The sequence below is a fragment of the Bombina bombina genome, chromosome 1 (genome assembly GCF_027579735.1).
Source record: "Bombina bombina isolate aBomBom1 chromosome 1, aBomBom1.pri, whole genome shotgun sequence".
In the NCBI taxonomy this organism is placed as follows: domain Eukaryota; kingdom Metazoa; phylum Chordata; class Amphibia; order Anura; family Bombinatoridae; genus Bombina; species Bombina bombina.
This window is the reverse complement of record NC_069499.1, coordinates 828,261,297-828,333,385: the sequence shown is the minus strand read 5'-3', so window position 1 is coordinate 828,333,385 and position 72,089 is coordinate 828,261,297. Positions and strand designations below refer to the sequence as shown.

General features: G+C 36.9%; 1 protein-coding gene across 1 annotated transcript; it reads right to left on the bottom strand.

The window, feature by feature from the left end:
* Window positions 1-28,502: 28,502 nt before the first annotated feature.
* SPRY3 (sprouty RTK signaling antagonist 3) lies at window positions 28,503-53,218 on the bottom strand. The gene is made up of 2 exons (XM_053699433.1): window positions 52,828-53,218; window positions 28,503-30,870 (listed from the first exon to the last, which is right to left on the bottom strand). The coding sequence occupies exon 2, from the start codon at window positions 30,766-30,768 to the stop codon at window positions 29,899-29,901; it is 870 nt and encodes a 289-aa protein (XP_053555408.1). The 5' UTR covers window positions 30,769-30,870; window positions 52,828-53,218; the 3' UTR covers window positions 28,503-29,898.
* Between the last annotated feature and the right edge of the window lie 18,871 nt (window positions 53,219-72,089).

Here is a 72,089-nt window from a genome sequence, read left to right as displayed (position 1 = left end):
CTTTATCATGTGGCAGCTATCAGCCAATCACAAACTGATATTAGTAATTTACTGTGAACTCTTGCACATTCTTAGTGGGAGCTTAGTAGGAGCTGGTGCCTCAGAAAGTGTGCATTAAAGACTGTGCACATTTTTTTTTATTTGCATGCTTTAATAATAGTGATAGTTTAATTTTTACATTAGTGTCCCTTTAAGATAACCATATGATAGACTATACAGTATATAAGATGTTGGGATAGGACAAGAAAGACACAGAAAGACTCAGAAAAGAAACAAGGAGAAAGACAGGAGAACTATCAGTCCTGAAGTAGACCCAAAGACTTGTGTGTGATAAATATAACACAATTATGGCTAGATTAAGAGTGGAGCACTAATTAATTAATAAACATACTGTAAAATATTCTAAATAATCCATAGAATATATCTATATATTTTACAGTATGTTTATTAATTTAATAATGTATATAAATTGCTTTTATATGTTATTTGCAATACAGTATTTCAATAGCATGCCTTAAGAATAATACATTTTCATGTGCGTTAACCAGACCACATTAAGATATAAATTGAGAAGCACGATGCGCAAAACGCAATATTTTACATTCGTATGTTCTTCACATATTTCTATATATCTGATACTGTTCATGTAAAATACATATCTATAGGTATATATTTATAGGAATAGATATGCAGGTATAGGTATACAGGGAGTGCAGAATTATTAGGCAAATGAGTATTTTGACCACATCATCCTCTTTATGCATGTTGTCTTACTCCAAGCTGTATAGGCTCGAAAGCCTACTACCAATTAAGCATATTAGGTGATGTGCATCTCTGTAATGAGATGGGGTGTGGTCTAATGACATCAACACCCTATATCAGGTATGCATAATTATTAGGCAACTTCCTTTCCTTTGGCAAAATGGGTCAAAAGAAGGACTTGACAGGCTCAGAAAAGTCAAAAATAGTGAGATATCTTGCAGAGGGATGCAGCACTCTTAAAATTGCAAAGCTTCTGAAGCGTGATCATCGAACAATCAAGCGTTTCATTCAAAATAGTCAACAGGGTCGCAAGAAGCGTGTGGAAAAACCAAGGCGCAAAATAACTGCCCATGAACTGAGAAAAGTCAAGCGTGCAGCTGCCAAGATGCCACTTGCCACCAGTTTGGCCATATTTCAGAGTTGCAACATCACTGGAGTGCCCAAAAGCACAAGGTGTGCAATACTCAGAGACATGGCCAAGGTAAGAAAGGCTGAAAGACGACCACCACTGAACAAGACACACAAGCTGAAACGTCAAGACTGGGCCAAGAAATATCTCAAGACTGATTTTTCTAAGGTTTTATGGACTGATGAAATGAGAGTGAGTCTTGATGGGCCAGATGGATGGGCCCGTGGCTGGATTGGTAAAGGGCAGAGAGCTCCAGTCCGACTCAGACGCCAGCAAGGTGGAGGTGGAGTACTGGTTTGGGCTGGTATCATCAAAGATGAGCTTGTGGGGCCTTTTCGGGTTGAGGATGGAGTCAAGCTCAACTCCCAGTCCTACTGCCAGTTTCTGGAAGACACCTTCTTCAAGCAGTGGTACAGGAAGAAGTCTGCATCCTTCAAGAAAAACATGATTTTCATGCAGGACAATGCTCCATCACACGCGTCCAAGTACTCCACAGCGTGGCTGGCAAGAAAGGGTATAAAAGAAGAAAATCTAATGACATGGCCTCCTTGTTCACCTGATCTGAACCCCATTGAGAACCTGTGGTCCATCATCAAATGTGAGATTTACAAGGAGGGAAAACAGTACACCTCTCTGAACAGTGTCTGGGAGGCTGTGGTTGCTGCTGCACGCAATGTTGATGGTGAACAGATCAAAACACTGACAGAATCCATGGATGGCAGGCTTTTGAGTGTCCTTGCAAAGAAAGGTGGCTATATTGGTCACTGATTTGTTTTTGTTTTGTTTTTGAATGTCAGAAATGTATATTTGTGAATGTTGAGATGTTATATTGGTTTCACTGGTAAACATAAATAATTGAAATGGGTATATATTTGTTTTTTGTTAAGTTGCCTAATAATTATGCACAGTAATAGTCACCTGCACACACAGATATCCCCCAAAAATAGCTATAACTAAAAACTACTTCCAAAATTATTCAGCTTTGATATTAATGAGTTTTTTGGGTTCATTGAGAACATGGTTGTTGTTCAATAATAAAATTAATCCTCAAAAATACAACTTGCCTAATAATTCTGCACTCCCTGTACACACATATATAGAAATATGTATCTAAGAATAAAAAGGACATTATACTGTAAGTGAAGAACATTGGAATGTTAAATATGTACAGTAAATATACAGTAACACATTTAAACACATAAATACATATGCATATATATACTGTATATAAGTGCATTGGAGCCCTTTGCAGATAAGTAGCTGAAAACATATAAAATCCTATTTATGCAATATCCATATTTAATAAAGTGTTTAACTGTGTACTTAAATATTTCCCATTCCAATGTTGTGTACATAGAGGAATATGTTCTTTGTATTTTTAAATTGATATTCATATATATATATATATATATATATATATATATATATATATATGTGTGTGTGTATATATATATATAATTGTATATATATATATATATATATATATATATATATATATATATATATATATGGTGAAGAGAGGGGGGTTGAGACAGCGCTAATACATGGGTCCCAAAAACTGTATAATAATTCCCCACACAGTCGTTTTGTTATTGAAAGGTGGGATCAAAAACTGTATAAAATATATATAAATGCAAGAAATATATGCATATAAAGATAGGAATCCAATAGGAAACGCAGAGTCAAAATTAATTGATACAAACAATGCAATATAATATAATACAAAGTATATTAGATGGTTAGATGGTTAGTTTGTAATGCTCATCTATTAGATGAAAACCATATTGAGAATAAAAAGTCCAATATCTGTAAATATAATTACTCCAAATGATAATCAGTAGGTATTGCATTTCATATGAGGTAAGTTGCCGCTTCTAGCAATGGAACACCTCCTGTGGTATCTTTATGATGTCAACTGCAACAGTATATTCGCCCTTCTCCCCTTGGAGTATGGTGTATGTAGCCAGGGAATGACTTGCTAGGAATCCCTCCGTGTGTCCAGTTGTTCATGCAGAATAAAGGACAGAAAAAGTGCACATAGTGTAATACAGTTTTATTAGGAATAAAAGTAAGTGTTAGTAACAAATGACCACTTACATTTAAAATCCTCAAACATATGAGGTATGAGTAAAACACATAAAAGATAACTGTGCACAACGATAAGAGGAGCGATGTTGTAAACTGAAACTCAGTCCAAACGTTCCCCCAAAGAAAGTCAATTAGGATAAATAATAAACGTTAGAAAGTTTGCAGCTCACAAATCACTCTAGCAAGGAGTTAGAGTGTATATGATGTAGATTAAAATCCCAAGTACTATCCCTATATATATATACAGTAAACTCCCAGTTACCTGGCACCCATGGGGATTGGTAGATTCTGGATAAGTGTAGTTTCTGGTTGCTTGAGAGTAACTATTAAAAAAAAGGCCTAACCAGGTTCTATAACTCATACTATGCTATAAACGCTGTATTTACTTGAGATTAATATTTAAATACAGTAAATAAAAGCAAATTATTAATATTAATGCTGCCCCCGTTCAGTCCCAGGCACCTAGTGGCAGCGTGATGTCTAATTCTCAGACTGCCTTGTGCTCACGACTTTCAAGAACAGTTATATAAGGTCTTGAGAGTTCTGGATGCTTGAGTTCTGGTTAACTGAGAGTCAATATATATATATATACACACACACATACACGCACTGGCCTTTTTATTAGATACACCTGTTCAATTGCTTAGTAACACAAATTGCTAATCATCCAATCACATGGCAGCAACTCAATGCATTTAGGCATCTAGACGTGATGAAGAGACGACTTGCTGAAGTTTAAACCGATTATCAGAATGGGGAAAAAAAAAGGGGATTTAAGTGAATTTGAACGTGGCATGATTGTTGGTGCCAGACGGGCTGGTCTGAGTATTTAAAAAACTGCTGATCTACTGGGATTTTCACGCACAACCATCTATAGGGTTTACAGAGAATGGCCCGAAAAAGAGAAAATATCCAGTGAGTTGACGACAATGCCTTGTTGATGTCAAAACTGATAATAGAAGTAAATTTATTTAAAATCACATGCTCTATCTAAATCATAAAAAAAACAAATTGGGTTTCATATTCCGGTTACGTGGTGCCTGGTAGTGGACTGTCTGCATTATTTTCCTATAGAAGCTCTTGCACCTTCCAATAGAATGCATATATATATATATATATATATATATATATATATATATAAATAATAAATACATATATATGTGTGTGGTATATATATACAAACAAAGGATTTAACAGTGACTAGTGCATAGGGCGTATGAAGTATGTCCGTTTTATGCTTCAAGCTGCTGGGAGTCAATAATAATAAGTACTTTTACCCTTTCCTCACAACAATGAAAGCGGTACATGTATGGAAAGTTCTTACCGCCGCCTCCTGTAGTCCTGGACGGTCCTAAGGTAGAGGCTGAGACTTTTGCTGGGGTTCCGCTCTCAAGATCCTAACTGGGATCTGACATCCGTCTGTGTCACTGGCGTTCTTACCCTCCTGTCAGCTCTCCATACCCTCCTCGGTCATGTGTGTGGGGTGCGCGGTCTGCAATCCACCGGTTGATGCTTCTGATGACGTAGACTCTGCTAAACAGCTGCTTGTATGTACCCAACCTGGCTGGTGCAACCATGAACAATATCCACAGCTCGCCGTCCTCACTGGAGTTCAAATAGCAACAATAGCAAAGCAGTGAAAGGAGCACCGGCAGCGTGATAGTTTTAAAAAAATAAAAAAATTAAAATCCTGACGCTAAACAGCCCCAGTATCCAAGCACATTGGAAAAGAGGCTGACAGGATCCTGGTAGTTTTGTATGAATTTGGCAATAGTCTAGAACAGCATTGGCGAACCTATAGCAGAACCCTCTGTAATGGCACGCAAGCCTAGGTTAAGGAATGCTATGGGAAGTCTCTCAAAAGCTTATTTGTGCACTTTCTATTGGCCTGCTACTGGTCTGCCTTGATATCTTGGCTATCGGCCTATGACAGGGTTAGTGGGGACAAGACTATAAATACAGCATCCCTGTTTGCTCTGCTGCAGTTTGTCTTAGTTTTTTTTATTTTGTGTATGAAACATTCATGTGACCAGTGTTCCCTTTAAGGTGAACTTTATGAACAGCCCAGCAGTGAAAGAGTTAATAAAGGAACCATACCTTGCAGTCTGCATTAGGTAGTGTTTGCTAATTGCTCTAATTAAGTGTTTCACTGCTGGGCCGCTCCAAAACTGGCCTTAGAGGGAACAGTGCACATGATATCTGCTTATTACCTATGCTTCCTGGTCAAGTTAATGTTTTATAATATGGTGTCTGTGGCATTTAGCACCATTTTGGTGTTGATCTGGTTGCCTATGTAACCCTTGTATTTGTGTGTGCGTGTATTTTTATTTTTCTCCCACTGCTGTCTACATTTTGCTTGTAGCTTTATAAAACCTGAAAACAAAAGTTGCATTTTCAGATCAGTGTTTCAATTTACTTATGCGTCTTATGTTTTTTATGCACTTACAAAACAAGCAGATAATTTGTGCCACTTGGTTCAGATAGTTGCTTTAATTTAAGAAGAAAAAAAAAATGTTTTCCATTCTTTATTTGAAGTGCTGGCACTTTTAAGGGACACTCAATCAAAATGAAACTGTCATTATTCAGATAGAGCATGCTATTTTAAACAACTTTCCAATTTACTTCAATTAACAAAATGTGCATAGTCTTTTTATATTTAAACTTTTTGAGCCACCAGCTCCTACTGAGCATGTGCAAGAATAAGTGTGTATGCATTTGTGAATGACTGATGGCTCTCACATGGTACGTGTATGCATTTGTTATTGGCTGATGGCTGTCACATGGTACATTGTCTTGTTATCTTGCATTTGCTGATTATGCAAATCTACAGTGTTGACTGGTCCTTTAAGAAGAAAAAAATTGTTGTTTCCTGTTGCGGTTTGGGCACTCGGAATCAAAAACGATTTCCATCACTGGCCTAGAAGAATCATGTTTGTATGAATTGAGTGTGACAAGATAAGAGAATTTGAAAGAATCCAGGAGGATCTGGCTCCTAGCTGTGTTGTATGATTTGTTGAACAATCTTGTATGATAGCACAAAACTGAGGCACTGAAAGTAAAGGATGACACTATATGAGCAGACACAGAGGCCGATTGGAAACAGCAGTTAAGAAGCAGCGGTCTTAAGACCGCTGCTCCTTAATTGGTCTGCCGCCTTTTAGGCTGCGGACATCAATCCTCCCGATCCTATATGTTCGGGTTGATTGACACCCCCTGCTAGCGGCCGATTAGCTGCAAATCTGCAGTGGGTGGCATTGCACAAGCAGTTCACTAGAGTATCATGTCGACCAGACTTTGATAAATCGGCCCCACAGTGTGCTCTGAATTACTTGTTTGTCTTGTAGTTCGGGCAGCAACGCTGCAGCCATGGAGGAAAAAAAGAAGAAGGCAAAGAAAGTTCAACATTTGTTTTAGATTTGGACACCCAAAGGAAAAGAATGATTCTGATGAAAAAGAGCAACCTATGACCAAAACGATATCAAATTCAGATTCTGAGCCCTATAATAATGATGACAAGTTTACAAGTAAAAAGTAGGAGGAGCGCTTAGAAAAGTCAGCTGTATAAAGACAAGAAAAATATTTATTTTCTATTATACAAGTCAAAATACCACAGGTGGTTTAAAATAAACAGAAAAATATGCATAAAAATATACAATAAAACAGTTAATCTATTAAAAATATCAAAAAACGAGATGTGCTGCTTGAAAAAACATGTATCAAAAAAGGGGGATATAAACTATATCTCCAAATGTGGTAACAGCGTAATGTATTAGAAGTGTGCTGTGAGATATAACATATAGGAATCCGTGGGCTTACTGTATCCTAAAGAGGGTGTACTGAACGTATGGATCGAATCCCCTTTGTAGTTTAGCCCTGTTAGCAAGTTTGATGTTGTTTGTGAGGGCTTTAAACATCAGGTAATTGAATGTCCAGTAACAAGTTATACTGATTAAGGTGATTGAGGAATCCTGAATTTACAATATAGAAAGTATCATGTGTGGTGTATTGAAACAAATGAAAATGTCCAGATGTTGGTTAAGAACTCACCGAAATATGAAAGTACACTTTCTCCACTCGTCTAATACCATCACTCTCTGCCTACTTACACCCCAAAGACTCTGCGTTCTCCTTTCCAGGTACAAAAGCCGTTTCCATGAAATCCAGGTCATGTGGTATAGCTGAGGGCCAATAGAGAGGGCGGATTATCGGCTATGCGTTCCCTACAGTAATCTTTGCAGAATGTCTTTCAGAGCGCTCTGATCTACTCACGCACCAGTTGCAGACTAAGCATATTACTATACTTATACAGCTGACTTTAGGTGCTCCGTTTACTTTTTCCTCTAGAGGTTAGGGTTTCACTTCTATGTGAAGGGTAGCTACGCTGTATACAAATAGGGTTTCTTTTTATGCTACTTTAAATGATGACGAGTTGACAAGTGAGGGGTCTATTAATATGAATAAAAGGAAGCATGGACAAAGTGCAAAGTAGAAAGGAGCCACAAGGAAGCTTACAAACAATGCCTCTCCTGGCATTTTACCAAGAAAAAAAAGGTGAGATCTCAGATGTTTCCTTTGCCATAAACTCTTAAAAAAGAACAAACTCATTCCAGCAAAATCTCATCCTCTCTCTCTTTACATGAAGAAGTTAATAAAATTTCAACTTGGGCTCCCCTCCTTTCCTTTTCTCTTGCCCTCTTTTTGCCTTCCTAATGCTTAAAACTGCTCTTTTACAAAATTATTCCCGACAAAAGTCTATATTGCAGTATACACATGCACCCCATATCCATTAGGTCTTATAGATCATTTATACCAGTACTCATGATGCTTCTAGGAAGGCAGATGTGAGTGAGGTTATACTAATGAACAGTGTTTCTAGGAGCACTAGGACTTTTGTGGTCAGTAGGAGGATTACCTATTTGTGCTCCATGGGAACCTCAGACATGGGCTTTCAATTACAATACTCTATAGGGGGCCAAAACACAATCAAGTTCAGTAAGGAACTGAAAAAAGAATACATTAGTTGCCCTCACAACGTTAGATCATATTATCATTTGACCATGTAGTTATAAAACTTACATGAGTGCAAATAATGTATTTTTTTTCAGTTTCCTTACTGAATTGATTATGGACTTTCAATTAGAAAAGCTTGGTTCTCTATTTCCTGTGAACCCTGTTTTGTTTTGAATTGATTGATGTTTGTGGCTATTTGTACTTGTACTTTATGGTGATGTTGGTTGTCTGATAATCTTTCATATTCTTATCATTTTAATGACCAGCTAACAAAAACTCTAATAAAAAATAATTAACAAAAAATAAATCAATTACAAATTGGAACACATGTGCCATATGCCTTTCTTTGCCAAAGACCAACTCTGGCTGCTTTGTGCAAATAGGCATCAGAAATCATTGTTGTGGTACAGATTGGTAAAATTATTAACCCAGAACCACACAAATATTGCTAAAGTTACAGCATTCTAATGACCACACAGTTTTCTATCTGCAAACAGGATTTTAGTAACACAGTGCTTAAGAAATAGGAGGCAATATTATTTGTGTTATTTGCTTATATACAGCTCCCCACTTTAGATGATATCAACAAGAAAGAGTTATCTTTTAAAGAGGCAAAAAAACTATAAATTAATTGACTATGACATAGAAGATATTGTCAAAAAGGGAGGTTCATAAAACAACCATTTAATTATGCCAAGAACAAAATACAACTCATGATGGATAAGGCCATGAAAAAAGGAAGATAGAGTTCAGGAAAAAAGCCAACCAGAAACAGGACCATCTTAGAGAAAATCACTAGCAAACAAAGAACATTCCTGCCACTAGTTACATAACTGAGGGAAAGACAAAGTGGAACAAAGAAGGCTTCATTACACAAGTGAATTCCTGCATTGGGAGGCAAGGTAAACCTGTATTGTCCTCCATGTGTCAGATTTATCAAAGGATCCGGCTGCAAATTCTGCTTCTTAACCCAATTTGCCATCGGTTATGTGGCATATCTCAATCCCCCCGGACTTTTCTGACTGGGGAGATTGACAGCCCTTGCTAAAGCGTAGTGTTGCACACTAGCCGTTGTGTGCAATGAAAAATGCGGTGGGTTTGATGCCTGGCGGACAGGTGAGAAGATTACACTATTGGCCCCATGTCTTGAGAGATGTAGTCCAAGCTGGCATAATTCTCTGTTGAATGCTAGGTCTGAAAGATGCATTGATATTAGCAAAGATAAAGGTCTGAATCAATACTAAAATAAGAAGATAACTTGTCAACCAGAAGCCTCTACAATGACCTATTACAAATGCACAATTTTGATTTAAGGGTGGACCTGCAAATCAAAATCTCAGGTCATATCCTTAAACGCTTCCTCTGCAAAGTATGGAGTTCCCCAAATATCTTTGAACTTGGCGAAATAGGGGACTGATCTAAACCCAGCTACTCTTCTGCTTCTGACCTTGTCTGCCTCTTTTTTCCTCCATTCTGGGCTACAGCACTGGCTGACCATGATAGACTTGAACTACTAATTCTTTGTAAAATAAATATGCTGACTGTATAAAACTGTTGACACAGCAGAACAGGCAGGCAGAGTGGACAGAAAAGGTGAGAGGGGTGCAGCAATAATTAACACACACAGTGTATATATATATATATATATATATATATATATATATATATATACATATATATACATATATAAAAATATATATATATGACTTTAATGTGCGATACTTTGCCTATCGTATGCATCTGAGCTTCAGAAAGCTACAGCAGTCTTGGTTGTTAAGTTAAAGCCAAGAACTGGAGTTCCTGAGCTCTAGGCATCTGCCTGCATATGAAACTGAAGCATGATCGGTGCTCCGGTTCCATATGAGGGCAGATGCCAGATCGTTACACGCAGTGACACCGTCTATGTCACTATGTGTAGTGATCAGCTGCTGGTGCCAGTAGGAGGGAATCCAGGAGGCGGGGGGTGGCCCAGCAGAGGAGGGCCCTATACTGCAGAAAATAAAAAATAAAGGGAGAGGGAGGGAACGGGTACTACGCTAAGGAAAAAAAGTGGGGTGTCGGTGTGAGGGGTACCTAACTTGCAATCAAGGGAAGGGGGAGATGGAGGGATCACTACACTACAGATTTTTTTTTTAAATTAAATAAAAAGGGGGTTTTATAGATACTGGCAGACAGCTGCCATTACCTAAGATGGCGGCACTAGTTAGATGGTGGAGGGTTAGAGAGCTGTTTCGGAGGGATCAAGGAGGTTGGAGGGTAAAGAGGAATCCTACCCTGCAGAAAAAAAAGCCTTTTTAAATTGCAAGACTGTCTGCCAGTACTTAAGATGGGGGGGTTGAGGGAGGAAAGAGAGCTGTTTAGGGGATCAGGTAGGGATCAGGTAGGGATCAGGGGGTGGGAAGTGTCAGATGGGAGGGTAATCTCTACACTAAACCTAAAATTAACCTTAAAAGCTACCTAATTAACCCCTTCACTGCCAGGAATAATAGAAGTGTGGTGCGCAGCTGCAATTAGCAGCCTTATAATTACTAAAAAGCAATGGCAAAGCCATATATGTCTGCTATTTCTGAACAAAGGGGATCCAATATAAGCTTTTACAACCATTTGTGCCATGATTGCACAAGAGGTATGTAAATAAATTCAGTGAGAAACCCAAAGTTTGTTAAAAAATGAACTATTTTTTTTATTTGATCGTATTTGGCAGTGAAATGCTGGCATGAACTATATCAAAATGGGCCTAGATCAATACCTTGGGTTGTCTACTTAAATAATATATATAGTTTTGACACATAAATAAAAAATAAAAAAACAAGGCTCTATTTCTGTTTAAATGGAGTGATTGTGAAAACGCTAAAAATTCTCTAGTATTTTGGGCAAGTTTTTCTCTGAAAGTCCTGGTAGTGAAGGGTTTAAAGTAATTACATGCTTTAGAGGACGACAGTCTTACGGATTTAAAATATTTACTGAATATAATTATGTTAACGAGATAAAGAGACAGCCCTAGTATATTTTTCCAAAGTATGGGGTTGATCACAATATATCATTTTAGGCCTGTGCATTCGGCAGCTTCATTAGCTGACGAATGCAGAAGAAGTCGACCGTTCGTGACCTTCAACTCTTTTCTGAGCCGGATTCCTTCTTGTGAAAGTGCAACACACTAATATCTGTGTAAATCCAGATCTTAGTCTGTTGCACTTTCAGAAAAAAAATTCTGGTTCCGAAAAGAGCTGGCCGACTTCTTCCGTATATGTCAGCTAACGAAGCAGCCCAATTCACAGGCCTATATAATTTTATAATTACTGACTTGTAAAAAGCTGTCTATAAATGTTTTTCGATGTTAGCGTGTTCACAGTCTGCCACTGTCATTGTTTATTGGAACCACCTTTTTATTATATATACTTAACAAGTGCAAGTCCTGTTTTTTTTAAAAAAAGATTATCACAATCGAAATTCTTGATATTTAATGACAAATTTATGGGGGGAGGGGCATGTTTCACTAAGTTGAAAAAAAAAAACAATTTTATGCAAAAAAAGAAGAAGAAATCAGTAGCCCAAAAAGCACACATCTCCACCATACTGATAAATACCCCTTTTCAAACCCATTTTGTCTGTTAGTTATTCCCTTTGGTTTTTTATTTCATAATCGGGAGATTAACTAAGCAAATATTGTTTTTGTCTTGTTATTTGGAAAACAGGCTGCTTTTGAATTACTGTGGCTGTACATCCTAATGCACTTCTAATGATCACCTACTAGATTACGGTTGGCGCCTTATCATTTGTGCGCGAGCGATATCAGATTTTTGTGGATGTTTGCACGCAAGTTAAAATCTGCCCGTATTAAAAGTTGAGAGTGAATGCAAATGAGTGAGCACATTCGCGATTTACGCTAGAATGATTACCGCTACGTCAGAGCTCTGGTTAACTATGCTGGCCAAAAAAGTGTCATAAAACACAAAAAAAACCCTCTAAAACTACAGTTAGACAAAAAGTGCTTTTACATAGGGATCCATAGGAACACATGTATAAATAAATGTATGTATATAAATATATATGCATGTATTTCTATACATATGTAAATAGATATAAATATATATATATATTATATATATATATATATATATATATATATGTATATATAAAATATATATATTTATAGAAATATATACATATAACTCATTGCAATCCTGCTCTCGTGTTTGCGCGAGCTGGCGGCTGTTATTTTTTTTCTCAAAACAAAGCTTTATTAAAGTCTAAGGGGAATAAGATCCTGTGTTCGCAACTTGTCAAAGTCTTTTTTTTCTGTGCAAGGATATGACCAGGAGAGTGCAAGAGTTTTACTGGGCGCGCAATGGTAAAAAAAGTCAGCACAGATGAAGCACTCACAGGAGTGTAAATTTGCACTCCACTCGTAATCTAGCCCTTATTGATCATCATACAATAATCCCTAATTTTTATGCACCAGAAAACACTAATGGAGGATTTCTAAGGACTATTTCAATCCTCATTGGTTTTGTAAAAAAATATAATTTATGCTTACCAGACAAATTCCTTTCCTTCCATATAGGGAGAGTCCACGGCTTCATTCCTTACTGTTGGGAAATATAAAACCTGGCCACCAGGAGGAGGCAAAGACACCAAAGCCAAAGGCTTAAATATCCCTCCCTCTTCCTCATTACCCCAGTCATTCTGCCGAGGGAACAAGGAAAAGTAGGAGAAATATCAGGGTATAAATAGTGCCAGAAGAATAAAATAAATAATAGGGGGTCGCCCTTAGACAAGAAAAAAGAGACGGGGGCCGGAAGGAATGGAATTTATCTGATAAGCATAAATTATCTTTTCCTTTCTAAGATAGGGAGAGTCCACGGCTTCATTCCCTACTGTTGGGAAAACTATACCCAAGCTCCAGAGGGCACTAAATGAATAACGGGAGGGAACAAAAAGGAAGAGGTAGACCCTATTCTGAGGGCACCACAGCCTGCAAAACATTTCTCCCGAAAGCTGCAAAAACATCAAACTAGAAAAAATTAGAAAAAGTATGTAAGGAGGACCAGGTAGCTGCGTTACAAATCTGATCCAGAGAGGCCTCGTTCTTAAAGGCCCAGGAGGAAGCCACTGCTTTAGTGGAATGAGCCGTTATCCTCTCAGGATGATGATGTCCCTCTGTCTCGTAAGCTAAGCGCATGACACTCCTTAACCAAAAAGATAGAGAAGTCGAAGTAGCCTTCTGCCCCTTACACTTCCCTCGAATAGACAACAAACAAAGAGGAAGATTGTCTAAACTCCTTAGTAGCCTAAGAAGAAGGATTAGGACACAAGGAAAGAACCACAATCTCTTGATTGATGTTGCGATCTGACACAACCTTAGGAAGAAAACCTAATTTAGTACATAAAACTGTCTTATCTGCATGAAAAATCAGATAAGGGAACTCACATCGCAAAGCAGAGATCTCAGAAACTCTGCACACAGAGCTAATAGCCATTTAAAAGAGAATCTTCCAAGATAACAATTTAATGTCAACGGAATGCAGGGGCTCAAATGGAGCCTGTTGCAAAACACGAAGAACAAGATTTAGACTCCAATGAGGAGCCCCAGATCTAAACACAAGTCTGATCCTAATCAGAGCCTTAGCAAAGGACTGCACGTCTGGAAGCTCAGCCAGCCTCTTGTGCAATAAAACCGACAGGGCCGAAATCTGTCCTCTCAGGGAACTAGCAGAAAGGTAATTTTCCAGTCCATCCTGGAGAAAAGATAAGATCCTGGCAACTTTAACTCTGTGCCAGGAAAAACCACGCTCTTCACACCAGAATAAGTAGGTTCTCCACCCTTTGTGGTAGATACGTTGAGTAACTGGTTTATGAGGTCTCTGCAACAAGGTAACTTCCACAGAGGAGATGAAGACATCCCCACTAGATCCGCAAACCACGTCCTTCATGGCCGCAATGGAGCAATCTGGATCACTGATACCCGTTCCTGCTTGATGTGGGCCACCACTCGAGGAAGAAGTGGTAATGGAGGAAAAAGATATATGAGTTTGAACCTCCAGGGCACTGCTAGTGCATCTATTAGATCCGCTTGGGAATTGAGACGGATGCCATAAGATCTATCTCCGGCATCCCCCACTTGCTGCATATCTCTGCAAACACCTTGGGATGGAGAGACCATTCCCCTAGGTGGAAGGGTTGCATGCTGAGAAAATCCACCTCCCAGTTGTCCACAACCGGAATGTGGATTGCTGACAGATACTTCCTTCATCGCCAAGGAACTTCTCGTTCCCCCCTGATGGTTGATATATGCCACTGAGGATATACTGTCTGATTGGAATTTGATAAGCTGGGATGAACCCAGAAGTAGCCAAGCCTTCAAAGCATTGAAGATTGCCCGTAGTTCCAAAATTAATTGGGAGGGAGGACTCCTCCTGAGTCCACAACCCCTGTGCCTTCCTGGCACCCCAAACAGCTCCCCATCCAGATAGGCTTGTGTCGATAGTCACAATCTCCCAGGATGGTCTTAAGAAGCAACAGACGATCTGGACAGAGCCACCAAGAGAGCGATTCTCTCGACCGGCTGTCTAATACAATTTGTAGAGACAAATCAGAATGATCGCCGTTCCACTGTCTCAGCATGCACAGTTGTAAAGGTCTGAGACGGAACCTGGCAAAAGGAATGATGTCCATGCAGAGGACACCTTGAGACCAATCACCTCCATACACTGAGCCACAGAGGGACTCAAGGAGGTCCGGAGGGCAAGACATGCCGAAGTTAGCTTGCAATGTCTCTGGTCTGTTAGAAATATCCTCATGGATATGGAGTCTATTATAGCATCCAGGAATTCACCCTGGTACTTGGGATAAGAGAACTCTTTTCCAAGTTTATCTTCCTTCCATGTGATCGAAGAAGACTTAGAAGGGACTCCAAGTATTCTTCCGTAAGACGACAAGATGGTGCTTGCACCAGAATATCGTCCAAGTATGGGACTACTGTAATACCCTGAGTTCTAGCAACGGCTAGAAGAGCCCCCAGAACCTTCATAAGGATTCTTGGAGCAGTAGCTAGGCCAAACGGAAGGGCAATGAACTGGAAGTGCTGGTCCAGGAATGTAAACCTCAGGAACTGAAAGTGTTGCCTGTGGATTGGAACATGAAAGTAAGCGTCCATCAAATCTATAGTGGTCATAAGCTGGCCTTCCTGAACTAAAGGAAGGATGGACCTTATCATCTCCATCTTGAAGGGACACCGAGAAATTTGTTTAAGCACCTTAGGTCCAGAACTGGGCGGAAAATTCCCTCCTTCTTTGGGACCACGAAAAGATTTGAATAAAACCGCAAACCTCTTTCTTCGTTAGGCACGGGACAAGAACTCCTATGGAGGATAGGTCTCAAATGCACCCTAGAAAGGCATCCCTCTTTTCCGGTTTGTAGACAGGTTCGAGAGTAAGAATCTGCCCCTGGGCAGATGAGATTTGAAACCTATCCTGTATCCCTGAGTATGACCTCCAGGACCCATGGATTCTGTACGTCCCTGAACCAAGTGTCTGAAAAAAGAGACAGTCTGCCCCCTACATGATCCGATCCCGGATCAGGGGCTGCCCCTTCATGCCGATTTGTTTTCGGTGGACTTCTTATTCTGCTTGGACTTATTCCAGGACTAAGCTGGCTGGAGTCCAGGCCTGGATCAAATAAAATCTTTCCCTTAAAGGGAAGAGAAAGGAGTCTGGACTTAGAAATCATATCCTCAGACCAAGACTTCAACCAGAGTGCCCGGCAGGCTAGGCCCACAAAGCCAGAGGCCTTTGCATTTAGGCAAATAATTTGCATGTTCGCATCACAGATAAAAGAATTAGCAATTCTCAGAGCTGTAATTCTGTCTTAAATATCCTCGAGGGGAGGCACCACCTTAATGAGTTCCGACAAAGAGTCACACCAGTAGGTAGCTGCTCCGGCAACGGCAGCCTCCAGTTGAAATAAAAATCCCATATGTTGAAACATCTTTCTCAGAAAGGTTTCCATTTTCTTATCCATCGGCTATCTGAATGAAGAACTATCCTCAAGAGGTATAGTAGTACGCTAGCGTAGAGATAGCACCATCCACCTTAGGAATGGAGCCCCACAAATCCAGTTGAGAGTCCCGGACAATTTTTTTTTAAAGTAGACAAGGGGGAAAAGATCCAATTCTTTCCCATTTGTTGTTAAAAATGTTTGCCATTTTAACCGACACAGGAAAAAGTCAAAGGAACTTTCCTGTCTTGGTAAACTCTGTCTAATTTAGGTATCATAGGTTCTACAGGCAGCACGGCCTCTGGAACCTCTAACATAGACAGAACCTCCTGTAATAAAAAAATGCAAGTGCTCAATTTTAAATCTAAAGGATGGTTCCTCCGCAGCAGGAGGCTTAGACGCTAAGGACTCTGACCCCAAAAGTTCACCCTCTGAAGCTAGAGTTTAACTCATCATCGGATCACTGGGACATAATAGCTAAATCCGATAAATATTTAGATGACTCTGGGTCTGGAGAGCTGTGTTTATTCTTTCTCTTGCATTTGTTAGAGTGAGGTAATGGACTGAGGGTTGCAGACACCGCCGTTTGTAACTGCGCGGCAAAGTCCGCAGGAAGAAGGCCCCCTCCGGATGGAGGATAAGATGTTCTACGGGGAACTGCATGTGGAGTGGATAATGTAGCAAGGGTAGTAATCTCACGGGATGCCGAGTTCTGAGAGGTAGACGACTCAGAGGGACTAATAGCCTTAGTAGGCTTGTCTCCCTTCTTAGACTTTATAACAATATTGAGGCATGTGGAACAAAATTGAGTGGGTGGGAAAACCACAGCCTCCTCACAATATAAACAAGTATGATTTAGTACAGAAGAAGTGCCTTCTAACATGTCAGAGTCCCCCATAGCTCAGGTTATACCCACAGAAGGACAGAAATAAAAAGTTTTTTTTTTATACAAGGAGTGCAGAATTATTAGGCAAGTTGTATTTTTGAGGATTCATTTTATTATTGAACAACAACCATGTTCTCAATGAACCCAAAAAACTCATTAATATCAAAGCTGAATAGTTTTGGAAGTAGTTTTTAGTTTGTTTTTAGTTCTAGCTATTTTAGGGGGATATCTGTGTGTGCAGGTGACTATTACTGTGCATAATTATTAGGCAACTTAACAAAAAACAAATATATACCCATTTCAATTATTTATTTTTACCAGTGAAACCAATATAACATCTCAACAGTCACAAATATACATTTCTGACATTCAAAAACAAAACAAAAACAAATCAGTGACCAATATAGCCACCTTTCTTTGCAAGGACACTCAAAAGCCTGCCATCCATGGATTCTGTCAGTGTTTTGATCTGTTCACCATCAACATTGCGTGCAGCAGCAACCACAGCCTCCCAGACACTGTTCAGAGAGGTGTACTGTTTTCCCTCCTTGTAAATCTCACATTTGATGATGGACCACAGGTTCTCAATGGGGTTCAGATCAGGTGAACAAGGAGGCCATGTCATTAGATTTTCTTCTTTTATACCCTTTCTTGCCAGCCACGCTGTGGAGTACTTGGACGCGTGTGATGGAGCATTGTCCTGCATGAAAATCATGTTTTTCTTGAAGGATGCAGACTTCTTCCTGTACCACTGCTTGAAGAAGGTGTCTTCCAGAAACTGGCAGTAGGACTGGGAGTTGAGCTTGACTCCATCCTCAACCCGAAAAGGCCCCACAAGCTCATCTTTGATGATACCAGCCCAAACCAGTACTCCACCTCCACCTTGCTGGCGTCTGAGTCGGACTGGAGCTCTCTGCCCTTTACCAATCCAGCCACGGGCCCATCCATCTGGCCCATCAAGACTCACTCTCATTTCATCAGTCCATAAAACCTTAGAAAAATCAGTCTTGAGATATTTCTTGGCCCAGTCTTGATGTTTCAGCTTGTGTGTCTTGTTCAGTGGTGGTCGTCTTTCAGCCTTTCTTACCTTGGCCATGTCTCTGAGTATTGCACACCTTGTGCTTTTGGGCACTCCAGTGATGTTGTAGCTCTGAAATATGGCCAAACTGGTGGCAAGTGGCATCTTGGCAGCTGCACGCTTGACTTTTTTCAGTTCATGGGCAGTTATTTTGCGCCTTGGTTTTTCCACACGCTTCTTGCGACCCTGTTGACTATTTTGAATGAAACGCTTGATTGTTTGATGATCACGCTTCAGAAGCTTTGCAATTTTAAGAGTGCTGCATCCCTCTGCAAGATATTTCACTATTTTTGACTTTTCTGAGCCTGTCAAGTCCTTCTTTTGACCCATTTTGCCAAAGGAAAGGAAGTTGCCTAATAATTATGCACACCTGATATAGGGTGTTCATGTCATTAGACCACACCCCTTCTCATTACAGAGATGCACATCACCTAATATGCTTAATTGGTAGTAGGCTTTCGAGCCTATACAGCTTGGAGTAAGACAACATGCATAAAGAGGATGATGTGGTCAAAATACTCATTTGCCTAATAATTCTGCACTCCCTGTATACTCCCAATGGCTGGGGCACTCACCAGCTCCTAGACCCAGACAGTTAACAGAGGAAACACTCTCCTCAGGTTGAAGTCTCAGCTGGAATGGAGGAAATGAACATAGACCACATGCTATGAAAAGTACAGCAAGTTAATAGGAGCTGTGCAACACTTTCAAAAACAAAAGTGAAACCTGTTTGTTCCAGCCAAAAACAGAGTCTATGAGCCCAGAAAATAAAATCACACAAAGTAGCATGTGAATAATTAATACACTGATTAATTAAAGGGATAGTCTAGTCCAAAACAAACTTTCATTATTCAGATAGGGCATTTAATATTAAACAATTTTCCAATTTACTTTTATCACCAATTTTGCTTTGTTCTCTTGGTATTCTTAGTTAAAAGCTTAACCTAGGAGGTTCATATGCTAATTTCTTAGACCTTGAAGGCCTCCTCTTAAGAATGCATTTTAACAGGTTTTTCACCACTAGAGGGTGTTAGTTCATGTTTTTCATATAGATAATACTGTACTCATGCACGTGAAGTTACCTGGGAGCGATCACTGATTGACTAAACTGCAAGCCTGTCAAAAGAACTGAAATAAAGGGGCAGTTTGCAGAGGCTTAGATACAAGATAATCACAGAGGTAAAAAATATATAAATATAACTGTGTTGGTTATGCAAAACTGGGGAATGGGTAAAAAAGGGATTATCTATCTTTTAAAACAATAACAATTCTGGTGTAGACTGTCCCTTTAACCCCAACTGTTCAATAAACCCCCTCAGAGTATATTAACCCTGGATCCTATCAAGGTATAAAGGAGCAACATTGTGACCCTGTTATAGCGTTTTATGTGTAAAAAATTGAAACGATCTTACCTCCAGGATCCATGCTGTGGAACAGAACACAGCCTCTCAAGTGTGACAGTCTTATAGCAGTGCTCCTGACATTTTTTTAGGACTCTCCAAATCTTCTGACACTTTTCTGCCACCGCCTATTGTGACGAAAGGCAAATAATGATTGGGGTAATGAGGAAGTGGGAGGGATATTCAAGCCTTTGGCTGGGGTGTCTTTGCCTCTTCCTGGTGGCCAGGTGTTGTATTTTCCAACAGTAAGGAATGAAGCCGTGGACTATCCCTATCTTAGGAAGGAAAATAATTATGTGTATGCTTAGTAACACATCTGAGCAACAAAATCTTGGTAAACACAAAAAAGAAATAATAAAAACTATAAGAAAATAGATTTTCAGACTTTTATGGAAGCAAACGATATGCAGACAAAAATAAAACATACTGGATAGTTATTCAATATCTGTGATGCTTGATTAAATGTAAATATAGATTTATGTTTAACATAACCATTAAAATAAGTTTATGATGTGTGCAGTAAATAATTTCATATTTCTAATTAACAGTTTTTTGCTATAATAAATTCACGTTTGATTGACCATATTTCATTTGACTTGAAAAATAGTTTTGACTTTTTATTTAAAAAATGTGTGCAACATTGAAAGCAAATATCTGCACAAACAGCCAAGAAATACCAGTCAAAATGTAAAATATGGGTTTTCAATAGATCCAATGTGTTGAATGTAAAAACTCAAAAACTCCTTTGGAATGCTGCTGGTGCTTTGGAATACCTGGGTCAAATGATCTCCATTTAAGGTATAGGAGCTTTATCAGAAAACAAATGCATTTGAAAACTGTGTGGTGTGTTACAGAGGGGGTTTTAATGGAATAAATTTGAAAATTCCACAAAAAGTCAAGTGATGCACTTCACATGATAATTTTTATTGATTTAAATAGGAGTCAATGTTTGATTCTTATACTTTGATACTTTTAAAAAGCTGTTTTAATTAATTAAAATATAATGACCATTAAGATAATGAATGGGCTATGATTGTTGCTTTTTATACATCAAAAGTCCCTCAATATTGCTGAAAATGAGGTAATGTTACTAGAACATCAAATATAGATGATTACCACTTTGCCAGTAGTTTATTGAGGATTGTTTCTACGAACCTTGTCAACAAACATGTTTATTCAAATCCAATAGAAAAGCTTATCAAGGCATTTTTTTCCCTATAATACTCATTTTTAAAGTCTACAAGGATTTTTGTAGATAAATTATTTGATAATTCCAGAAGAAGGACATCTAGTTGCAACTATAAAGTGTGTAGAAGATTGACTGTTATATTGGTAAAAAATCATCATTTTTGCAAAGTAGGAAAAATGATTAACCGATGATCTTAGCTATTGGGTCTAAACTAGGCCCTATAAATGCAGTTAGCAAGTACAGAATTACAATGCTTCCCTGAAGGGACTATGAGATGTTTTGTATAATATAAAGCAAAAAAGTGATACACCAGATAAATTTCATAATTTTAATAAAAAAAGGCAACCTGGGTAGAATTAAGACTCAACTACAAATTATTTATCTAAATGATTTAATATGATTAAGATCTTTAGTGATGAAACTGTCACTTTTAATTATCCCAAAATAACATAATTCACAGTAGAGCATCACCATATAACAGTTCCTTGCATAACGCCCGTAAATAAGGTCATTTACAGAGTAGGACATGCCAACATATGGAATGTGAAGTTCTAAAAACTCATTGGTGGAATCTACACATTTCTAGACATAAATATGCATCTAATGACATAAGAACTATGAATGACTGCATGACAAGCTTGATTACACAACATAAGTTTGGAAATAAAAGAATATATATATTTATATACTGTACATATCTCAGTGGCAATGTACCAAGAACCATTATGACACCAGTCACTGCATTAGCCATTTTATTAATAATAACAATAATAATAATATAATAATAATTATTAATCATTTCTATACCATTTTATATATATTTATATATACAAAAATATATCAAAGAAACTTTAAACAAAGGAAGAGTCTTAAGTTCGGTTTCATCAGCATATAATTGTTTCGATTTTCTTTTTCTTGTTCCATATAATATTCAAGGTTACAATTTCTATATATTATTTTCTGTCGCACACATACACATATGGAAGGTGCAGTTTGTGATATAATAAAATATTTAGACAGAGTGGAGAAAATGCTTATGTTTTCAGTTAATAGCTTACGTGTTTAAGAGGACAAAGTGGTCTATGCATGACAGTAATTCTGAAGCAAGATTGGAACAATAAGTCTTAATTTTATTGAATGCTTTTGTATATCCATTTACCCCACCACCTATGAGTACCCAAGTATCTGTTAGCTTAAAAAAAGATATTCATTAAATAATGAATCGCAATAATCATAATAAATATCTATAGCTCTGGAATTACAATTTAATAATATTGAATAGATAATCTATTTGTGTAGCTTAAAATAACTAAAATGTTATATTTACATTTTTCTGTAGGGTTATTATATCTTATGAGAAGTGAGACCTTGTCTTCCAAGAGATAAACTAGAATAAAGTGCATTCTAACACTGCTTAGGTGTTGCAATAGCCAAGTAGTTCTTTTTATATTGTTTTCTTAAAGCAAACTCTCCTATGAATATTTTGTATATATTGATGAAGAATCAAAATAGTCCAATATTGCTCCAAAAATTACAAGACCACAAAGTTATTTGTAGCTTATGTAAATGAACTCAAAACAGTTACATGTAATAAGTTATTTTGTGCATAGTTTCTTTACATTGGTGCATCATAATACTTGTTGTACCTTTTTTTAATTTATCAAGAGAATACAGAACATGTATCTGTGTGAATTCATAACAATCGCTACAAATGACCTCCTGGTGTCTGTACAAATACGTTTCACAATTAAACCAACTTTTATTTATAGTTGGCCCTTTTTCTACCTGAGAATAATGAATTACCAGAAATACTGAAACATAACGATACACAAGGTCTTTTGATACATTATAGTGCATCTATGAGTTTTGCACCATATTATTGATAGTTTTTACCTATGCAAGACCACATCATTCTCAGCAATGTAGCAAGTATTATGTAAAAATGCACTCTTTCTTCAACCATATATTGCTCAAAATGGGAAGGATCACCCTTTAATGTATGGCAAAAGAACACTGTTAATTTTTTATAATAAAACATTAGAATTTCTTTATAGAAATGAATTATTTTTCTACACAAAGCCTCACAGTGCTAAGAGCTTATGGAAATCATGTTGTGATTATATCATATTATAGCTTATTTATAGGTAGTGAAAGTAAAATGCCATAAGATCAAACAAGGGAAAATGTAACTGATGTGACTGTTTATATTTGCCACTTGTCAGGAAGAGACATAGGGTCCGATTTATTAAAGTGCGAGCAGACATGATACGCTGTAGCAGATCATGTCCGCCGCACATCGACAAATGCAGACAGCATACGCTGTCTGCATTTATCATTGCACAAGCATTTCACTAGAAATGCTTGTGCAATGCCGCCCCCTGCACATTCGCGGCTAATGGGCTGCTAGGAGGGGTGTCAATCAACCCGATCGTATACGATTAAGTGGATTGCTGTCCGCCACCTCAAAGGTAGCAGACAAGTTAAGGATAAGCGGTCTTAGGACCGCTGCTTCTTAACTCCCGTTTCCGGCAAGCCTGAAGGCTTGCGCAGAAACAGAGGCATTGGGGCCGATATGGGGCTTGTTAAATTGGCCCCATATAATAAAGAGTAAAATGTACTGTCATTTGTGTATAGGACATCCAAGAATTCTGAGGTGAGTGAAATGATTTGAGAGGACGTTTGAGAGGACATGTAACAGGATGTGCTTTTCCGATGTGTAAGGGCACTTCCTGTGTAGTTAAATAAAGGCACGCAGGTAACTTGATACTTTTCTGTGTCTCACTAATGGTCTCCTTTTACACACACACACACACACACATATATATATATATATATATATATATATATATATATGGTAACTGTAGACTGTAGAATCGAGTATATAAAAATGTCTGCCTTGCACAATACATTTTCCTTTAGACATTATTTTATGTTTATTTTGCTTTAATTTTATTAAGTTAAAGGGACATTGTAAAAAAATGTTCTCTTACACATGAGCAGCATTTAAATGTTAAACATATTTTAGTTTAAAAAAAAAAATATTTAGTGAATGCTTTTTAAAGTGAAACAAATACAGCAGTATCAGTTGTATACTTCCTGCTAATGATCACTGGCTGTTAAGGACATTTACCGTATTTCCAATGGTGAAATGGACACACCTTTGCAAGCCTGACAAGAAAATGATCTTTCATTCAGAATATAAATATGCATTTTCAAAAGACAAATAATAAAAAAGGGATGCATTTTGAAAATGCCTCTTTAAAGGAACAATAAAGATATTCATGATTAAGACAGAGCATACAACTTTAAACAACTTTAGAATTTACTTCTATTATTTAACTCTATTATTTAATTTGCTTCCTTCTCTTGTAATCCTTTGCTGAAAGGTTTATCTAGGAATGCCCAGGAGCAGCAAATAACCTAGGTTCTAGCTGCTGATTGGTGGCTGCATATATATACCGATTGTCATTCACCCATGTGTTCAGTTAGAAACCAGTAGTGCATTGCTGCTCTTTCAACAAATGATACCAAGAGAATTATGTAAATTAGATAATGTTCTACCTAAATCATGAAAGAAAAAGTTGGGGTTTCATGTCCCTTTAAGATAAGATGAAGAAAACAAATATTACAATGTCCATTTGACATGTCTGTTCTTAGTTTTTGTAAGGCTGAATGGGTAAATATGATTTTTTTTGGGAAAACCAAACATATTTTTCGCTTTATTTTTCATAGCGATAATGAGTGTTTTCCCCAAGGCCTTTATAGCGGTTGCACCACCCGACTGATTTTACTGACCACTCGGCCAATATTAAAGCTATAATTAGTTCATATTTAATGTTTACAATGTTTGTTGCTCAAATTATCATGTAATCAGTTTATGTTAAATTATGCAATTCATTTGTGCATTGGATATAAAGTAACATTTATAAATGAGAAAAAATGTTATAATATTGCAAAGAATTACACTGCCCCCACCCAGCAGGCAATTTTTTTTGTCTTTCCGTCTGTAATGTAAATGCATAGTATTTTTTTTTTAGGAGCAAGTTATTTTTACAAAATATTATAAATTAACATTAATATCCAATCTGGTGTTAATCTCAACAAATTTTGAGAATGCCACTTTAACAAACAGAAAAGGGAAGCTAATGATACTCAAAGACTATAAATAATTCATTTCAACAACTCCCAGTAACCTTGAGTCATGACTTTGCCAGAGGTCCTGTTCTCCTGTAATTAGCAGCGCCTGCTAGCTTTTACAAATCAACCACTGTGCATCATAATTTTAAATTATCAGCATCATTCATATCAACTATTGTATCTGGTTACTGATTTTTTTTTTTTTTCCTTTACAACACAAGGTCATAAAGGAAAAATATTGTAGACTAGTTGTTCCTAACCTTTCAAGTAACAAGGCAAATTTCAATGTCACAGCCAATGCCAGCACACATAATTGTATGTCTTTTTGTGGCACTGCGCAGAGTAGGTGATTTATCAGAAAACTTTAAGAGAGCTTTAGATTTGCCTTAAAATTATATTCATTTCTTGCTGTTAAACTGATCGTAAAGTATAACACAATATTGGGAAGTATATCAATGTAATCTTTAAAACAGGGGCACTTTAATTTATTAAAATTTTGAAAGACTTCGTTTTTAAAATATTTTCCTCTTAGTTATGGTAAACAGACCGCTGTTCCTCCTCCCGCATTTCCTACCTTGTTTAGCATATTGATGACGAAACTGGCTTCCTCCAATCGTTGCGTGCCCCACGAGCTGGAAGCCAAAGGGGGCACACAACGATTGGAGGAAGCCGAATACATTATCGATCTGCTAAAGAAGGTAGGAGATGCGGTCGAAGAACCGGCAGTATGTTTACTATAGCTAAGAGGGAAATATTTAAAAGCGAAGCGCCTTTTAACATTTTTATAAATTAAAGTGCCCCTGTTTTAAAGATTACATTTATATACTGCCCAGTATTGTGTTATACTTTACAATCAGTTTAACATTGAACATAAAAGCCCAAGAACAGATCTGTCAGGGGATTTTACAGAAATCTGTCAAAAAATTACTTTATAGATGAATTCTGTGGGGGGAAAAATGTTGGATTTTTTTTTTAACTGGAATAGTATTCATTAGTATTTTTTTTTCAATATGGTATTTTTTGGCTTCAGATAAATGCATTACATTTAATTATGCATATAAAAAAGTTGGAATATAATATACAGTATATATTTTTCTTTCAACCTTTACTACAATTTATCAGGGCCGGACTGGGAATAAAAACCAGCCCTGGAAAAATATTAAGACCAGCCTTATTTTTCGATGAGTCAGTAGATTGCACATGCTCTATTTTTCTCAAAGGGTATTACTGGAATACTCCTTCCTCAAAATTTTCTTCAGAATTACATTATATTACTTTGCATTAAATAAAAATGCCAAATAGATGTTATATAGGCACCCTACAATCCAATTGCATCCATTAAGCACCCCTTTAAATTGTAGCTTTCCAGCCCCAGCTGCTGCAGCCCACCGGGAAATTTCCTGGTATCCTGGTAGGCCAATCCGACCCTGCAATTTATACAGCATGTGTTGCCTTTAAACGGTTATTTATCAGATTTGTTACAAGTTACATTTTGTAGCTCCTAACATTTGCCAAGATAGAATAAAGAAACTTTTAGATTTGAAAATGAAATGCTATGATTAACAAGGAATTTAAGGTGTGATAATAAATAATTCACAGCAGTTTGAAAATGGTTTGTAGAACATAGTAAATGGAATTATATACCACTTTTAGTTCATTTAATTGCTGTTTGTTCCTAAGTGATTTGTAACTAAAGAGTGGGTAAAACATAAATATATTTGCATTTGGGTAAAAGCATGAAGTACAATAATGACCAAAACAATATCAATGCCACAAGAGCTTAATCTTATTTTTTAAGTTTGTTCACATAGAAGTATGTGTGTTAAAGGGACATTCCAGTCAAAACTTAAATGCACATAAATTAATTACATCTTTGAATAGAAAGATATTTGCAATATACATGTATTAGCAAAAATGCTTCTAGTAAAAGTTATCACTGTTTTAGTGTTAACATTGTTCTCTGCACGTGCATGTGAAGCATAGCTAGATATTCTCAGTGCACCCACATTTTAAATAATGTAGCTGCTCAGGGCTTGTATCATGTCAGCAATGAACAAATTGAGTTATTACCAGATGGCACAAGCACCCTATGCTCTCTGAGCAAGTGCTGTGTGTAAAATGCTGGTGCACGGTGCATACTTAAATACACTTTTGAAACAGCTATAGCTTTTATTAGAAGCATTTTTGCTAATACATGTATATTACAAAATTGCTTCTGTTCCATACATAAATGCCCCCATGTGGTTTTTAATTTTGGCTGGAATATCCCTTTAATTTAAAATAAGAGAACTCAGATAAAAAAAAAACTGCACTAATTTGCATATATATATATATATATATATGTATATATATATATATATATATATATATATATATATATATACAGTATATATATATATATATATATATATATATATATATATATATAGATCAATGAAGGGAGCAAAAAGTAAACCTAATCCTGCAACCCCCTATTAAGCAAGTCAAATACAAAAACCGGACACCTCTCCTTTACGAACAAATCAGTGTATACAGCACACTCATAGTAGAGTAAATAAAAAATAATATTTATTAGGGAAAAAAAAACAAATTCAAAAGGGCTCAGTTCATTTAGTTTTTATTGCCCTAATAAATATTATTTTTGATTTACACTACTATGAGTGCGCTGTATACACTGATTTGTTCTTAAAGGAGAGGTGTCCGGTTTTTGTATTTGACTTGCTTAATAGGGGGTTGCAGGATTAGGTTTACTTTTTGCTCCCTTCATTGATCAATTTAATCATTTAAACTTCAGAGAACATAATAAATTTAACTAGCCAAAGGAATCCATAAGATTGTATCATAAATTAACCTAGCCAGACTGCTAAACACAGTAAAATGTAATAATTAAAAAAAAGACATATATATATGAGATAATAAATGTAGGAGTACTGCCAACAATTACAGATCTGCAGTGCAAAAAAATCTTTATGCTCTTCCTCTCCTTTTTTGTTCTCTTCTGAGTTGGGACCTGTTGCAGTTGAATTGGCCAGGTGCTTCTGTTTTTTTATGTTAAAATTGAGGTCTTGGTCTGGTTCATCCTAAAATTGATGGGAGGGAAATTGGGATTCAGGCGCCAACCTGATTTTATTCTGGAGGAAGGCACTTTATGAGGAGAAAGGGGCAAGCACTTCTGGGTTTGTTATGAACAGTTAACATAAAGTTTATATCAAGTTTATATCAAGTTTTATGTATGGTTAGATTATAAATTAGATGTTGATATTATTTTTTTTTGTTTTTTTTTTAAGATGTTAATAGACATTTGCTGTGGCCTTCCATACCCCATCCCTAGTGTTTTGTATGGTCACTTGAATACAGAAGCAGTGTCTAATATGGGGGTTAGTTTATTAACACAAATTAGGTGCTATTGTTTATATTTTTGATGTTTTGTTATTGGCATCTAATTAATTTTAAATTCAAACTACAATTCAAATATATGTGAGATGAACAACAAGAAAGCATCTTCACAAATAATCAGAGCCTAACTGAAAGAAATCTCTGACTCAATATTGAAGTCAATTGGTATTAGTGCATTTTACCAAGCTTTTTATTCATAGAGGTTTTGTTTTAGATAAAGTTTTAAGGTAAGTTATACAAATGATTACCTGTCCGACATAAAAAATACAGTGTACAGGCATTAAATTATGACTTCATGTCTTTGTTTAGAGGCACGGAAAAAATAATGCAAATAATAAAAAATATTTGATCTTCAGGGCCCTAGCACCACTTAGTTATTAACCAATATAACACATAATAACCCCTTTAATATGGAGTCACAATCTCAAAATTAATGTTTTACCTGCCTAGCAGGAAAACTTCTGTCTGCAGCTCTTGGTAGATACCCTAATTGCTATGCAGAAATATATAAAACATAAGTCATTGTTTATCAAATAAATTTACAGTAAATATTACCCTTCTGTACAAGAAGAGATGGTGAAAAAGTGCATGTATCAGTAAATGGTTTAAGTGTATCCAAACAATTTAAGCTTTGGTTTGTACCAACAAACTATGGCCAAAAAGTAAAATGATAAATCTAAAGGTATAAGAGAAGACAGACAATGTACTCATGCACATTATATCTCTTTGGTTTATATCACACAATTGTATATGTGACGGAATGCATTTTGCCTGGCTGATATATTTATTAAAATTTCCTTCTGAATTTAAAAGAATAAATCAGACACCATGATCCACTACTTTGCTATTTAAATTATATGTACTCAAGGGTTTAATTCATAAAAGCAAACCCAACTAAACTCTCAAGACATATGATTTTTTTTTTCCAGTTACTGTCTCTCATTTTGCCTGGTTCGATCATTCTACTGTCCTCAATACTCAATACTTGTATCAAAACGGTAATCAAGGTGCATGTATTCTCTCCTCTTCAATCTTCTCTTTGCCATCAACATTGGCTGCCCTACTTCTTACATTCAGTTTCTTCCAAATGTAAGTGCAATCAGGGGATTTTCTTTCTTTCTTTTTTTTTATTTTGGCATTTGTTAATGTGAAATGCGTAGATTCTAGATTTACTTGTATCCAGATTTAAGTTGTCTATATTTTCCGAATTGCAGAAAAGATAATCCGCTAGATCCTCTTTTGTAAATTTTTGTTGACTAGCATTTCCCACTGAGTGAACATAACACTAAAAAGAACACAGCTCATCTAACGTAGCACTCAGAAGAGCAGCACCATTTTTAGATTACTTCTTCAAATGTTATGAAGTTTAACAGTGTTCATTTCCTTTTGTGATGTTTTCTTTCCCAAATGAAAATCTCTCTTGATTTGTTAATGGGGTCTTGGTAAGGCTTTCACTATCACTGGCACCAAATTCTTCCAAGAAGAGCACAGCAGGAAATTGTAGGGAAGATAAGAAGAATATTATCATATCCAACACTCGCCTTTAGGTCATACTGGTTTGTCAAAAGGCCTAGGGAATGGTGTGCCACTAGAAGAGGATATTTTCCTGCAAACTGTGTTAGTATGATTCTCACAACGACAGCCGGGTCTCTTAACTCTGTCGTACCCTTTCTGGCAGAGCTTTAGGCAACCCTTGGCAGGTAGATAGCAGCATAGACAGGGCATGAAGAAGGAAAACAAACTCATGGCTGCCCATCGAGCACAGCAAGATCCCTGGTTACATGAGCATGGGTCATCCGCACAGTTGTCCTCATCATCACTGGAACAGTGGTAAAACAGTCCCTTGACACAACAGAGACAAGTTCCATAGTCGATTACACTTTCTGCAGAACACAGGCAACGTTGGTTACAAACCCAACAAGAAGGAAGGCTCCGAACTTGCGTACACTCATCACATATGCAACGCCCACACTCTTCACAGATAAAGAGGTGACCCACATATCGGTCAGGCTTCTCCATTATGCCTTTAATAAACTCGTCTTGTTTCAAGTCACCATCTTTGGGCTGTGTCCTCAAGATTGAGTGCCCTGAGTGAGATGGTGTAATCCCCGATAATAGTCTTTGATCTGAAGCAGTGGTACTTCGAGAAACTGAGCTTATACTGGAATGGCTTTGATCATGTGAAAGATGTTGGGATTGGTGTTGATGACTTTGGCTGCGATGTAGATCTTGGTGATTGTAGGACACAAGATGATCATGGGGCCACTCTTGCTTTGCACCATGCTGTGAAAGTGAAGGATTAGACCAGGTTTGCAGGAATGAAACAGAAGGACGCTCCACATAATCATTGTTCGACCTAATAGAACGGATTTGGTCAATTGAAAGAACTTGCTGGATATCCGCAGCAGAAATATCCATGTTCTTTTTATTTGTTGCCTTTTATTAGCTTTAAAAAAGGTCACTCTTTAGGTGTGAATAAATATTCAACTTTAATTATCCATCAGGGTACATCTGAAGATCCTGTATAACAAGAAAAAGATGTCAATTATTACCTTTTTATTCATAATTTTTAAAACTAATTTTATAAATAGTCAGAATGCAGTTCCAAGAAAAATAACAAAGAGCCAAGCTAAAAAGAGGCACATATAAACATTTCAGAAAAATAAAAAATCAAATGAACTCAGAATCAGGTAGAATAACCTTACACACAATTATACATTTAGGACCTGGCATCGTGAAAAATCACTCAACAACTCTGTTGGTGCAACGCCACCCCCTGCAGACTCGCGGCCAATCGGCCGCCAGCAGGGGGTGTCAATCAACCCGATCGTACTCGATCGGGTTGAATTGTGGCGATCTCTGTCCGCTTGCTCAGAGCCCTCAAGCTCCATTCGGAGCTTGATAAATGGGCCTCCTTGTTTGTACCACTACACAACAGGAAATAGTGCTCTATTGCTCTCCGCATTCAGCGAAGTCTGTCGGACCTGATCCGCGCTGTCGGTTCAGGTTCGACAGACCTTTAATAAATAGGCCTCATAAACTGTATTTGCTACCTATCTAGATATCTCTTCAACAAGGAATAACATGAGAACAAAGCAAATTTCATAACAGAAGTAAACTGGAATTCTCTAAATGAATCATGAAAAAAAAAATGGGGTTTCATGTGCCTTTAATAAAACAACAATGCAAAAGCATTTAGTTTTAATTTCACATAAGAAGTAGATTTTTTCCTGACAATTTTCAGTTAGATTTATTTTCTTTCCCACAGAAACATGGGACAGCGGTAGCAATTAGCACTTAAAAAATTAACCAGAGATCAGATTTCTGATTATTTTATAAATGTGCCCCAATTGGCCCCCAAAAATCAAATGTAATATACTTTATTATAAAATAAAGATAGTAGCATCTTTATTTTTTAACAAAATAACTGCAATATGCAGTTATGAGGGTTCAAAGTTGGCCGGTGTTGGGTGTTAGAAAAAAATGGCACTGAAAAGTGCCTTTACATAGCGGTCTATGGGGACTGTGTGTTCCCAGTAATTATATATGATTATTAGGGCTGTAACTAATGATTATTTTCATAATTGATTAATAATCCGTTTATTTTTTTGATTAATCGACTAATGGGATAAAAAAAAAATCAATACTTTTTTCCTATATTTAAAATAAAACTGAGTGTTACAAATATAAATTTCAGACCAAGGGGCATATTTATCAATGTGCGAGCGGACAAGATACGATGCAGTGTATCATGTCTGCTGCACATCGATAAATGCCTAAAGCATACGCTGTCAGCATTTATCATTGCGCCAGCAGTTCTTGTGAACTGCTGGTGCAATGCCGTCCCCTGCAGATTCGTGCCAAATCGGCCGCTAGCAGGGAGTGTCAATCAACCCAATCGTATTCGAGCAGCCGTCTTTAGAAACAAGGGGCACCAAGCTCCATTCGGAGCTTGATAAATATGCCCCTAAAACTTTACATTAACTCTTTTTAAGCAGAAGAACAATTTTTTTATAAGTAATCAAAACAAAACCACAAACTGTTTGAAAAGAGGTAGAACTAGAAAGAGGTAGACTGTCACTGTCTATAACTTGAATATCTAAATGCAATGGTAAATAACCAGCTATAAGGTTAGTGTTTAAATATCTAGTCCGCTCTTAAAATAACAGATTTACACTTATAGAGGTTGAATCTGGAACATATTACTATTAATTAAAAATAAAAAAATAAAAAACAATAAAAAAAAGTCAAAAGCTCTAAGGAATTTGGGCCGGATTTAACAAGCAGTGGATGCTGCTGAATCGTCCCGAAGTTAAGAATCAGCAGTCGTCAGACTTTTAGGTGGAGAACTGCAATCATCCTGATCCGATCACCAGAAATGCTTGTGCAATGTGAAATCACTGTCGGCATTTAGCGAGGTCAAGCGGACATGATTCGCTAAAGCGAATCATGTCCGCTCACCCTTTATTAAATCTACCCCTATATATCAATAACAGAACAAAGCCTTACACATTTATCTATACAGTACATATAATCAGCAATAGCAAGCGATCCGCTAATAATTGTGCAAACAGATAATAGTATACATCAATTCAAACAACAACTCCCCTCAATCTAGGACTAGGTGTAAATAAACAAGCTCGGCACTATATCACGCAAAGCATAGTTCCAAATCACCTGGCCAGGAGTAGTTGTAAACTTATACTGTCTTAAAAAAGGGAAAATTAAACGTCTGAAGACGACCTTTAGGCTAAGGGCATAACCATAAAACACAACACCATGTGCAGGAGCTCATCGGAGTGAAGCAGGTGGTTCCGTGCACAGACAATTATTTTCATAATCGCTTATTATCGATTATATTGATTAGTTTTTGCAGCACTAATGGATATGATTATTTATATGTGTAATAAAAACTGCACTAGGCAATTTTGGGGCTTTAAAGTTGGTGGGAGTGGGGTGTTAGAAAAAAACGGCACTGAAAAGTTCCTTTACATTGCCATCTATGGGAACTGTGTGTTCCCATAAACCGCAATGTAAATATATATGTATATGATTATGTTAATAGGTGTATATACACATCTGTGTGTATATATATGTATATACATTCAAAACTGCTGGCCAACGCTGTTCGAAGTTCTGATGCTGCCTTTGTCGGCATCAGAACGAGGCTCCAGAAGGAGCCAATGGAAGTGCACTCTCATGTTCACTCATGAGCTCATGTTCGCATTGCGATTTACTTGTAATACCAGCGCTAGTATTACAAAGTGGAGCACTAATATCGCTTGCACCATTCACTTGTAATCTAGACCAAAGAATTTCTTTCTCTCCTGCGTGTTTGAACTGCTCCCCCCTGTATTTTATTTTCTATAGTGTAGTGACTAGGGATGGGAAATTGTTTTGCAACAATCGAAAAATTAAACAAATTTGAACACATTCTTTCGTTTCGAATTTTAAATGTTTCTACAACATTCTAACATTCATTTAATGTAATAGTATTTCTAATACTATCTTTATATATAATATTCAATTCAATTTTTTCTAATAATTCGATTTGAATTATGAAATAGTCCAATTCAAAAAATTGGAATCAATATATTTGTAATATAATTGTTAATGCTCTCTTTAAATTTATTATTAAAATTATGCAATATTTAAAGTAGAAAAATTTAAATCAATATATTTGTATCTATTATGTATCAATTGACTAAATTCCCTACCACATGAATTATTGAACTTCTGAATAGTATTTCTTAAAGTGAAGGTCAAGTCTGGCGTAGTGGTTAACATTTTTAAATAGCTTTGGTAAATTAAGTATGATGTTCATTCATGAAATTATTTATAAATAATATGAAAAGTTTTATTTTTAACCTTTTAAATCTGCTCCGTTTCAGTTGTATTATCCGCCCGCCATACTGCCGTTATTGATTGACATTTGTTTGATCCAGTCTATTATCTACCCCCGTGGCGTCCAGCCCCTTTTCTGTAGCATCATTACTACGTTATGTGCATGCATTAAAACAAACAGAGCGTTATCGTCATGCTCGTTCATGAAACTCGCATGCGTAGTCCGCTCTCATATTTTTCTATTCATTGAATTCAAAGTAACGTTGGTAAATTAAACGCATGCGCTACTGAGTGGAAGATACGCATGCGCATTTAAAATAGACTGTTGTGCATGAGCGTTGTCCGCTTGTAGGAACGAAAGCAATGTCACAACAGAGAAATAAGGAAGTGTAGTAGGGGCGGAGCTAATCACGATAACAGAGGTATTATATATATATATATTATTGGAAAATGAATAGTTTTTTAGAAATATAAAGTCAGCGACTTTAATATTTGGATCTTAATGTTTAAAATGGTGTATTGCTATTAGCTAAAATTGACCTTCACTTTAAATAAAATGTTACATTAGAAATTTTGAATGTGGTTATTCGATCTAATATAAGCATTTGAAAACAAAAGTAACATTCAAAAACCAGAAATAACATTTGATTACTGAATGTTAATTCATTTTCCTTCTTATCAACTTTCAATTGTCCAAAAGTTAAGTCCACAGGACTATTCCTTCTACCAAACAAATTGCACTTACAGCACATTTGCCCATCACTAGTAGTGACATTATAGAGTGGTCCCACACGCTCTATACGTAGTAGTAAAATACAATTGCCCCACTGATTTCACAGGAGAGCCGGTGGCCGATAAGCAGTAAGTAAAATAGATTAGGAAAATAGAGCAAATTAGAAACAACACTAAAAAAACAAAACATACAGTATATAGGCATTACATAGCTAATTCTATCAAACGGGAAATAGGAAAAACACACACTTTACCATCACCTTAAGAAAACTAAGTTGTGAAACTAAAAACTCACTGAAAAAAGGTATCAACATTTACGCTTAAAAATTCTGGAATTTAAAGGGTTTTATAACCCACCCTCATCAGAGCAGAGAGTTGGGAGACACGTGAATATTTAACAACTACACACATTTGCACAATTATAGATGTTAAAGGGAAAGTAAACTGTTCTAATTCAGATAGAGCATGTAATTATACACAACCGTCCAATTTACTTTTATTATCTAATTTACTTTCTACTCATTGTATCCTTTTTTGAAAAGCATATCCAAATAGGTTCAGGAGCACCAATGCACTACTGGGAGCTGGATGATGATTGGTGGCTGCACACATATGCATCTTGCCATTTAATCACCCGATGTGTTCAGCTAGGTCCCACTAGTGCTTTGCTGCTTATTCAGAAGAATATACCAAGAGAATACACTAAATTAGATAATAGAAGTAAATTGGAAAGCTGTTTAAAATTGTAAGCCCTTTCTGAATCATGAAAGAAAAAATTTGGGTTTCATGTACCTTTAATGGCAGGGCTATGTAATGACGACTGCCTAGAAAAGATAAGTTAAAGGGCCGTAATACCCAAATGTTTAAACACTTGAAAGTGATGCAGTATAGCTGTAAAAAGTTGACTAGAAAATATCACCTGAACATCTCTATGTAAAAAAGAAAGATATTTTACCTCAAAAGTTCCTCAGTAGCCACCTCCCATTGTAAAGGATTTCTAAGCAGCATTTTAGTGTGTCTGTCCTGGGACAGCTGAAAGGATGAGCCTCGTGAACTCTCATATTATTTCACCAATCAGGTAAAGAAAGCTTACTATGAAATCTCATGAGAGTTAAGTCAAATCTCATGAGATCACAGTAAGAGTTCATGACCTCAGCACTGCTGATGCTGATTGGCTGCTGTTCATTTCTTCATTTTTTTTTTTTTTTTTTACCTGCAGCTGGGAGCAGCTGAGTATAACTTTTTACACAGAACTTACTCTGCTGAGCTGAGGAGATTGTGAGGTAAAATATCTTCCTTTTTTACATAGAGATGCTCAGGTGATATTTTCCTGTCAGCTTTTTACAGTTATATGCTAAATCACTTGTAACTGATGCAGTATGAGTATTATGTCCCTTTAAGTGCGCCCTAATTAATTTTGAACATAATCTTGACTTTAAGACATGGCCATTCGGCATTCTAACGAGTGTCTATGTTTCTATCCCAATGTTGACCAATCAGAATTTTAAATCAAACATATTTACCATGTAAAAAATCCTATGAAAGTTTTGGTGATTTGAAGTCAGTTAAATTTGAAGTGTTGGCATTAAAAATTAGTTTGCAATGTTCAAAAAAGTGGAAAACATCACATTTGGAGTACTGGGGCACGGAATTACAGACGGCCAAATCTCAACAATGAACCATAGCAGATTCCAGCCTCCAATATATAAAAGTCCCTTTATTTTCTTATTCCAGGGTCCATAGGAAAAGTGCTACAATGTTTCAGGCCCGCTATAGACTTAGTCATGTAGCCACTAATCAGGACTGAGCAGACTTTAACCCTTTGCGCGAGGTTAAGCACATAGGTCTGTGCAAGCAACAGTACAATAAGAAAGTGCTATAGCATTCATAAATAGATCATAGATCATTGTATAATTGAGCTGTTTTTGTATAAATAATTTTTATTGAGGTTTTGTATTATAGCGTTGTGCATACGGTTTAACAAAACATTTAACGAAAATAACAAATAAACAGGTGGTATCTTCTTTAAATAGACATTGATAGTGTGCTAAATTTTCACAGTAAATGAAACAGTTGTATTATTGAGCTTTTATGTCCCTTTATACATATTTCTAGGTGTAGCTCTTGTTTTGTTTCACAGACAGATCACGGTTCTATTCTGTGAGTGATCGTAGGAATACAGATAAGCCCCTTATAGAGTAAGTTGTTTTTTCACTACGTTTATAAATTACTCAGTATATTGAATATATTTCATGATTCAGATAGAGAATAGAATTCTGAACCATGCTACTTTTATTATCAAATGTGCTTCTTCTCTTGCCAGCCATTGTTGAAGGAGAAGCAATGCACTGCTGGCAGCTAGGTGAACACATTAGTTGAGTAAATGACAAGAGGAATATATGTGCAGCCACCAATCAGCAGCTAGCTCCCAGTAGAACGTTACTGCTCCTGAGCCTACCTTGGATACTAAGAGAATAAAGCAAATTTGATAATAGTAGTAAGCTGGACTTGACTTTACTATCCCTTTAACCATGTTCATGAAAATATATGTGCATTATTAATTGTGGTCTTATGTAAATGGACATGAATAAATATACTATATACGCATATCTCCTTAAAGGGATATGAAACCCAATTTTTTTATTTCATGATTCCAATAGAGCATGCAATTTTAAACAACTTTCTCATTTACTCCTATTACCATTTTTTCTTCATTATTTTGGTATCTTTATTTGAAAAGCAGGAACGTAAAGATTAGGAGATTGGTTCAGCACATGGGTAGCGCTTGCTGTTTGTTGACTGAGAAATCTTACGCTTGCTGAGTAGAAGATAGGGCCTCTGAAAGTGTACATATTAAAAGATTGGGCAAATATTAATAATAAAAGTAAATTGGAAAGTTCTTTTTTTTTTAATCGAACAATTTATCTGAATCATTAGGTTTAATTTTAATATTTTTTTAAATTAAAAAAAGAGCTTAAAAAATCTAGTTCTGGGTCCTAACATTTTGCATTTCTTTATTTATACATAAACATTTATTTATACACAACATAAACATATGCAGTGGCTTCACTAGGGGGGTGCGGGGGTGCGGGCCGCACCAGGGTGACACCCTCCAGGGGTTGACACCAAAAAAAATTTTTTTTTTAATTTTATTGAATGCATAGATTATTTTATTAGAGGCTGGCATTTGTGAACATTAGTGGGACTGGGGAAGTTGTAGACACACAATTTTTTTGCCCCTTGAGCCAGTGCTGCAATTTCAACAAATAGTTTTCCCGGCTGCTTTTGCTTGTTTGTACTTTGCTCCTCCCCTGCTCAATTTCACTATGAATGTTGTGGGTGTTCCGTGGGGCTTGCAAAGTTGCGCTGCTAGCCGAAACCTGCCTGCCTATCTGTGCTCACTGCTCAGTGATATGCGGCCCAGGGCTGTGCACTGACAGACTTGGAACAGAGTCAGAGAGCAGAATTTTCATAGTTTGCGCGCCTAAACCTTTTCTTCATTGATTTATTTTAGAGTGCTCTGTTTATCTTTCATTTGATGCTCTGCTGAGCCAGGAAGCAGCTCTAGGCATGAGCTTTATAATTAATGCAGTGCAGTTTACATATTTTGTATGTGTGTGTCTGAGTTTTTGTGTGTCTCAGTGTTTTTGTGTGTGTTTTTGTGTGTGTCTGAGTGTGTTTCCGAGTGTTTGTGTGTGCATCTGAGTATGTTTTTAAGTGTTTCTGAGTGTTTGTATGTGTGTTTGCCTGTGTTTTTGTGTGTGTCTGCTTTCTGTGGAGGAGGGGTTGACACCATGACTTACCGCACCGGGTGACACCAACCCTAGTGACGCCACTGAACATATGTAAAAATAAAATTTCTGTTTCTGAATGTTTTTTTAAGGGCCTCACTGTACCGACGAGACTTCTTAGAATATCTCTCCTGAGCGTAGTGGCCTATAGGGAGAAGGGGACACTATATACAAATATTGAATTCATAACACAAATAATGTAACTGCTAAAGTGTTGTATTACCTAATTCAATCCACAAAAATATACCAGCATTATCTGCAGTGCAATTTTTAATGAAGCAGATTGCAGATTATGGGACATGTCAATGTCACTTAGTGATGTGATGTGCCTAGGAAAGCAATTATGAGCAGTTTAATATTATTTCTTCAATGCTTTTCAAACCCTGATAACTCTGTGTACAATACAGAATACAATCACTCAATGAAAGTTTTAACTTAACTGAGACCACAGGGGAAATAGATGACCTTATCTGTACTCCAGGCTGCTTGCAGAAAACCACTTTGTTCCTTGTTACTATTGTTCTAATTGCATTTCCAGGCATTTCTCCCTAGTGAGGTTTCCAGGAGACACAAGTGGAGCAAGTGAAGTGTTTTATATCATTTTACACCAAGTCTTCTAATGCATAACCAAAATATTTAGTCTGCCCTAATCATAAAGGGGAGGAATAAAATAAAGATGCAAAATCAAGTTTATAAAATATATACTATGTTGCGTGTATTAGGGTGGATTTGATTTAAATCAAATAATTTAAAATCATTATTTAAATCACTAGTCAGTAAGACTCGATTAAAGTAATGGTTTTCTGAATAAAGACTCATTTTTGCTGATTGTTATAATCTTAATATTATTATTATTAAACATTATTTATAAAGCGCCAAGACCCTTCCCGTGGGAACTTACAATCTAGAAGGGTAATAGGGTGAGAAACAGGAGGTGGGGACGGCAAGGATGAGAATGATGTGAGTACATAGTAAAATTAAAGTAATGATTAGTTAAGTGGAATTCATTTGTTACTGCGTTGGGTGATAGGCTTCTCTGAACAAAAATGTCTTTAGGGAGCGTTTAAAGGAGGACAGATCAGTGGAAAGTCTGACAGCACGAGGAAGTGCATTCCAGTGGGTAGGTGCCGGACAAGAGAAGTCCTGCAGTCTAGCATGGGAAGAGGTGATGGTAGAAGATGCAAGGAGCAGGTCATTGTTGGATCTTTGGGGTGGGCTGGAGACTTGTTGATTAGTGAGGACAGATATTGGGGAGTGGCGTTAATGAGGGCTTTGTAGGTCAGGGTGAGAATTTAGAATTTAATTCTGCTGTAAATGGGGAGCCAGTGAAGGGACTCACAGAGAGGAGTAGCAGATACAGATGAAGGTTCCAGTAGAATTGCATAATCGACAAATACATAATAAAAAGACAATGCAATAGCACTAACTTTGAATTTCAAATCAGTGGTAAATTTTTCCCCCTGGCCAATTCCAAAGTTAATTGCATTTTCCCTTCCCCTGTATCATGTGACAGCCATCAGCCAATCACAAAATGCATATATGTATATGCACTTGCTCAGTAGGAGCTGGTGCCTCAGCGTGTGCATATAAAACGTTTGTGCACATTTTGTTAATGAAAGTAAATTGCATTTTTACTTTTAATTGCATGTTCTATCAGAGCTTCGTTGTCTTTGTATCCTTTATTGAAGGAACAGCAATGCACTACAGGGAGCTAGCTAAACATATCAAGTGAGCCGATGACGAGGAATATATATGCAGCCAACAATAGGCAGCTAGCTCCCAGTAGTGCATTGCTGTTCCTGAGCTTACCTCAGTATGTTTTTAACAAAGGATACAAAGAAAATAGAAGTAAATCAGAACTTTTTTTTTAAATTTCTCAATCATGAAAGAAAAAAATTGGGTTTTAAAACAACTGTGAAACAGCTTACAGATTGAACAGCCAATCTACTGAGTTCTGCTCACAAATAATTTACCCCAGCAACACCTGAGACCTAATATCTTAGAGCCCTTATAACTTTTTTGTGCAATATTTTTTGGAATATTTTTTTATTAGATGTTGTATTGATTATGAGTGTAACTGTACTTTGTAAAGTATTTTTGATGTGTTTTGTGACACTTATTAGTTTTGCGAAACAGTTAACCAGAGCTCAGAGGTCGTGGTAATCATTCTAGCGTAAATCGTGATTGCGCTCACGCGTTCTCTTTTACTTTCAACTTGTAATAAGAGAGCAATTTAACTTGCGTGTAAATAAACACAAAAAAACAATATAGCTCGAGCGCAAACGATAGCGCTTCAATCTAGCCTTAAATGTTGTAAAGTACAATGACACTGTTGGTGCCCAATGTGATGTAAAAAATCAATCTGCAAATATACTTTTGTACCCCCTGTGGTTGTGTTTCCATATTCTACACATCATTCTCCCATCTCTCTGACTTGTTTCTCTTTTTCTTTGTGTGTGGGTGATAGACCTGAGGGAGGGTGCTCTGCATACTAACTGGTTGCAAATTTGCACCTTACATGCACATGCATTGTAGTGTTTCTCAACCTATTTCTCTCAGAGAAATCTAAGCTTAATTAAACCCCACCCCCAGCTGTCCAAGGATTGCTTGGCTCCACCATCACAGGCACTACACATGCCCTACCACTTTCCTTAATCCGTGCTTCGTTATGACCATCTTACTCCTATTTTTATGAATAAAGGGACGCTAAAACTCTATGTACTGTCTTCAAAATATGGGTGCCTCCATATATAGGGGTCTATTTAAGAAGTAGCGGATGCTGCTTCCAAACCACTCCGCTTCAGTTCCAGCTGAAGCGGACGTTAAGAAGCAGGGGTCCTAAGACCACTGCTCCTTATCTCGTCCGCCACCTCTGAGGTAGCAGACAGCAATCTGCCAAATCGAATACGATCAGGCTGATTGACACCCCTTGTTGGCCGCAAATCTGCAGGGGGTGGTATGCTGTCGGCATTAATCGATGTGCGACAGACATGATCCGCTATATCGGATCATGTCCCCTCGTACATTAATAAATGAACCCATAAAACTTGAGTTTCCCTACAAGTATCTGAAGGATAGTTGCTTCATATGTGCAAACATGTCAGCAGTGGAATGCATTAAAAGTTAGATTTCAACATGGCAGCACCCATGGCTAGAGGGAGGCTGGGAAGAATCTCATTACTATGCGCATGTATTTAGTGCTTAAAGGGACACTGAACCCAAATGTTTTCTTTCATGATTCAGATAGAGCATGACATTTTAATCAACTTTCTAATTTACTCCTATTATCAATTTTTCTTCGTTCTCAATTTTTTTTTAAAAAGCAGGAATGTAAATCTTAGCAGCCAGACCATTTTCGGTTCAGCACCATGGATAGTGTTTGCTTATTGGAGGCTTACATTTACCCACCAATAAGCAAGCATAACCCAGGTTCTCAACCAAAAATGGGCCGGCTCCTATGCATCACATTCCTGCTTTTTAAATAAAGATAGCACGAGAACGGAGAAAATGTGATAACAGGAGTAAATTAGATAGTTGCTTAAAATTGCATGCTGTGTCGGAATCATGCAAGAAAAAAATTGGGTTTAGTGTCCCTTTAATGTCCCTTTAACTTTCTAGATGCTATTAATAAATGGAGAACTGCACAGGAGATTATCATAGGTCAGAACAATTTAGGATGTTAATACTGGCTCCTTTGGTGAATTACACTGGTTCAAATACAATTTAAGCGGTTATTTTTCTTTCTGCTTTATTTAAGTAGTAGATTAGAGCTCAGCCTAAATACCCTGACCCCACAAAGACTTTCAGAGTTTATTTATTTTGCTGGAATTTCCCTTTTTATTCAAATTTAACTGACAAGCCTGAAATTATGATTGATAATAATAAAATAATGTGTTTTAAGTGCAACATAAAGGGACAGTAAATTTTAGCTTTAAAAAGCACCTTTGGATTTACTCAATCTTGTATTACTGTTTACACTTTTCAGTTCATATGTTTTTAAGCTGAATTAACCCCTCAAAGTTTCAATATAAAAGTAAGCACCATCCGCCCACCAGTATAAACAATGTTTTTCAGCATTGACTAAAACCAAAGTATCTGCAGATCCTGCCATCTACAAATATTACCTTAAGAATTTAAAGGAGTTATTATTATCATTTGTATAGCACCGCAACATTCAGTAGCGCTGTTTCTGTAAACAGATAGAACTATACAATTACAAGGATTTGTGATAAGATACAAAACATAACAGACTAAACAAATCTAGTACAGGAAGAAGAGGGCCCTGCTCCGGAGAGCTCACAGTCTACGGGTTAAAGGTTCAGAGACATAAGGTTTAGGGTAGCTTGTCACATGGATTGTAGCTGCAGCAGTGAGTCAGGCAGTTCAAGGTTTATTCTGGGTGGTATGAAAAATAGTGGAGAGATGGTAAGCCTCTCTGAATAGGTGGGTTTTCAAAAAGCATCTGAAGCTAATACAAGGTTGAAGACAGTCTTATGAAGTGGAGTAGAGAGTTCCAGAGGACAAGAGCAGCGCATGAGAAGTATAGGAGTCGGGAGTGGGATAATAAGAGTGGAGAGACATAGGTCAGAGGTTGATCGAAGAGGATGGGTCGTGGAGCATTTGGAGATGAGAGAGAAAATATAGTTGGGAGTGAGGCTGTTGTGTGCTTTATATGTTATGGTTAATACTTTGAATTGTATTCTGGAGTGTATGGGGAGCCAGTGTAGAAACTGGCAAAGTGAAGCAGCTGGTGTAGATCTGAAACTTAGGTAGATGAGTCTAGTTGAAACATTTATAATAGATTGGAGGGGGCAGAGACAGTGTTTGGGAAGGCCATTTAGAAGTAAATTGCAGTAGTCAATGTGTGACATTAATTAGTATTTTTGTAGTTTTTTGAGAAAAGAAAGGTCAAATTCTGGAAATGTTGTGTAGCCGTGTGCAGCAGGATCTGGTGAGTGCTTGTATATGTGGAGTGAATGCGAGTTTAGAGTCAAGTATGATCCCAAGACAGTGGAACTGGGGTGAGGTGTTGAGAGTATCTAACTGTAAGAGAAATGTCAGGTGTTAGATGTGGGTGAATAAGAAGCAGCTCAGTTTTAGACGGACTGAGTTAGAGGAATTGCAAGGACATCCAAGAAAGAAATGAAGAGACAGTTGGTAATCTGGTTGAGTAAAGAGGGAGAGATATCTGGAGAGGAAAGATAGATTTGGGTATCATTAGCATTTTTGGTGTTTCTGGAACCCAAAGTAGAATATATGTTTTCTGAGGGAGGATGTATAGAGAGAGGAAAGCAAGGAACCCAAGACTTTGCAATACTCCAACTCAGAGAGGCAATGGATCAGAAGATATTCTGTTAAAGGAAACTCTAGTGCTGTGTCTCGGATGCCACATATATGTAGGATTTTTAAGAGGAGTGGATGATAAACTGTGCCAAAAGCAGCAGATAGATCCAGAAGAATAAACAGTGCCATTAAAAAATAGCACTCAAGGCCTTACAAAAAATGCAAAATTTGATAACAGGATCTGCAGAGGCTAATAAGAGCACATCTCAGTTTCAGCCAATAGTGCGGTAAGTAGGGTCTCTGACTGATCCGATGAGATCAAGCTGAAAAATTGCTTAGACTTATGGGCTGCCAGTGCTTCTTGTTATTTTGCAACTGTGTGGGATAAATTAAACTCATAATAAACTCAGCAGTGAAGAGTACTTTAAACTTAAGTGACCACACATTCCTATTTTTAAGGACAATCCTGAATTTGTATCCCTAATTTATTTTCTGTTAGGGAGAGTCCTGAATTTGTCCATAAATGTTTTTAAAGGGCTATGCTGTCCTGGATTTCCTAAAATTGCCCAAATGAATTTCCTGTCCCTTGCCCAAGGGTGTAAATGACTAGAACCAATGTCACTTTCCACAAAATCCGGTGACTGCATCCGTGTGTAAAGCCATAAAGCCGAGTAAGACAGATAAACTAATTATGTGTTAATATCTCAGTTCCCCTTAATTTAAAGGGACAGTCAACACCAGAATTTTTGTTGTTTAAAAAGAAAGATAATCCCTTTATTACCCATTCCCCAGTTTTGCATAACTAACACAGTTATAATAATACACGTTTTACCTCTGTAATTATCTTGTATCTAAGCTTCTGCTGACTGCCCCCTTATTTCAGTTCTTTTGACAGACATGCAGTTTAGCCAATCAGTGCTCAGTCCTAGGTCACTTTACGTGCATGAGATCAATGTTATCTATATGAAACATGTGAACTAATGCCCTCTAGTGGTCAAAATGTATTCAGATTAGAGGCAGTCTTCAAGGTCTAAGAAATTAGCATATGAACCTCCTAGTTTTAGCTTTCAACTAAGAATACCAAGAGAACAAAGCAAAATTGGTGATAAAAGTAAATTGGGAAGTTGTTTAAAATTGCATGCCCTATTTAAAACATGAAAGTTTTTTTTGGACTTGACTGTCCCTTTAAATAAACAATTCCAGCATGTGCTAGCATACAGAGGCAGGTTATATGTGTTTGGGGCTTGAACACTTGAAAACTATTTTCACATGCCTGTATAAATTAAAAATGGTCACCAGTTTTTTTAACACCTCCTCAACATTTATGAGGTGTCCTGAATTTGCATCAGAGGTGCCCTGAAATGGGGTCTGGGAAATCTGGTTCCCTTATTTAAACAGCAACACAGGTGTGAGCAATTCCAAAGAGGCTTTTCAAAAAATCATTTACTGACCCTTTAAGAAACGTTTCAGTAAAATACTGATATGATCTTTTGCCTAAACTGTATAACAGAAGTAAAAACATGGCAACTGTATTTGTACAGTCTTGGACAGCAATTTATAAGTAATGTGGTTCTGGCGAGGAAATGAGCATTTGTTTTTTACTCTGAATGGGTATTACAGGGGCCTGGAGTTTTGTTAATATTTTAAAGTAAAAAAAAAAGATTATATGTTTGGCTTAGTTAGATTGTTTTTATACGAGTATTTAAAAACCTTTTAAAGGCTATGAAAATGAAACAAAATAGTTGCTTATTAATGAGCTAAACTGACTTTGAATTTTTAACTGCATCCAATTAACTGCTTTTTCTGTATATAATTAAATACCTTGATTACCAGTCTTTTAGTTGCTGCACCAACTACATCCATATGTTTTTTTTTCTAAATCTGCAGAGATAGAACCTAATATTTTTTAAATCTGCTTATGATTTGGAAACTCTTTTGCTTTCTCTCTTTCTTTCTTTCTTTCTCTCTCCCTCCCTCTTTTTTCTCTCTCTTTCTCCCTCTTTTTTTCTCTCTCTTTCTCCCTCTTTTTTCTCTCTCTCCCTCTCTCTTTCCTCTCTCTTTCCTCTCTTCTCTCTCTTTCTTTCTCATTTTCTCTTGCATTCTCCCTCTCTCTCTCCTGTTCTCTGTCTTTCTTTTTCTCTCTTCTCTCTTTCTCTTTACTTTTTCTCTCTCTTTCTCCCTCTTTTTTCTCTCTCTCCCTCTCTCTTTCCTCTCTTCTCTCTCTTTCTTTCTCTTTCTTTCTCATTTTCTCTTGCATTCTCCCTCTCTCTCTCCTGTTCTCTGTCTTTCTTTTTCTCTCTTCTCTCTTTCTCTTTACTTTTTCTCTCTCTTTATCCCTCTCTTTTTCTCTCTCTTTCTTTCTCTATGTCTTTCTTTCTTTCTCTCTTTATTTCATTCTCTCTCTCTCTTTCTCTCTCTATGGTGCAGATTTATTAAGATGCGGGCGGACATGATCCTCTGTCGGCATTTAACATTGCACAAGCATTTCTAGTGAAATGGTTGTGCAATGCCGCCCCCTGCACCTTCACGGCCAATCGGCTGCTAGCAGGGGGTGTTAATCATCTCAATCGTATCTGATTGGGATGATTGCTGTCCGCCGCCTCAGAGGTGGCAGATGAGTTAAGGAAGACCGCTGCTTCTTAACTTATGTCGCCAGCGATCGGGAAACTAAAGGGGCTAGATTGCAGCATCCGCTGCTTGGTAAATCTACCCCTATTCTCTCTATCTCATTCTCTCTCTTTTAGTAATGTGTTGCACAATGCATTTTAATTTGATAGCAACGGAGTATGGTAGTTGAATGCATTTGATTTGTCCCCAGTGCAATTTCAGTGATGTCAAAATGCCATTTGGTGAAATAAGTAGGTTAACAGTTCATAGCTAAACAATGCATGTTTTCCCCCTCTGGCAGCCAATAGGTTAACTCATTGGTTATGCCAGCCAACAAATGTAACTCTATCTTCTTCTCAAAAACATTATGACACAGCTGAATGCTCATTGGTGTGATTTCATTAGCCCTCAAATGCCAACACTTTTCTCACAGGAATACTATAACATTGAATCCATTCCTTAACAAGCACCATGATAAAAACATATTTTCCTTTATAAACTGTTAAATTTACTTTTTTTTAATGATGAAGTGCATGGGTTATGTTATGGAAAACAAAAAAGGAAAGCTGGTTAAATCTTCAATGCACCTCTCATATTTTAAAGGGGCATAAAAGTGCTTTTACATTTTAATGTTTTAAAATTATTTTCATTATACATTTAAAGAATTATCAAACCCCAAATGCTTCTTTCATGAGTCAGATATAGAATACAATTTTAAACAATTTTAGAGTTTACTTCTATAATAAAACAAATTGGTAGCCTTTATTGAAGGAGCAGCAATGCACTACTGGGAGATAGCTAAACACATTAATAAGCCAAGGACAAGAGGTATAAATGTGCAGCTGCAAATCAGCAGCTAGCTCCCAGCTCCTGAGCCTACCTATGTATGCTTTTCAACAAAGGATACCAAGAGAAATTTGTATGCTCTATCTGAATCATGGAAAAAAAATTAATTCAACGTCTCTTTAATAACAAATATTGCTTTGATTTTCTTTTTTTTCAGACTCAAAGGCTTCCCTCTTGCCACCCCCCCCCCATAATTTTAAGACTGTATCAGTAAAAGAGTGGTTGTGCATACAACTATTTGGGCAGGTGCATGCTCGCATATGCCAGTGATGACACACAAAAAATATCTGCATACAAACAGTTAAATCCATTATCGATACAGTCACAGGGTTAGTACTCAAACTGGGAGCAAAAAAAATGGAAAAGGAAAAAAATAGCAATAAAACATATGGCACAACTATTTTCTAAATCATTAAGAATGCAAAGGTATTTGCTTCTAGAACTATTAGTTTCTTTAAAGGGATATAAAAGTTCAAAAAGAAAATGCCCTAATATGTTACAGCATTTTATTGTTGCACTGTTGCTTGTAAAAACTTAGGGTCTAGCCCTTGGAAAAAAATAAACACATAATTAAAGTTAGCTTAAGAGCAGCAATGAACTCTGGGAGCTAGCAGAGAACATCTGGTGAGCCAATGACAACAGACAAATCTATGTAGTCTCCGATGACTAACTAGCTCCCAGTAGTAAAGAATATGTACTTATTCTTTTTATAAAACAAAGGATACCAAGAAAATAAAGTAAAATTGATAAGAGAAGGCAATTTAAAAGTGTCTTAAAATGGCATGCTCTGTCTTAATCATTCAAATTTAATTTTGACTTTACAATCCCTTTAACATTTTCAAACTATTTCTTAACTACCATCACATTTCACACACTAGATATAATTAACACTATCTATTTCTTAACCAAGGCCTAGATTATGAGTGGCACACTAACTGTTGCGCACAAGCGCTATTGTATATTTCTCTGCTCTTCAAGCACAACCGAAATAGCGCGCGTATTACGAGTTGAAAGTAAACACGCTTTCTCTAGCATAATCGCAATTTACTCTCGTCTGGCTAGTGGGAAGGTAGGGGAAGAAAAAAAACAAAAATCAATATAAATACATGTAAAAGTACGGTTACACTTATATAAACACTGTCTGATAAAAAAATTAGTTAAGACAAAAAAATATTTAAAAAGTTATAATGGCTATAATTTTTTTATAAGGTGTTAGAAAAAAATAGGGCAGCAAAGGGCTTTTCCAAAAACATACATACATACACATGTTCTTCACATAGAAAAGAATGTACTTCTCTATATATCTGATACTGTTAATGCAAAATACATATCTATACTTATATAGGTATAATATAGGTATATATAGATATCGATATATATATATATATATATATATATATAGATAGATAGATAGATAGATAGATAGATAGATATTGAGATATCTATATATATAAGTATTTATAATAAAAATTACATTGTTCTATATGTGAAGAACATTGGAATGTGAAATATTAATAATTTAGCTCACTTGAATGAATATGATTGAGTTAGCGCGCAAGTATGTTTTTTTTCCCCAGTTAGAGCGCTCCATTGAAGTCTACGGGGTAATACATTAATGTGATCATGCGCAAACTTTTTACTTGCAACTTGTAATATGAGCGCAACCTAGCGCGTGCAATAAGCCTCCATCTAGTGAAGTTAACACGCAAGCCCAAAATAGTGCTCCATTCGTAATCTATCCCTAAAGTTTGAAACACATTACACACAGTAGGTTGTATATGACTTTATATATATATATATATATATATAATATTCCTATTTTAGATTACAAATATTGTGCATATGCATAAAGCAACACTGCAAATCAAATAGATGGTTTTAAGCAACATGCAGCATTTTGAAAACCTAGGTTACAGATTTTGCTTTTGGTTTCAGTATTTGCAGGTTACAGAAATTACTTTTTGACCTCTTATGGGAGTGGGATATAAAGCATAATACACAACAGCAGGTGTGTAATATGCCTTTAATTTTTATATTTATGACAGTCACTTAGAATATAAAGATATTTCAAATAAAGAAAAACAACCCAAAAAAACTAATAAGAAAGAAGTCAGCCCTTTACAGATACAAAATAATACTTAGGTCTTGAAGTGATTAAGCTTGAAGGTAAAAACATGATTTAATGTTGCATAAAAGAAAAAAAGAAAATAATCTAAAAAATCAGCATTTACCTTACCTATTAAAGGCACAAGAAGTGTTGCACAGGTTCATTAAAGGGACATTAAACACTATAAAATGTTTATATAGAATGATGCATTCAAATAAAATATTAGTCTGAGAATAACATGTAGATGTGTTTTTTAAAATTGCATTAGCTGTTTTAATAATGGCAAAATAAGTGCAACGTTTTAGTGTCTATAAAACAATGGGAGCTGCCATGTTGTAACTTAGGTTACCTTCTCTGCTGTGGCCAATGAGGGGCTGTTATAAATAGGTCACTAGAATGTGCAGCCAATGGCTGTGTGGTATATAACAGTGTTCTGAACTTCCATTTCTAACAGGAACTGAAAAACTAATTTCAACATGGAATTACAGCAAGTGGGACAAAATAAATAATGAATGTATACTGCAGAGTCTTTTTATATATGATTTATCATTTTATATTACTATATTACTATCTCAAAGTGTTTAATGTCCCTTTAACATTATACTGTGCTTGCAGGGAAATAACTACTAGCTAGCTACTTTGTCAACATGTTTCAACAGAGAGGAGAATTCTGCACAGTTTTTGTCTGCTCCGTGATATAAACTCTGCAGAAAATTTAATGTATGATTGATTAAATTAGTCATAGCTATACATTCAGTTAGTGAACTCAAAGCTGACAAACCAATTGATAATTCTTTTAACAATACATGAACTGTGATTTATTTTTTTAAATAGGAAATCATAAAAAAAAATTAAATTATATTCAACTATGTAGTAAGAAAACTATAAACTGAAGAAAAAAAAGAGTTGTTTGCTTGAGCAGTCTGTGAGGTACACTAAATAGGTATGCATAGGCCTGCGTGTTTAAATCATTTTTGTACATCTACCAAACACTTGATCCACTGCGCTAGTATAGAAACAGATGTTCACATATCATATTGCAATGAATCCTCCTGTTCCTCCAGCGTGGAGCACAATTCCCACTACAACATCTGTAGATCGACAAGATCATAACTTACCACTATCCCTTTGCATCAAAAAGAAAACTGCATGACACCTGAGTACAGTTGGGTACCACTAGTGGTTCAGTACAAGTACCACAGGCTGGGATTCCACAGTATGGAACATTTCTCATGACTATTTGGCTTCTCATAGCAAACTACAATGTAAAGTTTTGTTTTTAAAATTAAATGTATTTTTAAGATAGTTTAAATCATTAGTATTTCTAAGTAAAATGTTAGTATGGCACCATTAACCCTGAAGTCACGTATTAAAGGGACACTGAAACCCAAATTTTTTCTTTCGTCATTCAGGTAGATCATGCAATTTTAAGCAACTTTGTAATTAACTCCTATTATCAAATTTTCTTCATTCTCTTGGTATCTTTATTTGAAAATCAAGAATGTAAGTTTAGATGCCAGCCCATTTTTGGGGATCAACCTGGGTTGTCCTTGCTGATTGGTGGATAAATTCATCGACCAATAAAAAACTGCTGTCCAGAGTCTGAACCAAAAAAAAAAAAGCTTAGATGCCTTCTTTTTCAAAAAAAAAGATAGCAAGAGAATGAAGAAAAATTGATAATAGGAGTAAATTAGAAAGTTGCTTAAAATTGCATCCTCTATCTGAATCACGAAAGAAAAAAATTGGGTACAGTTTCCCTTTAACTAGTCCTGGTAGTGTGTGTGTGTGTGTTGTTGGGGGGTATAAACTGCCAGATATGCCCCACAACTGCCAGACAGTTACGGGTTACTGGCACAGAATACTCACTTTCAGTGCTGCCATTTTTTTAGTATTATACAGGCTTTCCATGAGATAATTGTACATAATAAAGAATGACATTCTATAACATTCTATAAAAGCTGTCTAACACACTAACGCCCACTGTGTGCTATATGATATTAAATGTGTGATGTGCACTATTGTATACAAAGGAAACTGAGTTTACCATTATAAAAGCTAACACTAAATAAGTGGTTGATTAATTATTATTATTATTTACCCAAGGTTAAAAGGGCACTAACAAAACCACTAACATTACAACTAAATCCATTGCAATGTTGTTTTATAGACTAGGCAAAGAACAAAGCATGTACAATATCTTCCCAATGTCACTCACTAGAATACATACATATTCTTGTCTTCCTCCTAGGCTTAACCCCTCTGCTGCCAGGCAGGCCTGAAACACCCTGTCATCAAATGGGTTAAAATTATTTTGATGGCTACCATTTAAAGAATCCATTAAACTGTTCCAGAACATAATGGGATTATTTTGTTTACCCCATAGTTTCCTCCTATCTGGGACAGTTGTCATGATTGATATAATAGGACGTCTCCACCTTGTTCTTCCGCAGTGATATTACGAGGAAATGGCAACCAAAGGACTAGCAAGTGCCCCATTTTATAATGTTACAGAAAGTTACATTCAAATACAATCTGCTGAATTCAATAACAAATAAAGATATTTGGCTGCTGTCTATTTTTATTATATAAAACTTTAAATAAATGGTTTAAGCAGAAGTTATACATTTTTATTTAAGATATTACAGAAAACAAGTTACATTAATAACAATTTTTTTTTTCTATTTCTGTGGATGACAATTTTAAATGTTTTTGTGTGTTTTTTTTTTGTACCATTATCACAATATTACACATTTCATATAAGATATATAGTTTATGTTTCCTTGCCCATTTAAAGAGACACATTGTAACTGCTAAAACATATGCACGATTTTTTTTTAATTCTATTCTGATTCTATTTAAGTTAAAAATCCTATAATTCTACTATCAAAGTCTTTAGTAAAGCCTAGGAGATTACATTCAGTTCTAATTTTTTTTTCTAGTAGAATTTGAATTGTATTATTTTACATAGTGTATTTTCACAGTATGTCATTTATATATTCAGTATTTACCTTCCTAGTATTAATGTCTTGCATTTCCTGGCATGCATATGTATATATCTTTTTTTACATTAGAATGTTAAACAGCAAAACCTATAATCCAGCACAGGCACTGGAATATCTGCATACACGTAGGCTGCACTATGCATTTTTTTCTGTTTTCAATCACAGTTAAAAAAAAAAAGCTATCATAATGAAATACTTACAGCTATAAAGTAATTCTGAGGGAAGAATAGGAAAAAATATATTAGTGAAAAAAAATAAAACATACCTCTGTGAGACTGTAGGTCCATGGTGATATATAGGAATATAATCCCCAGCTCTATGGATAAATATGTAGTGCTAGTGATATTGTGCATGCATCCCACTCCTGCAAAAGTCTCAATGAAAACTCCTCCTTGATTGGTGTAAACTGCAGAAGTATAGGTGTGTCTCAGCCTCCAAAACACCACAGCAGTCAGCACACACAAGCAGTGTGTATGCAGTAGCAAAAGATGTCCCAATGATTCTGCATGGAGCTATAGATGAGAATTCCACTCAAAAGAATGCAGCACATAACCTTACAGATAATCCGCAGCCTCCCTGTACACGTGTGATATGTATATAGATAGAGGTACACACAGTCCCTGTATGGCTAAGGACACAGCAAACTGCTGCTTGTCCCTGGCGGTCTGTTTTATGAATGTGAAATGTTTTTAGCTGATCTTGTGAATGAGTTAAGAGGGCGGGCAGAGGAGGAGTCTGCTGTCTTCTGTCAGTTTTTCTTCTCCATGGTTATGTCTGCTTTATCACTGAATCTTCATTTTATGATTTATTTATTTTTAAGTTGTATCTGCCCAGTAATTTTTCTGTTCTGTTTCTCTCTTCTTCTTTTTTTTTTAACCACGTCTGCTGAATCTCAGTCCAAGTCCACGGGATTGTCTGATCATTATCTTTCTTCTCAAGAAGGAAAATGCATTGCAAATCATTTAATGATTTTTTAAAAAGGACAACGAATGCTCTGTCTCTAAGCCTGACCTAGATTGAATTGATTGCACAGATTTCTTTTTTTTTATTTCAAGGGCTCTCTCATCCTCTCCCATCTGTTAAATATATCTGTGCTATGTTGTTATTTTTTTTTCTTTTTCCCAGAATCTCTAATTCTCTATTTTTTATATGTATTGTTATATCATTAGCAAGCTACTGTACTATATCACATTTTTTGTTATTCTGCCCTTCTCCCTCTCTTCCCTTTGCTTATGTTGTATATCCTGTTCCCAAACTCTCCCTTGTTGACTCGTTTCCTATTCACTAATATATTCTCCAGTATCTCCAGTTCTTGGGTTATTTTATACAATATTTCACTAAAGCTCCCTCATTAATTAGGGCTGGGATGGCTATTATTTTATCTAACTCCCTGTCTGTCACATTCTTTGTTCAACAGATTATCTCAGTTTACCGCACTACAGATTAACCTGCCATTTATGTATATCTCTCAAATTATATACATTTTCCCCTCCTTATTCTCACTCTCTTTTTATCTTTCTTACATTATTTTAGTATCTGTGTATTGTCTTCTCTCATTTATTTTATGAACAGTCTCACTTTAGCTTGCTCTTTCATTTTCTCACTCCCTGTATCTTTTTATCTCATGCTCTCTCCCTCTCTCTCATTCTCTCTTCTTTCACTGTTAATGTCTGTGGCGTCATCCTTTGGAAATTGAACAGGTCCATTAAAGATCCCTATAGACTTCTTTGTATCCGGTCCCATGGCTCTGACTGCAATAGAATTAAACAACAAAAAATAATGCAAAAATGGATTTAAAACAGCAATTCATACTGATCAGCTCAAAATAGTTATCTGTTTTAATAATATTTTGGGGACCCTTGCTATGCTATTTCAAAATATTTATATTTAACGAAGGTCTTGGGGGGAAAAACACGTTGAAATAAACTTTCTGTTACATTAGATATTTATAGCTTTTTGGAATTTACAGTGCTAGAGTGGAAAAAGTAGAAAAAATATATAGATGCAATGTTGTTTGTGTTGATAGTTTCCTATCTTTTGTACCATCACATTATCAAAAAATACCAAAATATATGACATAATTAGAAGACCCACAAACCGAAGGGCCCAGCAAATTATTTAATTAGCAATGCTAATATGTTTTTTTATGTATATATATATATATATATATATATATATATATATATATATATATATATATATATATATATATATATATATATACAGGGAGTGCAGAATTATTAGGCAAGTTGTATTTTTGAGGATTAATTTTATTATTGAACAACAACCATGTTCTCAATGAACCCAAAAAACTCATTAATATCAAAGCTGAATAGTTTTGGAAGTAGTTTTTAGTTTGTTTTTAGTTATAGCTATTTTAGGGGGATATCTGTGTGTGCAGGTGACTATTACTGTGCATAATTATTAGGCAACTTAACAAAAAACAAATATATACCCATTTCAATTATTTATTTTTACCAGTGAAACCAATATAACATCTCAACATTCACAAATATACATTTCTGACATTCAAAAAACAAAACAAAAACAAATCAGTGACCAATATAGCCACCTTTCTTTGCAAGGACACTCAAAAGCCTGCCATCCATGGATTCTGTCAGTGTTTTGATCTGTTCACCATCAACATTGCGTGCAGCAGCAACCACAGCCTCCCAGACACTGTTCAGAGAGGTGTACTGTTTTCCCTCCTTGTAAATCTCACATTTGATGATGGACCACAGGTTCTCAATGGGGTTCAGATCAGGTGAACAAGGAGGCCATGTCATTAGATTTTCTTCTTTTATACCCTTTCTTGCCAGCAACGCTGTGGAGTACTTGGACGCGTGTGATGGAGCATTGTCCTGCATGAAAATCATGTTTTTCTTGAAGGATGCAGACTTCTTCCTGTACCACTGCTTGAAGAAGGTGTCTTCCAGAAACTGGCAGTAGGACTGGGAGTTGAGCTTGACTCCATCCTCAACCCGAAAAGGCCCCACAAGCTCATCTTTGATGATACCAGCCCAAACCAGTACTCCACCTCCACCTTGCTGGCGTCTGAGTCGGACTGGAGCTCTCTGCCCTTTACCAATCCAGCCACGGGCCCATCCATCTGGCCCATCAATACTCACTCTCATTTCATCAGTCCATAAAACCTTAGAAAAATCAGTCTTGAGATATTTCTTGGCCCAGTCTTGATGTTTCAGCTTGTGTGTCTTGTTCAGTGGTGGTCGTCTTTCAGCCTTTCTTACCTTGGCCATGTCTCTGAGTATTGCACACCTTGTGCTTTTGGGCACTCCAGTGATGTTGCAGCTCTGAAATATGGCCAAACTGGTGGCAAGTGGCATCTTGGCAGCTGCACGCTTGACTTTTCTCAGTTCATGGGCAGTTATTTTGCGCCTTGGTTTTTCCACACGCTTCTTGCGACCCTGTTGACTATTTTGAATGAAACGCTTGATTGTTCGATGATCACGCTTCAGAAGCTTTGCAATTTTAAGAGTACTGCATCCCTCTGCAAGATATCTCACTATTTTTGACTTTTCTGAGCCTGTCAAGTCCTTCTTTTGACCCATTTTGCCAAAGGAAAGGAAGTTGCCTAATAATTATGCACACCTGATATAGGGTGTTGATGTCATTAGACCACACCCCTTCTCATTACAGAGATGCACATCACCTAATATGCTTAATTGGTAGTAAGCTTTCGAGCCTATACAGCTTGGAGTAAGACAACATGCATAAAGAGGATGATGTGGTCAAAATACTCATTTGCCTAATAATTCTGCACTCCCTGTATAGGCGTACCTCAGAGACATTGTGGGTTTGGTGCCAGACCACCGCACTAAATCGAATATCGCAATAAAGTGAGTCACGCTATTTTCCCCACTGCATATAAAAGTTATTTTTACACTATACTGTAGTCTATTAAGTGTGCAATAGGCATTATGTCTAAAAAAATATGTACATACCTTAATTAAAAAATACTTTATTGCTAAAAAATACTAACCATCATCTGAGCCTTCAGTGAGTCACAAACTTTTTGCTGGTGGGGTGTATATATATATATATATATATATATATATATATATATATATAGGTGTGTATATATGTGTATTTATGTATATTTATATGTGTATATACTGTATGTAAAAAATGGTGCCAATAGACATGCTCGACACAGGGTTGCCACAAACCTTCAATATCTGCCAAGCACAATATAACTAGGTATGTATATATATATACACTTGTCACTTTATTAGGTACACCTGTTCAATTGCTTGGTAACGTAAATTGCTAATCAGCCAATCACATGGCAGCAACTCAATGCATTTAGGCATCTAGATTTGGTGAAGACTACTTGCTGAAGTTCAAACCAAGCATCAGAATGGGGGAAGAAAGGGGATTTAAGTGACTTTGAACGTGGCATGGTTGTTGGCGCCAGACGGACTGGTCTGAGTATTTCAAAAACTGCTGATTTACTGGTATTTTCACTCACAACCATCTCTAGGGTTTGCAAAAATTGGTCCAAAAAAGAAAAAAAGAGAAAATATCCAGTGAGCAGCAGTTGTGTGGACGAAAATGTCTTGTTGATGTCAGAGGTCAGAGGAGAATGGGCAGACTGGTACGAGATGATAGAAAGGCAACAGTAACTCAAATAACCACTCGTTACCACCAAGGTATGCAGAATGCCATCTCTGAATGCACAGCACGACAAACCTTGAAGCAGATGGGTTACAGCAGCAGAAGACCACACTGGGTGCCATTCCTGTCATCTAAGAACAGGAAACTGAGGCTACAATTTGCACAGGCTCACCAAAATTGGACAATAGAAGATATGAAAAACGTTGCCTGGTCTGATGAGTCTCGATTTCAGCTTCGACATTCAGATGTTAGGGTCAGAATTTGGTGTAAACAACATGAAAGCATGGATCCATCCTACCTTGTATGAACGGTTCAGGCTGATGGTGGTGGTGTAATGGTGTTGGGGATATTTTCTTGGCATACTTTGGGCCCATTAGTACCAATTGAGCATCATTTAAACGCTACAGCCTATCTGAGTATTGTTGCTGACCATGTCCACCCCTTTATGACTATAGTGTACCCATCTTTTGATGGCTACTTCCAGCAGGATAATGCACCATGTCACAAAGCTCAAATCATCTCAAGCTGGTTTCTTGAACATGACAATGAGTTCACTGTACTCCAATGGCCTCCACAGTCACCAGATCTCAATCCAATAGAGCACCTTTGGGATGTGGTGGAACGGCAGATTTGCATCATGGATGTGCAGTCGACAAATCTGCAACAACTGCATGATGCAGCAAAATGTCTGAGGACTTCAACTTGTTGAATCTATGCCATGAAGAATTAAGGCAGTTTTGAAGGCAAAAGGAGGTCCAACCTGTTACTAGCAAGATGTACCTAATAAAGTGGCCAGTGAATATATATATATATATATATATATATATATATATAATCTGCAAAGAAGCTCACAGATACTTCTATTGCCTGCCAGGGTGAACTACCGCCGCCATCTTGCCAGCACCATGCGGCTATAGGAACACCGCCGCTTTGAATAACAGCAGGAGCAGGTACTCCTAGTTCATAACCTGGTGTATAGATCGGATGGCATCTGAACAATAGCGACCTATATAGCTAAGTTACATAAAACCATAGGACACGCAGCCGGCTGTAGCAATATGGAGGCTTCCCAGGACGCAGTATGCCAACCAGACACCCTGAGGCTAGTCATTTCCCTTCTACAGGATATGTCCACTCGCCTAGACCAGCACTACATGGCTTGTTCGATCGCCTTGCAAACCAGTGCTGGTCCACCCTTTCTCCCACCAACTGACCCTCACCTTGCCTCTGACCTATTGGAAGCTAGACAGAGCAAACAAGTGGAACAGGGGGAGCATGAGTTACTTGAGGCCTTCGGAGCAAATTTATATCTGGATGACACGGCACAACCTACCGCGCACACTGAAAATGCCTCAGCAGCATCAGGGAAGCTTATGCAATACGTAGCTGCACAAACCATATTGATAAAGGCTACAATCTACCGGAAGACATCCCTGTTAAACTGCACACATTCAGATTCGGCTGAGGGTCTGGACAGACGCATTGACTTCCTCCTGGAGATAGAAGAGCAGAGCTGGTGGCCGAGCACTCGGCGAATGTCTTATGCAACTTCTTTTAGCCGGATGGAAGACCCTTTTGATCCAGGCGGTAAGACACAATTATCCAGTGACATACTTGCGGCCTCTACAACTAACTACAGGTGGAACTGTACGCTGTGCTATACTTTGCACCTAACATCTTTTGGAGCAGACTGGCACGGATACTAGCTGTGCATTTATATTACAGACTCATTGGTTATTCTATGCAGTCATATACCCTATAACTTGTCAATGGATGCAGGTGTACTTCTGTATCGACAAACAGCGCTTAAAAGTTCAAAGACATACTTTCTAGATGCCGCAGTTCTTCTTGATTGATAACCTTACTAGAGGTTTATATGCAAAGCCCTAATCTGCCATACTACATGTTCTCGAATTTCACTTTTAAATGTGATAATGCCCTACATTACAGATGACTCTTCTATCCTGGCTAGCCATACAAGCAGCCTAGTTCAATGTTAACTCCTCTGTTTATTAGTAATTATTTTTATTTATTTATTTAAGATACATGTTGTATCACATCATAGAAAATTTGTGGTTAAGTTTCAAGATACCCTAGCTGTCACTTATCTAAGCATTTTAGCTTAAATGTCCAATTAATATTATCACATGACTGTGCTATTACCTAATTCTCCTATATACTTGGGTGCCCTATGTTGGGTAATATTGTTTCTATATCTATATCCTGCCATTTCACCCTAACTAGTAAAGGGTATAGCTTGTAATATTCTCATGCCCTTACTGTCCGACGATCTACACTGTTGAAGATATTAGGATATGTTTAGCTCTATTTACTCTATTTATTTATAAGACTAGAGGGTCCTTTTCAGACTGTATAGATGTGTATCGAACCACCTACTGTGCATTAGAGACCACTTTGTATAGTCATCTTCACACTCTGGCCGTGATATATTAAGCCCACCTCCCCTCCTGGTGTCCTTTGTGTCGGGGTTGTCGCAGCTTGAGAATGTTAGAAATGCCTATGCAAGCGACTCCCTTATCTCTTTTAAAGTACTCCACTGCATAGATGTCAGAGGCCTTAGAATACCTCCTTATAATTACCATTTATTACCTGTTGAGAGTTGTACGTTTTGCAGTTAGCGGTCCCTTATACCCTCTACTTACCCATTTGTTTTATATGTGAAGTTTGGTATTATGACTTAAACTACCTTAAGGGAAAACTCTCAATTGTGCTCTTACTCTATTTATAGCTCCCTTCTTTTACAAACTAGGGATATATATGTGAGTCATATGGCAAGCCCTATTATAAGGGCAAAAGTATACTACACTATATCCTAAGTATTGCTATACATTTAATGTTTATACTAACTTCTTTTAAGCTTGTATATGAGGGACTCATAGCTTTCTCGGGACATAACTTTCTCAGACACTTCCCATTTCCATTGGACCCCTCTCCTCCCTTTCCCGCCGGCGTTTATTACCTGCGGGTCATATCCCTATTCCTTTTACCCGCATCGCCTACAGTTGGCATCTCCCCAGGAGAGGGGCTCATGTAGTAGTCCTTTATCTTTCGTATTTATAGAAATGTCCCCCGTCTGTATCCCTTCAAAAAGCACTGAGATCCAATTCCATTCCATTTTAAATAGTACTATAGTCTACACTCTCATAATAATTTAACTAGCTCCGCCCCCCCTCTCCTCCCTCCCCTTTTCCCTTCATTACGAGCGGCTCCTGCCCGCTGCATCTCCCACCCCCCCATACACTCAGGCATACAAGAGGCCTGACAAAAGCTAGCTCCCTACCCCTCACTATTTTCAGCTTATAGAATACCTCATACCTGGGAGTAGGGACCACTTGTTACCCGTATTAAAAAAATCGAGGCTTTATTGCTAAATGTCCCAGTCACACATGTTTTGCATACACTGTTTACATTTCATACTTAAGGTCATAAAGGTAGTGCTATAACTTATGTCAACTGTTATTCCTCTGTTTTCGACTTAGTTATCTTCCATGTCATTGACTCTTACTTTTTATAAATATTGAACTTCTATTGACCTGTTACTAATATAACAAATATTATATTATCACACCAATGTTTTAATTATTGTATGCCCTTCATATGTGAAATGTATCAGTCATGTTTATTGTTTTTGTTTTGTGCCGGGACATACTCCCTATTGTGAAAAAAAAAATATTTCCAAACAGTCATGTACATAGACAGTACTCTTCGGACTTATCTTTATAGTCGTTATTCAATAATGTTTTGGGGTTTCACCCCCATCTTCAGATCAGTACAAACATATGTATATATATATATATATATATATATATATATATATATATATATATATAGTCAGCTCTGTTCAATGCACTTTACATAAATGGCTGGATACTGGATTTAAAAAATATAAAGATTTAAGAAAATAAATGGCACTTAGGGTTTTTTCAATACAATTACTAAATATTTTAGTTTAAAAGCCTCACATGGGACCTAATTTCCCATACCAACAACGCCATTCTGCAGCTACAAGGGTGAAAGTAAAAGGATGTGGCACCAGGAACCACACGTAAGTCTGTATTGAAAAGTGCACAGAGAATTTACTTCATTCTCTTGGTATTCTTTGTTGACAAAAAAAACAAGTAAGAAGATGTAGGAGCTTCCAGGCATGTGCTGATCATAGAGTGTGAGTTGGGACATAGATCATGAGTAATTCTTTTAAATAGCTTGTTCATAATTTATTTTTTCCCTGCCTAGGGCTCCACTTAGCCTCAAAAGCTGCTAATGACACTTCATAAATCCACCTTCCCTGTTACAAGGTGCAAATGTAAAATTTGAAGTGCCTTCCCCATGTAGGCAAAAATGGTTTGCCTCTGGGGTTTTTGGAATTTCTTCCTCTAAGAGTTGAGATTCTCCCTAATTCTCTCTTTGAGAAGACGTGTGGTGATACCTACATATTGGAGGGAACAGAAACAACATTTGATAAGGTAAACTTCATATATCAATGTACAATAGATCTTACTCTTGATTTCAGGATGTGAGGAAGTAAAAGTTATATATTTTTTTCTGTATAAAGACAACTTCTACAGGGTGTATGACAACATTTGAAATAACCCTTTATGGCTGATAACCCATTTAGGCTAGGACCTTCCTTCTTATGAAGTCTTTTCGTGGTTAGATCCCCATTACTGGGGGGCCCTCTTTTGCTATACATTTAACTCCTTTTTTCTAAAATTAATTTGAGATTAGGGTCCTCATTTAGGACAGGAAGATATTCTTTATTGATGTGGCAAATGGAATAGAACTGGTTGCTATACTTGGTAATAGTGTAAGCCTTCCTGATTACTTTTTTCGTTTCTTGCTACAATTAAGTAAAGCATCTTAAAGTTTTGCTACATCTTGGTTGATATTGTCTAATATTCTCTTTTCATAACCTCTTTTAATAAGTTTAAATTCTATATTAGTGACAGCACTATCTTTATGATATTCTATTAACACAATTCAAGGGATAGAGTGTAATCAAATCACCCTTAATTTATATAAAAAATAATACAATTCCCAGAACTGCAATATGAAGAATTTTGCATTTATTATAGTAAGGACAAAACATACATCAAATAAATAATCATACAGTGGGTATTGAAAATAATCACCCCCCTTGAAAATAATCACATTTTGTTGCTTTGCATCCTGAAATAAAGACAGACACATTTTTGTTTATCCAGTTGTAATTACTCAGTGCAACTTATAACATTTAAGTGAAAGATATAACACCAACGTGTCAGGCAAAAATAAAGACAATTTAAAAACAGAATCACTGAGTTGTAAAAAGGATCGCCCCCTTGTGTCAGTATTTTGTTGAACCACCTTTTGCTTTAATTACAGCCTTTAGTCTGTTGGGATATTTCTCTACTGCACATGTAGATTTTGCAATATTTGCCCACTCTTCTTTGCAGAACTGCTCCAGTTCCGTTACATTTGATGGTGACCGTTTGTGGACAGCAGTCTTCAAGTCATGCCACAGATATTCAATGGGGTTTAAGTCTGGGCTCTGACTAGACCATGCAATGAAATTCATATTTTTCTCCTTCAACCACTGTATGGTCATTGTTGCTGTGTGCTTTGGGTCATTGCCATGTTGGAAGGTAAACCTTCTTCCGTTTGACAACTTCCTGACAGAGGGCAGATTTTCCTCAAGAATTTGATGGTGTTTTGCCACATCCATTACTCCTTCTATCCCGACAAGTGCTCCAGTGCCTGCTACTGAAAAACACCCCCATTACAGGATATTACCACCTCCATGCTTTACTGTAGGTATGGTGTTATTTGGATGGTGAGCTGTATTGGATTTCCTCCAGACATATCGTTTGGTGTTGACGTCAAATAATTCAATTTTAATCTAATCTGACCATAACACCTTTTTCCATGTGACTTCAGAATCTCCTAGGTGTGTTATAGCAAAACTCAGTCGTGACTACATGTGGTCTGTCTTGAGGAGTGGCTTTTTTCTTGAAACCCTCCCATACAAGCCACATTTGTGAAGAATTTTTTATATTGTCACATGCACACAATGACCACTCTTTGTCATAAATTCCTGCAACTGCTTCAGAGTTGCTGTGGGCCTCTTGGTAGCCTCTCTGACCAGTTTCTTCCTGGCTCTTTCATCCAGTTTGGAGCGACGTCCTGATCCAGAGAGGTTCTGTGTTGTACCAAATACCTTCCACTTCTTAATAATAGACTTTACTGTGCTTCTAGGCATTGATAAAACCTTTACTATTTTCTTATATATCTGTAGAAGCAGAGAAAAGAGAGGCGCCTTATGGGACAGTATCGTAGTGCAGCTACAGAGACAGGAGACAGCACACACAACGAGTCAGGGTACTCACAAAGATGATGGCATAAACGTATGCCTCACTAGACAGGACGGAACCTTAGTCGCCCGCCAGACAGACCAATGGGAAGATGTATCCGGAACTCCAGGGTCCAATCCGCAGCTACGGGAGGTAGAGGCGTCAGAGGAACAAATCGTCCGTGATAGGACCAATTGCTATTAGCTCTTAGTGTGAGAGGCAGGTAACCGGACAGCAACGCGTTTCTCGACCGCAACGCGTTTCTCGACCTTCCGGTCGTTTCATCAGGCTGATGAAATGACCGGAAGGTCGAGAAACGCGTTGCTGTTTCTATTCCATATATATTCTATGTTTTAACAGTGTTTTTAAATAAATTTGTTTTTACGATATCCCCGCTCATTGTTATACTGCTTCTGGGTTGGTCCGGTTACCTGCCTCTCACACTAAGAGCTAATAGCAATTGGTCCTATCACGGACGATTTGTTCCTCTGACGCCTCTACCTCCCGTAGCTGCGGATTGGACCCTGGAGTTCCGGATACATCTTTCCATTGGTCTGTCTGGCGGGCGACTAAGGTTCCGTCCTGTCTAGTGAGGCATACGTTTATGCCATCATCTTTTTGAGTAACCTGACTCGTTGTGTGTGCTGTCTCCTGTCTCTGTCGCTGCACTACGATACTGACCCATAAGGCACCTCTCTTTTCTCTGCTTCTACAGATATTTGTAACTACTCCTCTCCAAGAGTGCTGCCGTTAATATTGGTTGCTGGCTATTTCAGGAACTTTGCTTTCCCTGAGACTGTAGTTTGAGCCGGGTCTCGGCTACCAGCTGTGCGCACCTCCATAGGATTTATCCTTTATTATTTTCTTATATCCATCTCCTGACTTGTGCCTGTCCACAACTTTATCCCGGAGATCTTTTGACAGTGCCTTGCCACCCATAGTTGATTGCTTGCGTCAGTTGCACTACCAGGGACTGAGATGCTCCAGGAAAACTGTTTTCATGCTGAGCTAATCAATATGTCCACAGTTGATCACAGTTGAAGGTCAAATGGCTTTGCGTGTGCCGTTGAGAAGGTGATTAGCTACACCTGATTGAGTTTACAAGTAATTGTAATCCTTTTTCCAACTCAGTGATTCTGTTTTTGAATTGTCTTTATTTTTGCCTGACATGTTGGTGTTATATCTTTCACTTGGATGTCATAAATTGCACTGAGTAAACAGTACTGGATTAAAAAAAAGCGGTGTCTGTCTTTTTTTCAGACTGCAAAGCAACAAAATGTGATTATTTTAAAGGGGGGGGGGTGATTCTTTTCAATACCAACTGTAGTATAGATCATGCAGGGCCCCAAACATTCACTCATCCACACTTCATGCACACTAAAAAAGGACAAAAAAAGAGAAGGAAACAAAAAAAAATCCAAATGTCCAAGGGGAAACCTTAGTCAGCGACCTGTCAGGATAATTACAGAAACAACATGGTGTGACAGTCCAGCATCACATTATCATAAGCTTGGTATTAACATGAGTAATCTACCAGTGGCTGTAACTGCTGTATTCAAAAGCGACTAATAATGTTCATATATCCACTACTTCAATATGTGAATACGATTCTAAACTGCAGTCCATATCCCAATAATTGACTATGAGTTTCACAAGTAATTTTTCCATACACCTGGATCTTCATACATTAGCCATCATGTTGTAACAAGCTCCAAAACAATGTATGTATGGTATCTAACCCCTAGGATACTTGTGGTTAGTAGATAGCTGTGTAAAGACATCCACCTCCAGAGGCTCCTTCATGTATCAGTCACTCTCCATTGGAACTGCCGTAAATCCTATGTACATATCCTTGATATAAATATGTGTAACATTAAGTATAACATAGCAAGCTTCCTCGAAGGCATTGAGATGCAATTAATAGCAGCAGTTACAAAAAATTTCTGTAATTGAAAACTCTGATACCAGGGCTCACACAAGCAGTATATTTTGCATGTATTCTTTTTTTCAAAGATACAAAAAAAAAAATTTGGACTGACATAGTATACAATGAGCAGATATAGGGGACGATTTATCAAGCTTCGTATGGAGCTTGATGCCCCTTGTTTCCGGCGAGCCTTCAGATACAGGACTTGTCCACCTGCTCTGAGGCCATGGACAGAAATCAACCCGATCAAATACGATCGGGTTCATTGACACCACCTGATAGAAGCTGATTGGCCGTGAATCTGCAGGGGGCGGAATTGCATCAGCAGTTCACAAGAACTGCTGGTGCAATGATAAATTCCGACAGCGTATGCTGGTGGCATTTATCGATGTGCAGCAGACATGATACGCTACATCGTATCATGTCCGCTCGCACTATGATAAATATACCTCATACTCTTTATTCCCAATAATTAATTACGTCAAAAAAAAATTGTTTATACTCTAACATTCATTCATTATTATTTGTATTTTTTGCTCTTCAGTTAGTGCTTTTATACCTATTTTCTCCTCAGTGCTTTGATAAATGCTGTGTTTGATGAATATGGTGTCCGTTATAAGACACCAGGATTTGAATCTCATCAATAATGTCTGGATATATATTGATTACACTTTTTATTTGAAAGGTATAAACATGTCTAGGAGTATATAAGATGTTGTATTGATTGCAGAAAAGAGAAATATAAATTGAGAAATATTCAATAACAAATAGTTTAAATGAAGCATATAGAGTTTGCGATATATAAGGTTCACTTAGAAAATAATTTATCTACCATAGTGTATAAAGTTGGTGCATATGATTTTTTTTATATATCTCTATTTGTGACAATCTAATATCAAGTAACTGATATATATTGATTGTAATGGATGAAGTATATTTACCTGTGAAACTATCAAATGTCAAATGAGTATAATATGAATTGATTGTTTTGTGTACATAGTTCCATGGCAACAGAGGGCTATCTAAGCTTTGACCCGGTAGTAATCCAATATGGTCTATGATCACGGCAAACTTGTTAAACCGAAACGTGCCAGACCCTGTTTCTACCGCTTATTTTTATGAGAAAGGGTGGAGTCCCGAAATGCGCGTCGGAATGTTTACCGATGTTATCACATGAGGAGAGGCGCTGCCAACAAATGCTGCTGATAGCATGTTAGCATTTGAATAAAATAAAGAAAGTTCAGCAGTCTTCCAAGAGTGTATCAAAATTGCTTTATTCCAGGATAAAACAACAGGACAAGCTGTAAAATTTTAGAGCAAAGTCTGACCGGTTTCGGTCTCCCTGACCGTAATCATAGACTGATTCAAAACATGTGCAACATACATTTAAATAGCATGTAACTTATCCTAATTGGCTAAAAACAACACAAGCAGAAATTTTAACCCCATATGTACTGACATCAATATCACTCACTTGTTAAATTGATATACCTTGCCACCCATAGTTGATTACATACAGAAAGTGATTGAGAGGACAATAATAGACCCTTTTTAAATCCCTTCCAGCAAATATCATGTCATTACTTAACATATATATTAGGTACACATATGTGTTTTGTTTATTTAAAAGATGAACATGAAGATATATATGTGTACATATTTATACATACACATGCATATTTCATCTCATACAGAACACAAAATCTCGTCAGATGGGTATTAAAGACATATTCAAGCATATACAAATATTTATAATCAAGTTTATATTTAGCAAGAACATGCATATATTAATGCTGAAAATAGTGTATTAACCTATGTCTAATTCCCCTCTAATAAAGATGGATCATATGTAGGATATAGGGAAAGATATATATATAATATTCAATAGATATTGAATCAAATTAATGGCAATATATTACCATTCATTGGACATATGTTTATTAATCTCACATATTACTCTCGAAACGTGCATTAAGATAAAGCAATATTAAAATTATATTAGTCTATCTCCAAGAAACTTGGTAATACAGCACTCCAAAGTTGCTGCTTAATCATCTTTGCCAATAATTAATAATGTTGAACTCAGAGTTGAATCCTAGGGTAACAGACTCTTCATCTTAAATATCCAATAAGTTTCCTGCTTGCACAAAATTGGGAATTTATCTCCACCTCTTGGAGGTTTCCCAATTTGTTCAATTGCTTGCCATCTCAATGTTTTGGTGTTTTGACCATGTATTTCAATGAAATGTTTAGATAGTGCTGAACAGGTGACCTTATTGGATATGTAAGATAAATGTTCTTTAATGCGTTTACCAACTTCCCTTGTAGTTCTTCCTAGGTACTGTTTCCGGCAAAGATTACATTCCACCAGATAGATGATGTATGTACTTCTACAGTTTATACAGCCTTTAGTAGAAAAAGTTTGGCCAGTAACAGTAGATTGGAATATTTCACTACTACGAATGTGATCGCAGGAGCCACAGTTCCTACGACCACATTTGAATGTCCCATTGTGATGTAACCAAGAACTGGTCACTGTTTTGTCACTTCTCAGCATACTAGGTGCTAATATGTTTCCCAAGGTGACATTTCTACGGGGGACAAACATACAGCCCTTATCTATAATATGTCTGAGTGACTTATCTCCCATAAGAATTTTTCTTAACTATGGTACAAACTGCATCGTATTGGTTGGAAAAGGAAGTAATAAACTTAGGTTTATTATCATCCATCTGATTTGCTTTGTTTTGTTTCCCCTTTGTTGTAAGTAAAACATCACGTTTTTATTCCTTAGTCTCAAAGAAAGCTTTATTAACTGTTTGTTTGGGATATCCCCTAGCAATCATTCTATCTTTGAGTTGTTTACATTCAGATAGAAAATCACTATCAAGGGAACAATTTCGCTTCACTCTTAAGAACTGACTTTTGGCAATGCCTTTAAATACATGTCTAGGGTGACTAGAGTGAGCATGTAAAAGACTATTGCCTGAGATGGGCTTCCTATAGAGAGTGGAGACAACTTTTCCACTCCCCATATCGCCAATCAAGGTAACATCAAGGAAATTAATCCTATCCCTGTTCCATTCAGCAGTAAATGCTAGACCAACGTCATTGATGCTAATATCAGATACAAATTTGCTTGCATCTGATTCATCCGATGACCAGATGATAAGCAGGTCATCAATGAACCGCTGATAGAGTACAATGTGATCAGCATTACCTCCATAGATGTGGGACCGCTCCCACCACCCCATGAATAGGTTGGCGTTGGAGGGGGCAAACTTTGCCCCCATAGCGGTCCCACGTCTCTGGAGGTAATATGTATCTTGAAACACAAAGAAATTGTGTTCCAATAGGAATCTGACCACCTTGATGAACAGTAATCGTTTTTCATCAGTAAGGTCTGAATATAACCTTAGATAATAGTCAATTGCAGTAAGACCATATTGATGGGGGATTGAAGAATATAGTGAGGTGATGTCTATAGTCAACCAGCTATATCCTTTTTGCCAAGTAATGTGTTCCAATAGTTGCAGGACATGGGTAGTGTCTCTCACATAGCTTGGTATTAATTTCACTAGTGTCTGTAAAATTTGATCAACCCAATTTGATAGTGGTTCCAACAAAGACCCAATTCCCGCAACTATTGGTCTCCCCTTGACATTCTCAGTACTCTTATGGACTTTCGGGAGATGATGGAAAATTGGGGTCACAGGCTGATCAACCAAAAGATGATCTGCTGTGGCCCCATCAGACCCTCCTCTACAATTTCATCAAGAAGGTGGGATAATTCCTTTTTAAACCTGACAGTGGGATCTCCTGACAGGACAAGATAAGTTTCACTGTCATTCAATTGTCTGGTGGCTTCTGCAAGGTAATCAACCCTGTCCAAAACCAACACACTTCCCCCCTTGTCAGATTGTCTAATGACTATCCCATTGTTCCTTTGTAGATTGGTAAGAGCCTTACGTTCCTTAAATGATAGATTATAACTGTGATCATCCCTTTGATCGGCCAACACTGAAAGATCCTCAAAGACTCTCTGATGAAATATTTCTAGGAGTTTACCCCTAGCATGTATAGGATAAAAATCCGATTTATTTTTGGGTTTAAATTTTTTCAATGTATGGCTGGTCTCAGGATCAACAGAACCTTCATGACTAAGATCCTCAAGTGTGATGATGGCACAAGCATCATCAAAGTTCAAATTTGGATTTTGTCCTCCCACCTCGAGACCTTTATTAGTGGTACCATCATCATATTGTTGATAATCACAGTCGCGAAAAAACCTCTTTAGAGTCAAATCCCTAACTAATTTGTTAACATCTAAAATAGTTTCAAAGAGATTAAACTTCCTAGAAGGGACAAAACCTAGCCCATAGTTAAGAAGTTTAGTCTCAACATCAGATAATGAATATGTAGATAGATTTATCACCATATTTATTGGTATTTCCTCATTTTTGGTTGTTTTCCCCTCAGAGTGTATCTCTGGTTTTCCACATCCTGTGTATTGTCTATTACTGTTTTGCCTCCTCCCTTGAATTGTTTTGTGGCCCCTTGAAAAACCTGTCCCTCAGTGGTTGACTTGTGTTGTTTATTGGTTTTGTTCTTATTACCATTCTCCACTATATTTGCATGATTGCTAGTCACTTTAGGTTTTACACTTAAAGGTAAAGTGTTTTTTAATATACCCTTGTTAGCATTAGTAGTAGATGGTGTATGTTGATCATCTCCTTCAGAGCCTCCCTCCTCTCCTGATGTGCCCTCAAAACTAGAAGCAAACTTTTCCTCATCTGTGTTGTCACTTTCTGATGTGGAAAATGTGACTTTTTTATTACTTGACTCACAGGGATTTGTCTTAGCTTTCTTATATCTCCTGTTGAAAAACCTTCTCCTTTTATTCTTCTTATTAGTTTGAGGTTCATCTAGCTCATCTTTATCGTACCAAGACTTGTTTCTCTGGCGACGTCGCCAGATATATACTGAGCCTTGTGAATAGTCTTTCTGGTCACGCAAAAATTTGCTGTGTTTCACTTGAATGACTAATTTTTTAGACTCTTCCATTGTTTCTTTGAAGATTTTATCAAATTTAAAAAATATATCACACTGATTGAATTTACTCATATCAGTTTCTAGTTGTGTAATCTTACTCTTGATATCATTTAAAAGATAGTCTTTGCATTCAATGAGAAGGGTTATCAGTGTGAGGGAACACTCAGTTAATGCTTTGTTCCTTCTTTCAACAAAGGATAGATCTTTAATATCATATGTTGGGAATTTGTTAATTCTGAGGCCTCTATGGATCATTTTTAGAGATAAATATTTAGACAATATCCACTTATCCCATTTAAGTTTCTGTTCCTTTAATTTTAAATGTTCATAATCTTGAAATAAATCACCCAATTTTGTCTTAGGGGAATCACAATTAAACACATCTTCCAATTCCAAAAGGTCTAAATTGTCCTCATCAATGTCATTAAAAGAATACATAATTTCTAGATCCTGTGTATTATCCATATTATATGTTTTAATAGTAAATCCACCAACTGTTGGAAAATTTTTTAACAAGAGTTGATGTTTTAAAGACCAGAACTATAACACATATAATTGGATGAAGCAAAACTAAATCAATAAGTCAAAGTATCAAAGTTGTACACTCTATGTAAAAAGATCACCCCAATTGAATAGAAAAAGCAAGTCAAACAATTTGACTAAACTGAGATAATAAAGGTTCAATTAAACATTCCTATATATATATCTATCTCTTATAGGGTAAGTAAAAGTAGAAAAATATGAAACAGAGATATATTTCTGGAATATCAATAACAATATTATAAACATGGAACAACCATATCAATCATATACAAAAGTCACTGGACTCAAATGTGCAGGTTTGAACCTCAAAAGCACAAGTCCCACAATAATGGAGCAATTGGTCCCATGGATATATATGAAAGTGTCAAGGTATTTGAAATATTATTAAATAATATATAGAGGTATATTTGTCTTTATTTAATAGATCTGTGGATATGAACATGGTCTGTAGACAAAGGTTTGTTCCTAAGAGATCTCCCACATTCATTATGTAAAATTATGCTGAACACACAGGGGGAGACAATGGAACATTTGGCCTGCCAAATTTCAGAACAGTCACTTAGAGGAATGTTGGGGGAAGTAATTTTGAAAGAGAACAGGATGAGTCATAAAAGGCAAATTAAGAGGATAGATTGTCAGATAGGTAACACCACACAAAATATATGGAGACGAAATGTCTGAAATACCCATCTTGGAACTGATCAAAATCATAGAGAAACCGCTTTTATACACATAGGTGTTAATCATCCTTAAACATCAAATACACATCTGCACTACTAGCTAAACAGGAAATATGCTGCATTAAGACTTTTACAACTACTCGTGGATTGACCCCATGTGGTGAGTATGAGACAAAAAGTCTGGCAACTGAAGTTACTGAAAAGTTAGAATGTTAGGATAATACAGTGAAGGCCCATGACTTACATTATGATTTCAAAACAACTGTATATATTTTAATGGATATGAGATGTATATATATATATATATATATATATATGTATATATGTGTGTATATATATGTGT

What these genes read in the sequence shown, in the direction of transcription:
- SPRY3 (XM_053699433.1), bottom strand. Translation starts at nt 30,768, where the DNA reads ATGGATATTTCTGCTGCGGATATCCAGCAAGTTCTTTCAATTGACCAA.